Source organism: Adiantum capillus-veneris, chromosome 22 (genome assembly GCF_014529385.1).
Source record: "Adiantum capillus-veneris isolate H3 chromosome 22, ASM1452938v2, whole genome shotgun sequence".
Lineage (NCBI taxonomy): Eukaryota > Viridiplantae > Streptophyta > Polypodiopsida > Polypodiales > Pteridaceae > Adiantum > Adiantum capillus-veneris.
In genome coordinates this window covers 18,238,125-18,303,020 of record NC_140952.1, presented here as the reverse complement: position 1 = coordinate 18,303,020, position 64,896 = coordinate 18,238,125, and the positions used below count along the sequence as shown (strand labels likewise).

At 43.6% G+C, this 64,896-nt stretch overlaps 3 protein-coding genes across 7 annotated transcripts; 1 reads left to right on the top strand and 2 right to left on the bottom strand.

The window, feature by feature from the left end:
- The first annotated feature begins 14,540 nt into the window (after positions 1-14,540).
- LOC147428982 (cyclin-T1-3-like) lies at positions 14,541-49,444 on the top strand. Of its 5 annotated transcripts, none has more exons than XM_086496232.1 (9): positions 14,541-14,630; positions 15,007-15,211; positions 15,890-16,244; positions 16,367-16,677; positions 44,796-44,877; positions 44,959-45,093; positions 47,786-47,961; positions 48,046-48,188; positions 48,268-49,444. In XM_086496232.1, exons 4-9 carry the CDS (start codon positions 16,442-16,444, stop codon positions 48,738-48,740), a joined length of 1,245 nt encoding a protein of 414 aa, XP_086352358.1. In that variant the 5' UTR covers positions 14,541-14,630; positions 15,007-15,211; positions 15,890-16,244; positions 16,367-16,441; the 3' UTR covers positions 48,741-49,444. The 5 variants fall into 5 exon arrangements, with proteins under 5 accessions (XP_086352358.1, XP_086352357.1, XP_086352356.1 ...); XM_086496231.1 differs by having other exon boundaries at positions 14,557-14,630; positions 14,989-15,211; XM_086496230.1 differs by lacking the exon at positions 14,541-14,630 and adding an exon at positions 15,403-15,601 and having other exon boundaries at positions 14,648-15,211.
- LOC147428983 (uncharacterized) lies at positions 35,070-35,730 on the bottom strand. The gene is made up of 2 exons (XM_086496079.1): positions 35,692-35,730; positions 35,070-35,555 (listed from the first exon to the last, which is right to left on the bottom strand). Exons 1-2 carry the CDS (start codon positions 35,728-35,730, stop codon positions 35,070-35,072), a joined length of 525 nt encoding a protein of 174 aa, XP_086352205.1.
- Positions 49,445-50,538: 1,094 nt separating the features above from the next.
- LOC147428981 (uncharacterized) lies at positions 50,539-52,164 on the bottom strand. The gene is made up of 2 exons (XM_086496234.1): positions 51,635-52,164; positions 50,539-51,544 (listed from the first exon to the last, which is right to left on the bottom strand). The coding sequence occupies exons 1-2, from the start codon at positions 51,951-51,953 to the stop codon at positions 50,739-50,741; spliced, it is 1,125 nt and encodes a 374-aa protein (XP_086352360.1). The 5' UTR covers positions 51,954-52,164; the 3' UTR covers positions 50,539-50,738.
- Between the last annotated feature and the right edge of the window lie 12,732 nt (positions 52,165-64,896).

The following is a 64,896-nucleotide window of genomic DNA, read 5'->3' as shown; positions in this document are numbered from 1 at the left end:
TTGCTTAGACCACAAGGAAGTTCAAGCATTTATAAGACATTGTGGATACAATTGTAGATTTATCTACATGTATGCTATCATTGCTAAACCGATTTATGGCATTATCACTCGGTTTGTATGGACTGATGAATGTGAAGAGTCATTCCAAAAGCTTAAACAAGCTTTGTCTTGAGCACCTATTTTGAAGACTCCAGATTGGAATAAAACTTTCCATGTGCATGTTGATTCTTCAAACTTTGCTATTGGTAGCATATTGGCACAAGTGGGAGAGGGAAGCATGGATTAATGTAATATAACCCTAAGTGTGTGTAAATATCATCTAAAGGCCAAATTTTGCAGTTTTTACACTTTTTGGAGTGTTTTTCGACAAAAAAGTGATCAAAATGGAGAAATTTGCAAAAATATAGCAAATTAAAGAGCTTATGTGTGTTTCGGTAATTTTTGAATTGGTTATCTATTTTTTAGTTTTCTAATTTTCTTTTGATTTTCTTGATAAAAAGGTCAAAAATAAAAAATAGTAAACACGCTCAAATGAAAGAATGGAAGATACCCTGATGATCAGAAAGAAGGGACATATAAGCATGTCAAATCTTGTTCAATTCTGACGACGGTGAGAGAAGGCCAAAATTAGGTCACGAAGCCTCATTTGGTGAAATCTTTAAAAATAGGGTAATTGGAGTCCAAACAAAGAAATTTTCGAAGGGAAGTATATCTCACAGACTATTAGGACTAACTAGGGTAGTCCTAATAGGCCAAAAATAGTGTCATTTGTACTTGTCACCTTTTGGAGAGAGCTCTCAGAGACTTCCTTGCATGTGCCTTCTGTGGTCTCTAGCTACTTCCATAGTAGCCTCACACGAGACATGAGGAGTAAGTTCCTAACCTATCAATGAATTTGTTTGATCATACATATGGGGTCGAGGTAGTCCAGAAAAACCCTAGGTTAGCAGAACCTTCCCGAGAGAGAACGAAGGCAAAAATGATGTAACGATCGGCTCGGTACACGAGACTCAACCAAAATTGAAGGGAGCTATAACATACCTAAAATATTCCCACAAGCTTAGATGACCATTTCATCGAGGGCTAGGGGGGTCTATGAATAATAAGCCCAAATTTGGCCCAGTGTCGAAATTGAGTTCTGACTTCACAAAAGGCTTCCCCATAGGTGACATAAACAATGTACCTAGATGGGATCAAAAGAAAACACCATTTGGGGCCTATGGCATAAGAAAATGGCTTGGAGGTGTGAAAAGCATCATTTTTTACCAAACGCGTCAAATTGACTCCAAACTTACCCAAAATCAACATGGGGACTCTTCTTGACATATGGACAAGCCCAAATGCTTCAAGGGTGGCAAAAAGTCATCACAACTGGAGTTGGGGGTAATAACACAGATATCAGAGGACAAAGTGGAGAAGATAGCTTTAGGACAATCTTTTCAAGATCAAAATGGCTAAAGATCGTGTATTAAGTTTAGTTAGCATGTGTGTGACCAAAAAAATTCACTCTAGATGAAAATTTGTAGGGGTAGATAATAATCACGATTCATATCTTGTAGCCCAAAATGACCAAATTTTGTGCCAAAGTTCCATTAGACCTTGCTTCCCATGTCATAATGAGCCCATTCATGCACTAAAACAAAATAAAAATCATTTTCACTTATACACTTGGTCAAAAAATGCACCAGTGCTTCTCATTTTCTAAAATTGGGCCCAAGGGACACTTGGAAAATCCAAAATTTACCAAAATCACATTTAGGGCTCTATCTCATCATGGTCAACAAGTGTGTGTAGCCAAAATGTCAAAAAGCTGGAAAAACAGGGAGGGAGATAAGAATCACGATTAATATCTACTTGTTTTAAATAATCTCAACTTCACAAAATTTTGATCCACATTGTTTCCCCATTTCATTACAAGCCCACCCACCAAGTTTGAACAAATATGGACATCCAATGCTTTCCCTCTTATACTTAGCCAATTTCAGGGCCATCTATTCCCAAAAATCACCCCACTCCCCATTTTTGTGATCCAAATCCTTCCAAAAGCTACTGGTGCCTATTCATGATGCTCTTCACCCATGCCTGTAATCGAAGTCCAAGCCCTAGATAATGAGCACGATTATTATCTTACTTGAATCTTGTTGTCCAAAGTTGACATTTTTTTAGTTGCATCGTGCTTACTTAGCTTAAGAAACAATCTTTAAGCATTAGAGTAGAAATCCACAATTTCAAGTTTCACATGAGGATTTCCATAGATATTTCCACTCCAAAGTGTACCTATAGAAAAAACTGTGTTTCTAACTTACATGTTCAATACAGGTACATGCTGAATATTTTAAGGAGCACCAAGAAAAGTAAAGGTGTTTCATAGATAAGTGCTCCAAAAGTTCTTACACAGATAGCATACCATGTGGTGGGTATGACTGACAATCTACCACCCACACCCGACCAAATTTCATCGTTAATTGATGGTGTGGGCAACAAAAAAGAGGAGGAGGAGGAAGCTGAAGTGATAAAGTCCCCATTTACCATATCAAAAAGAAAACTTCTCAAAAACTCTGAAGAAGAAGAAGAGAAAGATTTGAAAGATGATGATCAAGAGGACAACGAGGAAGAGCATGCACCTTTGGAATTAGAGGAGGAGAAGAAAAGAGTTGATAAAGGTAAGCAAAAGATGGAGGAAAAACAAAGAAAAAGAGCATGAGTGCCCCCACCAGTACGAATTGAAGAGCCATCCCAAAGGGTTGCTCGATATTGCAAACATAACAAGAAGCCTTTGACTAGAAAGGGGGTTGCAACGTGACTTCGAATAATTTTAGCAACCTGACCCCAAAAAACTTTGCACTAAAACCCCCATGATTTGACATGCCAATGATCATTGGTGGGGCTACAGTATCTTTACGGTCTTGAGGAGAAGACAAGTGAAAAAGTCACATGTCAAGTTGAAGAGAAACCAAAACAAGCGAAAACAACAGCCATTGTTGACACTATAAAGGAACACGAATTTGCTCATGCAGCAACAATATCCGAAGAGGTAACTACACCTACACCACTCATTGTAGTGCAAAAAAAGCAGCCAACCTTGTCCCCCATACAAGAAGATCCCCTAAAGGTGAGAACCTATGGATGTAGAACTAAGTCAGCAACAACAAGATGACATAGAGGACCAAAGAACACAGAGTCCAAGGGAAGCAACCCGAGTCAAAAATGAAGGAAAAAGAGAAAGCAAAGCTGAAGCAAGAGAAATTTAAGAGGAGGTCAACACATCTACTGCCAACCAAATGGCTCCACTATAGGATATTGAGGACTTTGCCAAGCACATTCACTCGATAGTGGAACTCCTAAAAACCAAAGTACGCTCTCAACAACAAACCATTTGGATTCTAGAGAGCAGGGAACACTATTGGGCCACAAGGGTCTACCTCACGTATACTCTCCTTGATGAGTATAGCAATATGCATGATCAATCACGGGCAATGATCCAAGACGTACAAGCAAAAGATCCAAAACACATAGATGCAGACCATGGCCTCCATCATCGAACAGCTAACAACTACAACAGAAGATCAAGAGAGGAATCTACAGGAGGCCAATAAGAATCTTTTGGACACAAATGCACATGCTTAGTGGCTGCATACTTGATTAGAAGTGGCAAATTTGTAGGTGGTAAATTTGTAAGTGGCAAATCTCATGGTATGGCATTTATATAGGTGGTTCTCACTATCTCTACAGTAAGATAGCAAGGCTTGGCAACGTGTGAATGGACTCTAAATAGCATAATGTGGGTACTATCAAGGCCATAAACTCTACCACAAATGTGGTCAAGCGTGGAATCTACTATCAAATCATGCCAAAATGAAATAATTCGCGTGAACAGGCTCTAAAGCTCATCAACTGGCCCAATTTAGATAAAATCAAAAATTGTGTACGAACAGAGTATGCATGCAATCTAACTCAAATATGGCGTAGTCAGGCAAAATCTAACTCTCCTTGCGTATCTAGTCTAAATGTGTCTAATCGTACATAAGTGCGAGTGTACGGGATGTGTTATGCACGTGGGAAGCAAGGAGAAGGGATGAGGAAGAGAAATGCAAAAAAAAATTGTGCTTTTTGCGTTTTAGGATTTTTGGTCTTTTTTTAAAACAAAAATATACAAAAAAAACAAATAAACGAATGTCAATAAAAAGAAAATAAATAAAACAAAACGTAAAAAAGTAGGAAAATACTCAAACGAAAAACAAATGGAGATTTTTTTGTGTTTTTAATGTTTGGTGATTTTTATTTTTTTATATGTTTTTTTAATAAATTTTTGGATTTTTATTTATAAAAAAATTTTGGTCAATTTTTTGTTTTTATTTGAATTCTTTAATTTTTGAGTGAACTTTTTGATTTTTTAGGTTTTTGTTTGGGATTTTTTTTGGTTGTTTATTTGGTTTTTCTCCTTTTTTTTGAAATTTTGAACTGCCTTTAAAAAAAATAAAAAATTTAGCTTTTCTTAAAAACGTTTTTTTGGTTTTTATTTTTTTTAAAGATTATTTGGGGTTTTTTTGTTTTCCTTCTTTCTTATTTTTTATGTTTTTAATAAATAAATAAATGAATGCCAAATGAAATTAAAAATGAAAATTGAAATGAAATGACATAAAACAAAATAAAAATTAAACTCAATTCAAACAAATAATGAATTAAATATTTTTTTTGAAATGACACGAAATGAAATATAATTAAAACAAAACTCAACTCACCACATAAAAAAACAATGGTCAACTGGCGAGCAACAACGTCTGCACTAGTAGCAAGGAAAGCGGGAGAGAGATTTGGGGTGGGCTCGTCAACACGAATTAGGGAGGACTTGAGCAACCTATGTCGGCGCGCTCACGAGGAAGAAGGAGAGGGAGGAGGTTTGGCACGCACATAGCATCGTAGAGAAGGGGAGAGAGAGTTGGCGAAGCCTGAAGGGGTGGGCTAGAGAGAGAGAGAGAGAGAGAGAGAGAGAGAGAGAGAGAGAGAGAGAGAGAGAGAGAGAGAGAGAGAGAGAGAGAGAGAGAGAGAGAGAGAGAGAGAGAGAGAGAGAGAGATGAAATGAAATGAAATGTTATATTAACGTCTTCAAAAGGCCATAGTGACCTATGAGACCAACAAGTTACAAGGTGGTGGATCTGATACAAAGTCAGAGTAACAAAATAACCTAACAACAGTACAAAACAAAGATATATATTATGGGATTCTAGATTGGTCGATGTGAGCTAAGCCGAAAACTAAGCAAAAATGGGCGGCTAGTTGGGATAGCTGAATCACAAAAGATTTAGCATTTGTCGTTGGCAAATCTCATCAATTTCCTCCATGGTTAGTAGTCAGACCGGGTGTCGTGCATGCCTGGCCAGCGTGCTCTGAATCTTTTGACGTAGCCTCCGTCGATGTTGTGTAGTCCTTCACAGTCGTGGGCGCCTGGATTTCCCCAATTCAATCGCTCGGTCGATCAGTGTGCCTCTGGCGTGAGACGAGGGGGAGCTCTGATGTGGGAGACGCTCTTGCGGCTGTCCCGTGTCTGCTCTAAAGAAGTCTGTAATCGGTCTTTGAGACTGGTTAGCCTCGCCATTCATCAGGCTCTCTCTGTGTCTGCGTAGCTCGAGCAAGAACAAACCCAGGCATCTTTGATCTTCGTATCCCATTACTCTTGAGAGTGGTCCAAAACCCTCTCTGAACAAGCAATGGAAGCGGCCTCGTATCTCATAGTAGACGGGGCAACGACATGTATAATGCAGCTCTGTCTCAGGTTCCATGTCACACAAGGGGCATGTCCTGGCCTCTGCTGGTACTCCACTATATCTCCCAGTTTCAATCCGCAGCTGGTGAGACGATGTGCGTAACTGGCCAATCGCACATCATATCCCATGAGACAAGTGGGTATCCATGTATCTGGGTCTCGTCACAAAACCATCTTCCGTAAGCTGGAGAAGGTGGTCTCTGTAGAAAGCCATCTTTGTGCCCAGTTCTTGTGCTGGTTGTATCCATGTACTCCTAGTGGCTAGCTGGGTCAGGTCTTGGCGGATGAGCTTGGTGATTTCCGACTATGTAAGAATGAGAGATGGTGCCTCCAATGAGTACTGGAATGGTGGCTGCCTGTCTATGCTAAACCCATGCGCCTGAAACCATGATGTCATCTCCCCATACCAGCATGTTTGTATCTCCTTGTATGTCTAACTGTCGAGAGGACTCAAGTGCTATGCGAGCATATCTGTCTTTGGGAAGTTCCCATGTGCGGTTTATGAAGGAGACTGATCTGGTGAGCGCCTCCACCACTAGTGGGGGGGCCGCTAGCTCTGCTCGGATAATGGCCCGTGGTACTGATGCCTTGGCTCTAATGAGCCGCGAGATCATAGAGACGAGAGGTTTCTCCATGTTCCCCCATCCATCTATGCGACCCGGCCTCCCGTGGTGATTCAATGAAGGTCCCCATATCTCAGCCCCATAGAGCAATGGTGAGGCCACCAAGGTGTCAAAGAGCCAGAGCTTCGTCCAGGTTTCCTGAAACAGAACCTGCGAACACATCCTCTCCAATCTACCCAATGCTGCGTGGGCTCTAGTCAGTCTGGTCTCTGCTGCTCTTCTGAGCGAGAATGTGGGTCCGCTAAAAACCACTCCAAGGTAAGTGTAAGATTCTGTGTACTCCACAATCTCCTAGCCGTATGTGAAGGTATCAGCGGTGAAAACAGCACATGTGTGTGGGCATGGGTCGGGGGGGTTGGGGAGGGGCGGTTGTCCAGGTACTGTGTACAAAGATGATGCGTAATGACCCCAGGTCTCTGTGGAGGAAATAGCAGGGGAGGGGATTGCTCATGAAAGAGCTGCCACGCCTCACGCGAGTCCTGACTCAAGAATAGCTGATATAGATCCTGTTCGAGTCGAGCCAAAAAAGCCCTCTTCTTCCACCGTACCAAGAGTCGGAAGTCAATCTGTGACTGTCTGTGAGTGACGTCCCCCAAAAGCACCTCCCTCTGAAGTCTGGCTCTAGTCTGGCGGCACTCCTCATCCTACCAGTTATTCTGAGGCATGCTCCCTGATCGGCGGCTCTGCTCAGGCTGGGTGTGTGGGTATGCTTCTGCTCCTGCCTCATGTAATGTTTGTGTCAGTATAGTAGTTAGCTCCTCTAGAGGTCGCCTTGGGTCCTCAGTGCATAGGCGTCTGTAGATCCCGTCCATGTATACAGAATCCGTCTCCCGTGTAAATGTGTAGCGAGAAGGGGCTGCTACCTATGGCCTGTGTGCTACATTGAACTGGAAAGAATGGTCATCGATACCAGAGCATGATCTACTGCTACCCCGATCGGTTTGGGCCCAACTGTGAGATCCTGGATACTAGAGATGAGATTCCGTTGTGCCATGACATAGTCCACTGTGCTGGCTCCATGACTGTGAGGGAAACGTGTAAAACCTCCTGCAGCAGCAGGAAATCTCTATAGGCCGTTCAAGATGGCCAATCCATGTGCAATGCCCATGTCTATGAGGTGTCGCCCATACTTGGTATATTCCACATCGTGTGATAGTCTGGACAGGCATGTCTCCACAACATCTAGCTCTCTTAGCATCTCTTCTGAAGTATCATAAAACACTGCCTGGTGATGGGTAGTCCTAGCATTGAAGTCCCCTAGGATGATAATGTCACCATCCCTAGAGAACTCCCATATGTCATCATCCAGAATAGAGAAAGGGGGCTGTCCTCTGGGTGATGCATAAACTGATGTACTCGGGGAAAAGTAGCAAATAGCTAGGTAGTGATATCTGCTTGTCTCTACTTTCAATCTCACTCACATGTACCTAGCCAGCTCATCCCTGCGGGCTATATGTATTAGTGGCTGCAAATCCTCTCTAAATAACACTGCCACTCCCCCCGAGCCCCGCCCTCTGTGTTCTGAGTGTGTCTCTTGTTTGTAAGCTGTCTCCCACCTGTATCCACTGATGTGAGGCATGGATTGCCTAGGGGCCTAGGTGTCTCATAGTAAAAGATGATGTCTCTTCCAGTAAAGCTATCCTCAAAAGCACCTACATCAAGACACATAGATCCATTACAGTTCCAGGCAGCCACTTTGAGTGTGGTCCCATAAGTCTCGCACCGTCATGTGGAGCGTTGCTCTAGTATTACCACTTTTCTGTCTCGGTAGAAGGCAATCTTGCCTTTTCCCCTTGCCGCTCTAATCTCCGGCATTACTTCCTGCATATGAGCGATTTGTGAGAGGATGAGATCATCCTCGAGGAAGATGCCAGTCTCTATAAGAGTTGGTCTTTTCTTCAAGAAGGACTTCTTCGCTTCCATGGAGGGAAAACGGAGGATGAGTGCTCTTTCTTTTGAGGTTTCTCCACTGCTTCCATTTTTCTTTATGTTGCCCACTCTCCATGCCCTTGTGTGCATCGGCTCATGAACCCCCATCAAGGCTGTGAGTTCTTTTACTTCTTTGTCCACATTGCCTTTGTCTTTAAGACCGCAAATTCTCACATGCAAAGCGCGCACCCGTCTCCTTTGCTCCTCCTCTAGTGTCTGATTAATGATAGTGGGTGTGGACGTGTGTGTTATCTCCTTGCCTTTTCCTTTCTTGGCCACCTTGATCCATTTCTCGGCTTCATCCGCCTTCTGTTGAGTTTTGGTAAGAACATCCACCCAAGAAGTCGTCATTTCTTTGTGTTGCTCTTCTCCCTCTTTGATGGCCCGTACTTGCTCCTTGATTGTGTTGATTTCTTCGATTACTGAGGGTTGCAGTTCGCCCTCTTCCAGTGTGTTTCTTGATCGTGCTTCGGCGAGATCTTTCTTGAGCGACGCAATCTCTTCCTCTTGAGTCGTCACACGGTCTTCCAGCGTACTTATCTTGCTCTCTTGGATCAGCATGCGTCCTTTGAGCATGTTTATTGTGCCCAAAAAATTGCGGTTCATCTTGGTAATGATCTCCGTCATTTCCTCTTTGCACTTTTGAATGGCATTCTCTAGGGGGTCGGCTTTATCGTTCAACTTCCTCATGCTTGATCACCGTACGCCGAGGAGGCACTAAACGTGCGTGTGTATCTACACTATCGACGGGCGCGGTAGCTGGGCGAGTGGGAGAGCGTGGGGTGGTATGGCAGGGGAGGGGGAAGCGATAGAGTGCAGACGGGAGGGAGAGAGAGAGGGGGAAGAAAGGGGGGGGGGGGGGGGTATCAAAAAGAAAAGAAATAAATAAACTGGTATATTAACGTCTTCGAAAGGCCAAATTGACCTATGGGACCGATCGATAAATACATAACGAATCTAAAACCATGCCGGAATTTTTTTTAATAAAAAAATAATAATATATATATGTATATATATATAATAAAATAAAATTACTTCCTACGCGTAGAAGAAGGGGGGGAGACATCCTACGCGTTAAAAATTGGGGGGGGGGGGGGGGGGGGGGGGGGACACCCGGCGGGGTTGCAGGTGAAACGAGGGGGGGGGGGGGGGTGGTTTGCAGAGGCAGCGCGAGGGGAGGCGGCAAGAGTTCCACTGCGCGCGGGGTTGCAGGCGGGCACGGCAGCGTAGGGGTTGTAGGAGTTCCACTGCGCGCGGGGCTGCAGGCAGGCATAGCGGTACGCGGGCAGGAGCAGGCGCGGGGGGCAGCAAGCAGGGTAGCGGTGGAGCAGGGCAACGGAGAGAGAGAGAGAGAGAGAGAGAGAGAGAGAGAGAGAGAGAGAGAGAGAGAGAGAGAGAGAGAGAGAGAGAGAGAGAGAGAGAGAGAGAGAGAGAGAGAGAGAGAGAGAGAGAGAGAGAGAGAGAGAGAGAGAGAGAGAGGAGAGTTATTTTTTTGTTTTTTTAGCGAGCCTCAAGGATTACGGAAAGAAGCTGCGCATGGACCTGTGCGTCAATTGTGTGTGTGTGTGTGTGTGTGTGAGAGAGAGAGAGAGAGAGAGAGAGAGAGAGAGAGAGAGAGAGAGAGAGAGAGAGAGAGAGAGAGAGAGAGAGAGAGAGAGAGAGAGAGAGATTGTATATGTATGTATGGGTGTGTTCATGCGTGCATGGGTGAGAGTGAGATAGTGTGTGTATGTGATAATCTTTGCTTTTTTGGTTTTGTTGATTTTTTCTTTTTTAAATTCCTTTTTTGTTTGTTTTGTTTTTTGTTTATTTCTTTTTGTAAAAAAAATTGGCTGAAAAATGTTTTTTTGGTGGGGAGTTTTTTTAGTTTTTTGAAATGTTTTTTTAATGACACAAATAAAAAATCAAAAAGTCAAAAGAAAATGCACAAAATGAAAAATTTAAAAAGTGAAATAGGAGATATTAGCCAAAAAAATGGAAAAAGAGAGGGGGGAGATGGGGGTGTTGTGGAGTGGGGTTGGTCTGTGTGTATTTGTTTTTTATTTTTATTTTAAACAATAGAAAATAGTGCAAAAAGTTTTTTTATTATTAAAAAGCTCTTGACTCTAAAAGTGCGCTAAGAATGACTAAAAATGCAAAAAATAGTCAAAAAATTAGAAAAACTTAACAAGTTTGCAAAGCACACTCTAGATTGTCAATTTGCATCAAGTTTTTGTATTTTCATTATTTTTAAAATAAAAATTAGCAATTTTATGCAAAAAAGCCCCAAAAATTTACCTTTTTTGTGTGAAAAATATGTAGCCAAATCAACTCAATTTGTAGCAATCACAATGTAATTACATCATCTACTCAATTTTTCAATCAAATTTAATTTGAACAGTTTTTTTACTCAATTTTGATCCAAAAATTCATATAATTCAACACACATAATTCTACGCAATTTTGATAGCATAACAGTACAATTTGCATACTCAAAACCATTCACCATAATCAATTTGACAACCACAAACATCCAATTGCTTCAAATCAATCGATTGACATCGAAATTGCCACATTAGCACTCAATTTTGTGCACTTTGCATACACATAGACACACACAAATTTTAATGTTCCTAATATTCAATAAAAATGTGCATCTAAATGAGTAATTGAGTGAGTTAGTGCAATCACAATCGCATCAAGATTTGCATTGAATTCCAACTCCAATGACGCCTACACACATGTGTGTATGTAGCAACCACTTCAGCGCAATTCACCTATACACAACAAATCACAAAAAACTTATGTGTAGCATCAAATCCATGGAAATTGTACACATTTTATCAATGAGCACACATTCAATGCTTGATTTGTCAATACACAACATTAAAATCACTAGCAATTAATGAGTAATTAGAGAGGATAATTTGTGAAAAATCCCTTACTTACACACTTAAAATCACTCGAATTCAAACGAAAGTTTTGCAAGCCTCTAATTAGACATACACACATGTTTACCACACAAATTGTTAGTAAATTAGTCTCAAATTAGTGGATCAATTAATCAAAAAGAGGAAAAAACATGAAAACTACTACAATTTTTTAACTAAATCTCATCACAAATCAACAATTCACCATCACCAAAACCTAATCTAAGCCTAAACTACTTTGATTGATGGTTAATTACACTTCTACATACTAATGACTCTGCTAGCTTAGGCAACCGATCCCCAACTACTTGCAAGTGTGCTGAGTAATCAACAATGTTATGAACAACCAACTTCGTTGACTTCAGAGATTGAATAGTGAACGAAAGAAACTTTACAAAGTTTAATCAGCTTATCTACAAGCACCCACATCGAGCCACGACCTCTGATGGTGATTAGTAGACCCACAAAAAATTCTCATAGATATATTGCACCTATAGTGTGAAATGCTTCATAAGCTATCAATTGTAAGAATTTGCTTGCCGCTCCAAATTCACCTTCGCTAAACACTAGGGTCCATAACATCTAGTGCGCATGCATTTATAAAAAACCGATCTGAACCTGCATTTTCATGACCATAATTGCCAATGCTTATGGCGGATTGTTATGCTCATAGTACACATGGTAAGAACTAAATCCTTTCCACTACAATCATGTGAAATCACGTGAAAGTCGTGCTACCCTATTTGGACCATACTAGAAGGTGAAATTAATTACCTTTAGATACCAACATTGAAACATTTTCATTCACAATACATGTTGTGCTATAAGTGTAAAGAACCATCCATTAATGTTGATCAATAATACTTGTAACCTTAGCAAGTCTTACTTAGTATCCGATAGTTCATGGCTCCACAAAAATTATTCTTGATACGACATGCTCAAAATGGTCCTCGAAACGGATTTGACCAGCACCGAGGGACTTTGTTGTGACACATAATTCAAGAAACACGCCACCAATGTTAGTCTCACAGGTCATATTCTCCACGTGTGGAATATGTCTTATATAATGATGTCAAGAAAAATGACATCCATCGAGTACTTGTACACACTTAACGACATGAGTGAGAGGGACGCTCATAACTTTGCTCCACATTGGCTAAACCAAACTCCATAAGTTCCTAGACGATGTTGCACACCTTATGACTAACAACATGTGCCAAACGAAACCCTACTATGTAGGTCTACAATTGTAGTCCCAAAATGCTTTGCTCCTACACGACCTTGTCATGTATCTTAAGAGAGAAATGGATAAAATAATTATAGCATATGTATCCCACTTGGAAAACTCAATCAAAGCATGTTAAAAAATGAAACTAAACCAATTCATATGCTTACTAGGAGGTGGAAAATATATTACACTTACCTAAATGAAGTGCCCGTCGTTGCACGCAAGCAAATATACTAGCCTCAAACGGCACTGAGTAGAAGGTTGCAACTATGGGTAACATCTACAATAGCTTCAACAGAAGAAACATCAAGAAAAAACATTAGAAACAAACAAGATCTTATCTCATCCTTGATAGAGTAGATAATGTTATAGCAAAAGCGTAAACAATTATTTGGTAGATTTATTGCTACCTTACTAGCATGCCATGCATGTAAACCAGAAAAGATAAAATGATCAGCCCATGGCTACAATTACGGTCTCAATTGTTTGAGCCGATGCCATATGTGCCTTGCACAATCTACTGTGTGTGTGTGTGTGTGTTTCTAGTTATGGTTATGTGATTGGCTCCATGCTTGGGTTTGATTATATTTTAAACATGATGCTATGAAGTTCTTATTCAATTATGTGAGCAATGATGGCAGTCTATCCGTTTCACATCTTGTTACAAGTGAATTGCAATTGATGAAATTAGTCATGATAGTATTTTTGTGCAGACAATTCATGATGCTTTGCCAAATTCTTATCAAACTTTTACCTCCACCTTTAGGCTTGTGATAGAGGGTAAAAATGTTGTGAAGATTCATGATCTTGTGTCTATATTGCTACAAGTGGCCCAATCCATAAAAGATAGGCCTCAATAGCATATTGCTGAAATGCATTTATGGGTGCACATTGAAAGAAGTATGCCAATATTGCCACTTATAATGCTTATTTAGGTAGCACGCCTGCCCCCACAATTGTTGTGACATATAAACAATCGAATCTCACCTAGTGCAATAAGGGTAAGGCTGAATAATGATTTCATCAACTTGCATAGGGTTTCACACAAATTAAGTTAACTCCCCTTACAATAGGATCTTTCTCTTGTTGTCATGACTCCCCCCTTAGGGCAGGACCTTTATCCTAAGGCTCAGTTCAGAATGCCGGAATGCGCGTGGCTTTTGCTGAGCTACCCACATTTTGAGGTGGCGTGCTAACGTGTGCCCAAGTGATGGCTAGGGTGTTTCGGGTTGGAAGGCCACCCATGGTTGAGAGACTCCCTTCTCAACCAATTGGATGGAGAGAGAACCTAACAAACATCACCTTTTTGTCACCCTTAGCGAGCTATGGTGTGTGAACAAGCCATTGGACTTGCGTAGCGTCTCAGAGAATTCCTAGTGAAAAAGGTAAAAGCACTCCTTGCGCAATTTGAAGCCATCCTAACACTACTCCCTCCTAAAAGAAAAAATTTCGTCCTAAAAAACAGGAAAACTTAGCGGGTAGCTGTTAGGAGATGAGAAACCAAAAGAAAGGAGAGGGTTTTTGTAGCATAAGGTAGTTGAGAGCCTCAAATGTCGTCCTGCAAAAACAATTTTCCTCATACAGCTTCCCAAATCTCCTCTCAGGCGAGTATGGTTGTTGGGATGCAGGGTGGTTGAGCCACCCTCTGGTTGCTTGTAGTTCGATCCGCCCATCGCTTTTTTTTTTTTGGTGACACTGTTCCTTACTGGCCTTTGTCGCCTTTGCGTGCAAGCGTTCACGACACTTTTGCATGTCCTATGCCTTCTACTTTTGCGAGACTATTTTATAGAGGCGCATTTAATGACATTATGTGTGGCGCTCTTATCCCCTTGTACTAGTGGGGTAAGCTCAATGATTCTACCTTTTGGAGGACAATACGATTTTGCGATAATTAGTAACCCTACTCACCCCAGGTCCCCAAGCACAATCTCCCTCTAAGCAATCCCTTTGGAAGCCCACTACCATCATACATGGCAATGTGTGACACACGTCTAAGGAGGAAAAGAGGTCAGCACAGCACACAATGAAGTGGGACCTAATATGCTACTGACATGGGCTACACTACGACACGCCTCTAAAATTTGGTCCATTTACCTCGCCTTTTGAAGAAGAGAGAGAGAGAGACTCAGAGAAAAAAAGCGAGGGGGAGAGAGAGCGCGCGAGCTCGTGAGTCGTGGGTAAGTTTTGTCTGTTCTTCAATCTTCACTTTCCACTAAACCCACCATCGTTTTGGTCTACGAGGGTTGAATTCTGTGTATTTTTGGAAACTGCTTGCGTTTGTGTGTGTGTGTGTGTGCGCGTGTGCGTGGGTTTGAACAGTTACAACTTACATGGCCGTCTTTGAGAGAGAATGAAAGGTGTGCCCAGAGATTGTTGCATGAGAGAGACAGAGAGTCTTGAGAGGTGATGTGCTTCCAGACAGCGATGGGACAGAGCTTGAAATCCTAGAGAGAGAGAGAGAGAGAGAGAGAGAGAGAGAGAGAGAGAGAGGTGATGTCAAGCTCTCTTGTTGTTTACCTTTTGGTTGCTACCCAGTTTGCCCTTTTTCTCCAGCTCAGCCGTCTCTGTTTAGGGTTTCACCATAGCCACAGCTCTGGCATGTGCAAACCCTCCGCGGTATACAATTTTCTGGTGCTTGAGTGGTGGACATCTGTGGGGGCCGTGGCTTATTTTACAGACAAAATTTGTGCTGTGCAATTCTTACCTACTTTGTTTTGGGCCATTTCCCTATGCTGATTTGAGCTCCTCTTCTACACAGGTAAGCCCTAGCTTTTGAACTGTTGCAGATTTGAACATTAACTTATTGTGGGTACTTAAGGGGATTGGCTGCTATTGGCCGTCCTAAGTCAGTGGGGTTAACAAGTTAATTGTTAGTCTAACAGATGTAAATAATGTTGATTGTCCTATTAGCTTACAATAAATGCATATTGAACGAATTTTGGCTATCAGGTTCACTTCAGTGCCCAGCCATTCTGTTAAGACTTGGGGAATTGATGAGTCTACCGAATTGTTTGCATATCAACTGCCTTGTGAACAAACAGGTCATAGTTGACCTTGGCAAAATTTTCTGTGCTTGGTCACCCTGAATCAAGGGCGAAGGAGCTCTTGCTGGGAATTTAAAGATTTTTAAAGCAGCTCCCTGCAACATGTGAGTCTTGCAAGGGCAGAAGAATTTTACTTAATAAAGTGTGTTTTATGACTAGACAGTAAAGATCAGAGTTCGCTTTGGTATCATTAAAATAAATGCAATGTAATCAAGAGGATGTTTCCCCTGAAGGGCAGTGGGTGTTTCTGGCTATATTCTGGATGTTGATCAAGCCTTTTCATGTTTTCATATGGCTGTCTGACTGGAGTATGATCTGTGTTAATTTCTGGTTCGTTTTCAGGATTTTGTGCTTCCTTCGGTTATCGAGTTAAAATATTGTTTTCTATGCAGCTATCAAAGTTCTTCAACTCTATTACATGTTGTTCCTGTGGTTGGGTTCTAAGAGAAGCAGACATTATAGTGTGGAAAGAGATCTTATCCAATGCATCTGGTTGTATTTGCCTGTTCATGGAGCCTGTCTATTTATGAGGTCCTGCAATGGATGGTTTTGGCACCAGATTGGAACGTAGTGCACAGGACCAATAGAAGCCAGGCTTGCGTATTAGCTGAAAAATCAAAACCTTTTACATACAAGTTCTGGAGTGGGTGTGAGGATGCATTTTGGGCAATACAGACATTGTGAGAGATTTCAGTCCGTGATCAATACACTGTTCTTATTACTAGTCTCTTATGGCAATCTGACTGGGTAAGGAAACAAGGTTGAATGCATAGAGCTGTTTTCTGGCTTTTTACTCAACGTATAGCTGACATGCGAACTTGGTGAAGCAGTACTTTCTCTCAAGATGGAATTTCTCAATGATTTGGCAGGTTGCTCAAGAATGCATTCCAGGATCATTTGCAAAAATAGTCACTATAGCAGTGCATGTTCTTCAATCAATACTCATGCCAGGGTCCTCACAGTTGTCTGGACCAGTCGCGTATGATGGGAACGATGTAAGGTTTGTGGCAGAGAACGAGAACGTAGCTTTTCCTTGCAGTAAAGGTTCTTTGTATATTGCAAGGGATGAAATTGAAGAGAGATCTCCGTCAAAGAAAGATGGGATTGACTCGTCGAAAGAGTATGAGCTGCGAAAATTGTATTGCACTTTTCTTAAGGACCTTGGAATCAAGTTAAGAATGTAAGAATTTTCCCAGCTTCTGTGCTTTTCTGCTACTAATGGTTTTTGCCTGCAATGTAAAATCTTTAAGCACGGCTGAGAAGATAGTTTTGTGTTTTGTAACTTCAAAAAATGTATAATAAGGCATCTGGAGGCGGATGCAGGCATTGCGCACAGAGAGAGAGAGATGAAATGAAATGAAATGTTATATTAACGTCTTTGAAAGGCCAAAATGACCTATGAGACCAGAGCGTTACAATTGGTGAATCTGATACCATGTCTGAGTACAAAAAGTACAAAGAACTAAGACTAAAACACTAAAACACTAAAACACTAAGGAAATGAATCTGAAGCTGATCCAGAACTAAATCGAGATAGAGGGAGGGGGGGGGAGGGGGTGGTGGGTTCAAATGAAATCTCTCATCGATCGTTGTCAAATTTCATCAACATCCTCCATGGTCAGTACTCTGGTTGGGCGTCTTGCATGTGGAGCTAGAGTGATCTGGATCTTCTGTTGCAGCCTTTGTCGGTGGTGGGAGACCCCTCGAGGTCGCGGGCGTCTGGATCTGCCTAGCTCAATGGCTCGATCAACTCAACGTACCTCTAGTGTGGGTGGGCTCTGAGATCTGCTGTGATGACTGCTCCTCTAACTCTCTCCTGGCTGGTGTGAAGAAAAAAGTGATCTGTCTCTGAGAGTGTCTCTCCCCTGATGTCCTCAGCAAGCTCTACCTAAGTCTGCTTAGCTCTAGTAGGAACAATCTGAGACATATCTGATCTTCGTATCTCATGACTCTAGAAAATGGTCCAAACCCCTCTCTGAACAGGCCGTGGAAGCGGCCTCGTATCTCATAGGACGTCGGGCAAGGACATGTCTAGTGCAGCTGTGTCTCTGGCTCTAAGCGACATAGGTGACATATCCTGGCCCTTGTTGGTACCCTTCGGAATCGGTTAGTCTTAATCTGGAGCTGACGTGAGGATGTGCGTATCTGCCCAATAGCGCATCGTATCCCATGAGATAAGTGCGTATCCATGTATGCAGGCCTAGTCACAAAACCGTCCTCCGTGAGTTGGAGAAGATGCTCTCTGTAGAAGGCCATCTTTGTGCCCAACTCCTGTGTCGTTTGTATCCATGCACTCCTGGTATCAGATCCTTGCGTATGAGTCTAGTGATCTCTGTCCGTGTGAGAGACAGGGAGGGTGCATCCAGGGAGTATTGAAAGGGAGGCAATCTATCCATGCTGAAACCATGTGACTGAAATAGTGCTGTCATCTGTCGTTGTATCGCCTTGTAGCGCTAGTTGTCGAGATGTCTCCAGGGCAAGCCGAGCATATCTGTCTCTGGGGAGGTCCCATAAACTCTGTATAAAGGATACTTATCTAGTCAATGCCTCAACCACGAAGGGGGGGGGGGGGGGGGGCGGCTATCTCGACTCGGATAATCTCATGCGGCACTGAGGCCTCAGCACGAATCATCCGAGCGATCATAGAGACCAAAGGCCTCTCCATATATCTCCATCCATTTGTGCTGCCAGATCTCCCATGATGGTCTACTGAGGGTCCCCATACTTGAACCCCGTAGAGCATAGCCGAAGTCACTAGAGTGTTAAAAAGCCAGCGCTTTGTTCGCGGTTCCTGAAACAGAACCTGCGAACACATCCTCTCTAGTCCTCCCAAGGTTGCATAGGCTCTCGTCAGTCTAGTCTCTGATGCTCTCCTCAGTGAAAACACCGATCCATTGAAGACTACCCCAGGATATGTATATGCATTTGTGTACTCCACAGTAACCTGGCCTTATGTAAATGTGGGTGCTGACCTCTTGAGTCCTGATCCACTGTGATGTGGTGTTGAACACATAACCTTGGTTTTCCCAAGGTTGACAAACAATCCACTGTCACGAGCAAGTGTGTACAAAGCATCTAAATGACGCTGCATCCCCTCTGGAGAGTCAAAAATCAACACAATATCATCAGCATATAGTAACAACGGAATCCATGTCCTTGCTAGTCGAGCCCCTCTGTCTCCCTGACGCTCTACATAGTCTGAAAACTCATCCACATACATCCCAAAAAGAGTCGGAGATAGGTGGCATCCTTGCTTCACTCTAATAGTGGAGTGGACCATGTCAGACATTCCCTCAGTAGTGTGTACCCGCCCCATCACTGTCCTCTATAAAGCCAAAATACCCCATATCAGCTCTATGGGCACACCCATGTCCTGTAGTCTGCGTATAAGTCTGGCTCTCGGCACTGTGTCAAAATCTTTGCGGAAATCCACAAAGCTACAATAGATCCTCTTGCCATGGTGTCTACCTTCCTCATTAATAGCTATGAGTGTCAAGATCTGGTCAAGAGTGAAGAAACCTCTCGTGAATCTTGCCTTCCCTGGTCCTCGTATGCCCTCTCGCTCTGCCCATCTACTTAGCTCTTGCTCAAGAACGGATGCATATAGCCTAGCCAATGTGTGACCAACAATGATGGTTCGATAATTCCCGGGTATCATGGGATCTCTTCACTTGAAAATAGACACAATCGTAGACATACTCCAAGTCTCAGGAAAGCCTTTAGACATGGCTCGATTAAACATCGTAGCAAGAAGCTCTGCAAGCATGTCTCTGGCATGGATGAAGTGCGCTGCTACCAGACCATCATGATCATGTGCTCTCCCTGTCTTCATCCTGTCAATGGCTTTCCTTACCTTCTCGGCAGTAAAGAAAGTACATGTCTTAGGGCATGTCTCTAGTGGGTCCGGCAAAGCTAGCTGCCCTGATGTTGTGTAGAGAGATGTTGCATATTCCCCCCATGTCTCTGTGGAGGTGACGACTGGTGGTGGTGAATGCTCATGGAATAACCTCCATGCTTTGCCTGAGTCTTGACTCAGATATAGATCCCGCTCTCCTTTTCTTTCGTTGCACGTCCGTGACTATCTATGCGTGGTAATACCCAAGAGCACTTCCCTTTGTAATTTGATCCTCGTCTCTATGCACTCCTCATCACACCAACTGTTCTGGGGCATGCTCCCAGATCGTCTCCGTGCAGACTGTCTGTGGGAGTATGCCTCTGATGCTGCATCATGGAGCGTCTTTGTCAATATCTGAGTGAGTTCATCTAGTGGCCGTCCCGGCTCCTGAGTGCATAGTTGCCTGTATATCCCATCCATATACACAGAATCCATCTCCCTCATGAAGGTATATCGAGTGTGTGTGGGGACCTCTCCTAATGGAGCTGTGCTGAACTGAAACGTAAGAGTTAAAGACAAGATAGCATGATCAACTGCTACTCCAACTGGCCTAGTGCCCACCATGAAATCCTGAAAAAATGGAATGAGACCTGGGTGGGCCACAACATAATCCATTGTAGTAGCACCATGTCGATGTGGAAAGCATGTAAAACCTCCAGCTGTAGAAAATCTTTGTAGGCCATTCAAAACGGCCTATCAATGTGCAATTCCCATATCTATCAAGTATCTGCTGTCACGAGGACGTGGCAGCTGTGAACTATGTTACGAGGACGTGGCAACTGCTAACCTTAGTTGTTGGTTTCTTTCCAATGATTTTTGTTTTGTTTTTGAGACCCTCTTTTTGAAGTAGCAAACGGTCGGACATTGTATGGGCAATGTGAACGGTAGTTTCACCCGCAGACGAGAAGTGGTCGGCACTAGGATTCGTATAGTAAGAGGATGTCTAGGCTCAGAGCAAGATCATGTAGGTGTCCCCGTCGCACTTAGCAAGTTGGTGGATACTAGGAAGTGAACACCAACAAAAAGTATCCGACAGGTGGGCCACATTGCACTTTTGGATGCGGTCCCAAGAAGGATAGATGGTTAGAAGACCAGTGGGAGCCCAACGGAAGCATTTCCTAAAATTTAGGGAACTGCTATTTTGGGCCGTGAAATGTGTTCGCGTCATTACCTCCGGTATGACTAGGGGAACATTTTACAACTCTGCCGCGAAGTCAACTGGGCAACCAATCGGGAGATTTTTAAGGGGCAAACCCGAAACGGGAAAATGCTTGTAAATGCGCCAAGTGGCAGATTTTCATGGACCTGCTTCTTACAGAAAAATGGGCGCTGAATTTTATGCTGGGATAGGCCTCATTTTGGTTTTTGTCACAGGTTAAGAGCTATGGAGTGCTTTCTTTCCCTCTCATGTACAGTGTGGTGCTAGGAGTGATGCCCTGCACACTACACACTGCTCTCTCCCCCACCCCTACATCCAATTATGTGATGCCCCACAAGAGGGCTCTTCATTTGACTGATGTACAACTGTGTGGGTTCATGCTTTTGTGCTAAGGCAAGAGCCTCCTTGAGCAGGAACAGGGGTAGCTAGCTGCTACTCCAAAGTAGGCACCGGTGAGGGTCATAACCTCACCGTACAGGTGCAAATTCAGCGCTGTGTATGCGCAAAAAATTGACTGTTTTTCAGCCATACGGACGCCAGAACCCTTGGGAATCGTGCCCCAGTGGTAGAGGACAACTAGGGCATTGTTTGGGGCTGAAAACAGGGCAAAAACCAGTAAATACAGCTAGCTGAATTTACTGTTTTTGGGCTGGAATCAGAGGGTATACGCCAGTGGAAGTGAGTTCTAGCAGGGGAATTGGTTTCGCGCAAGTTTTGGGGCTGTTATGCTGCCGGAATTTGGCCAAACCAGGTAGTATCTAGAGGGATACAGGTAAAGGATTCCTAGGACTCTACTTTGTAATTTACCCTCTCAAAGAAAAAAGAAATACCGAAACGGGTGCCAATTTTGGGGCCTACAGGTTGTCGGCGTCTGCTCGGAGCACTCTAGCTTCCGAGCTGTGTGTGTGCGCTTAAGTGTTAATTCCCGTGGCAAGTTCTTTTTGCAAAGTGCTCTCTGTGTGGTGTTTAAAGTGAAGACTTTCGGGTGAAAGCCAAAGCCTACTGCCCCTACGGGCCGGTTTGATGATTCCGTTGCCGGTACATCAATCACTTTTTCCTCGAAGAGTGAGCCTTGATTGTTTTGGGTAAAGACACAGAGTATAGGAATGGGGGATTACACTATGGTCGACAAAGGGAAGGGCATTATGGAAGAGGGTTCCTCTTCGAAGGACGGGCAGGAAATTCCTATGGTCTTCGAGATTGGCGAGAGTTCACGGCCACGTCAGACTGTACCTCTTGTTAATGTGAATGTCCCTCCAGTAGTACAGGGCTTTATGACTGGGCAACTTGAGGATGATGCGTTCAGGACTCAGCTAGTTGCCGCGGTGAATGTCTTTTCGCAGCTGGTGCAGAATCCAAGGTTTATGGAGTTCTTGCAAGCGTTACCAGAGCAACAACAAAATAGGCAACCTAAACCGCGTAGGGAGCTTGTTGAGGCTCAAGCCCAAGTACTTCATGCGACTCAGCAGGAAAGGGAACACTCGCATGTTGTGGAGTCAGGGGCTCCAAAGCAGGTTCCTCCCGTGCTTGAATAGGTGGCTAGAACGCCTATTCCATAGGTTATGCCAATTCAGCCCGTCATCTTTCAGAGCCCGCATGCTGTCTTGAATGGACAGGGAACTGATTACTAGGCAATGCACCCAGTTTTTCCACCACCCACGGTACATCCTGGGTATTTCGGTGGTGGATCAGTGTTCCAAAGTATGGCTGGTTATGCGCTTGGAAGTCAGCCGTACATGCAAGGAACAATGTTTGGGGGTATGCAAGGCATGATGCCAAACTCCATGTATGGTAGTATCGGCATGCAACAAGGTTTTCAGTGCAATCAGGGCTAGTTTGGGGTGCCACAGGGTCATTTTGGCATGGCTGTTTTTTCTGGACAGCAGCCAGATATCGCACCTCTGACGCAAAATGTGAATGGCCAGGATGTGCCGATCATGCCTACTACAGTGCCCATGTTGCAGACCATTCCTTATGACAACTTGGGGGCACTGGAGAAGCCGAAAGCTTACAAAGAAGGTGGTGCAGCGGTAAAGTTCAGTACTTTGAGTGGCTTTGAGGATAAAGCAAAGCCTCTCACTTTCCTCCAGCAGTTTGATATAGCTTATGCAGGAGGGAATTTTACAGAGGCCTCAAAAGTCAAGAAAGCTACCACTTTCTTAAAGGACAATGGGCTTACTTGGTGGACGACATTGTTAATGCAAGGACAGGCACCCGCCACTTGGGTTTACTTCAAGCAAATGTTTGCATCTGCTTGGCTGTCAAATGAATTTGAAGCCGACGTCATGACAGATTGGCACCAGCTTACTTCGGCTACATGCAAGAGCTTGCTGGAGTATGATCGGAGGTTTTGTAAAGCGTTACTCTTAGTGACCTCCTACAGATTTGTGCCATTGAGAGAGCAGATAGAGAAGTATTGTTGTGGGCTGCCTAAAGGGCTTCATGATTATTGTACCAAGAACAAAATGGCTACCCTCACTTAGCTTATGGAAGTTGCGAACATTGGTCTTGCCTTGTTGAAAGGAGAGGACAGTGGGTTTCCGAGCAATGAAAAAGGAGGGCAGCAAAAGAAAAATTCAGTGAGGAAGCCCTTTGCGAAAACTGCTTTTGAAGCGTCACAGGGGTTGGAAAAGGCAACCAAAGACAAGGATTCAGTCGGCACTTTTGGAGCGCAGGCAAAGAAACAGAAAAGGAAGCCTTTTGTGCGCAAGTCGCTCGAGGAAAAGAAGGTCCTAATGGCTGAAAATTAATGCTTTATATGCGAGCAGCCTGGTCACTTTCCTACCAATTGTCCACAAAGGAAAAGACCAGCTGACTCAGATGATAAAGAAGACCAAAAAGGCAGGAAGCCTCAACCCACGGCAGGTTTGGTGCCAGACATGGTGGGTGACAAGCCCAGTATAGATGCCAGTGAGTTATGTAGGACATGGGGTAAAGTTAGGGATGAGACGGCACTCATCTTCTTTGATCTAGGTACCAAAGCCAACTTTATCTCACCAGAGTTAGCTATGAAGCTTGGCATCAGAGCTGAAGAGATGGGGTACACAACACAGGCAGGGTTGGCATGTCCTGGCCACTCAGAGTGTGTTACTCCCATTATTGGAAAGTTGCGTCTGCATATTCAGTCGTATGTGGACACAGAAGAGTTCTACATCATGCCGCTGGAAGGATGTGATGCCTTGTTGGGGTTCCCGTGGATGTTCCGAGTGCATGGAGTCTTGGATGCCTACAACAAAAAGATCACTGTACAGCATAGGGGCAAAACTCACATCTTGGATGTAAAGCTAAAAGGAGAGTCAATCCCTATTGTATCTGCTTCTGCTATCACGTCTATAATAAAGAATCATCTTTCTGTGTACTTGATTTTGCACGTGATGTCTCAGATAGTGATCAATCAAATTTATCTCTGTGTTAGATAAAGAAAGGTGAGCATTTTTGCAAAAGTTTAGTGACCGTTTTTCTGATTCATTACCGTCGCAATTGTCGCCAGAGAGACATGAGGACCATTGGATAGATCTGGTGCTAGGGTGTAGCCCACCAAATAGACCTCCCTACAGGTTAGCGCGGCGCAGCAGAAAGAGATTATAGGCCAGGTTGAGGAGTTATTAGAGAAGGGGCTGATTCAGCCTAGTTCTTCACCCTTTTGCTCCCCAATGCTCCTAGTGCAGAAGAAGGATGGCTCATGGCGCATGTGTATTGATTACCGTGCGTTGAATAACAATACCATCACGAATAGGTTTCTTATTCCTAGAATTGATGGTATTCTCGATCGTTTAGAGGGTGCTGCAATTTTCAATAGGATAGACCTTAAGAGTGGGTACCATCAGATTCGTATAAGGCCAGAGGATGTGCACAAGACTGCGTTTAGAACGACATTTGGTCTTTATGAGTTTCTAGTGATGCCGTTTGGGCTAACAAATGTTCCTGCCACGTTCAACAGAATGATGGACCGGATCTTCCGCTCGCATCAACAGTTTGTTGGGACGTTCTTCGATGACATGATAGTGTATTCGAAGAATGAAGAGGAGCATAGGCGTCACTTGACCATTGTGTTCAAAGAGCTGTGCAGTCACATGTTACTTGTCAATCCTAAGAAAAGTGATTTCTTCTTGGAAGAGATCCACTTTCTTGGCCATATAGTCTCAAAGGATGGTGTTAGAATGGATCCCGCAAAGGTCGAAGCTATCAAGACATGGCCAGACTTGAAGACTGTGCATGATGTCAGAAGCTTCTTGGCATGTACATCAATACCGAGTGACCATCTTTAGTGTGGTCCCATTGGTCTCGCACCGTCATGCGGAGCGTCGCTCCAATATCACCACCCTTCCATCCCGGTAAAAAGCAATCTTCCCTTTTTCCCTTGCCGCTCTAATTTCCGGCATTACCTCTTGCATATGAGCAATCTGCGAGAGGGTGAGGTCATCTCCAAGAAAGATGCCTGTCTTCTTTAGAGTCTGTCGCTTCTTCAAGAAGTCCTTCGCTTTCATGGAGGGGAAATGGAGGATGAATGCCCTTTCCTTTGAGGTTTCTCCCTTGCTTCCACTTTTCTTATTGCCCACTCTGCAAGCCCTCCTATGTGTCTGCTCATTAACCCCCACCAGAGTCATGACTTCTTTCACCTCTTCATCCACATTATCTTGGTGTCTGAGGCCACATATCCTTACGTGTAAGGCCCGCACACGTCTCCATTGCTCCTTTTCAAGTGTCAAGTTAATGATGGTTGGTGTGGGGGTTATTTCCTTGCCCTTTCCTTTCTTGACAATCTCGATCCATTTCTCGGCCTCTTCTGCTTTTTGTTGGGTCTTTGTGATGACATCTACCCACGAGGTCGTCATTTCTTTTTCCTCACCTTCTTTGATGGCCCGCACTTGTTCTTTAATAGTGTTGAGCTCTTCAACTACTGAGGGTTGAAGCTCTCTCTCTTCGAGGAAATTTTGCGATCGCGCCTCTGCAAGTTCTTTCTTAAGTAGTGCGATTTCCTCATGTTGGGCCTTCACACGATCCTCAAGTGTATGTATCGTACTTTCCAGTGCTGACACGCGCTCGTCGAGTGCCTTTATAGTACCTAGAAGATGGCGATTAATCTTGTTGATGGACTCGCTTATTTCTTCCTTGCATTTTTGAATGGCATCCTCCATAGGATCATCCTTGCCATTTTGTTTCCTCATGATTGAAGGCCGCAAAAGGAGAGGTAGAGGAAAAGAACTATGAAGAGAGAAAATAAGCTATCAATTTTTTTTTCCCTCTCTCTCTCTCTCTCTCTCTTTCTCTACGCGTGCAGGCTTTCTCTCTCTACGTGTGCATGCTCTCTCTCTCTCTCTCTACGCACGGGGCAGAGGGGGGGGAGGGGGGGGGGGGGGGAGCGCGAGGGGGGCGGGCTGCAAGGAGAGCGCGGGGGGGGCAGTGGGGTGCAGAGGGAGCGTGAGGGGAAGGGGTTGCGGGCGCGCACGCACGCACACAGAGAGAGAGAGAGAGAGAGAGAGAGAGAGAGAGAGAGAGAGAGAGAGAGAGAGAGAGAGAGAGAGAGAGAGAGAGAGGAAGGGGTTGCGCGCGCGTGCACACACACACACACAGAGAGAGAGAGAGAGAGAGAGAGAGAGAGAGAGAGAGAGAGAGAGAGAGAGAGAGAGAGAGAGAGAGAGAGAGAGAGAGAGAGAGAGAGAGAGAGAGAGAGAGAGAGGCCCATGCTACCTTTTGCTTGGCTGGTTTTCTTGTAGGAGTTGATGAGGATTGTTAGTGGGGTGCGCGGGATAACTTCACTTGCTACCTAGAGGTCAGAGTTGTAGATATTTGGGTTTCCATGTCAGCATTGATGTGTCAGTTGGGTAACAGTTTGCACCAGTACTACAGACTATCAGGAAGAAACTTTGCCATTGGTCATCCTTGCATTTATCTGTAGCTGGCAGAGCATTGTGGTGAATTAGGTTCGTCTTCGGATGGCTTGGTTCACCATATCTTGCAGGACTCTTCGCTTAGGCATCATGGCGCGTTTGAAGCTCCTTGTACGGCTCTACTAACACTCGGCCAAGAGTCCATTGGGACGCAATCATTTTGCTTGAGAGAAGGGAGGCTTGGGGATTATTGATTCAAAGATGCAAAGCAAGGCTTTGCTTGCAAAGCTCATAGTACGGGGATCGTTTCCAGGGGCAGAGCCTGGTCACCTTCACAGATGCACCCTTGGATACGTCTCATTTGTGACCATTTATGTGCTGCTTGCTGCAGATTTGGAAGGAATTGTGCCTTGTTTTGATTTGCCACTCACCCTCTTGTGTGGAGGAGGTAGCGAGGCAGCCACTTGTTTGGAATGCATATGTGACAGATTCAAATGGGTCTCGAGGACACACATTGGCCTGACAGGTTATTTGTTGAGTAACGAAACTGAAGTTCATCAAGTACAATCTCTCAGCCGTTAAAGTCGCTTTCTCGGCCCGGTAGTCAACCACGGCGTTGTTCTTGTGGTACCAAGGGATTTCGAGTAGGACGTCACAACCTCCCAAGGAAATTACGTAGAAATCCTCGTGCCCTAAATACCCCTGTCATTGCAAACGAAGTTAGCTAATAATCGGTGTTATGGCAACATCCCGTCCGGGTGCCGCTAGAACTACCTCCGCCTGTGGTCTCAGCCTGTTGGGTGAATTCTAAATCGAGCTGCCAATTCAAGAAGTTGGCCTTGGCTCTTTCAAAAGAGCTTCTTGATCTCTCCCTTTGCCCTAAAAACGGCAAAGTTTGTACTTTCATTCATTTGATTCGGTTCGGGTCCCACTCAATGTGGTGCCAGTTGTGTTTTTTTAATCTACCTTTTTTGCCACGTCCCTCGGTTGCTTTGGTACTTTCTGGCCTTTCTTCATCCTGTTCATTCGGTGCCTGGTTAGGGCACTTCGCGGAGATATGCCCAGTTTCCCCGCATTCAAAACACTTCCCCTCTTTGATATAGCTGATCCTCTCTTGAGGAGTGAGCTGGGGTCGTGCATCCTTTTCTTTTGTTTCTGGGGTGCTCTTCTTCTTTCTACCTTATTTTTCCGAAGTTTGTTCGGTTCTTTGTGTCATGATTTCATCTGTGGGGTAAGTCAAATTGCTTGAATGAATGGCAAAACCCCGTTTCTCATGACTCATCACTGTTTGAATGGAATCTGACTTTTGCTCTAAGCAGTGATCTCGGATCTCTGTAGGAAGTCCGCTCAATTTGTTCTTTGAACGAGATCTTCTTAAATGAAGAGGTTGGTAGAAAAGAGCTCCAGAATCTCTCGCAATATGCATCCAATGTATTCTTCTTGGTCATCCGAACATGGTTCCAAGCAATTCGTATGTCGCGTTCGTACTCTCGAGTCAGCGAAGAAGAAATAAAAAGCCTTTTAAATTTGAGCCATTTAACTGGTGTTGTCTTGTTCAATAGAAGCGTAGACTACCAAGTTCGAGCATTTCCGTTGAGGTAAGAGGTAGCCCTCCGGATCTTCGAGTGCTCTGAGTAATGCCCTCTCGAGAAAGCTATGTCAAACTGCTGTATGGAAGACAAAGCCTTCGAAGCATCTCTATAACCAGAAAACGTGTCAAATTTAATTGACTGTCCACCTTCCTTAAACTCTCGAACTTTCTTGCTTCGTCTTTCAGAAAGTCATACTGGTTGGCTTTGTAAAAATTCTTCTTCTTTGCATAAAAGCAGCTGTTGTCAGAGTCCGAACTATCTGAAGACGAGTCCTCAGTAGAATTGTCAACAACTAGGCGAGATTTAGGCTTCTTTGCCTTTTTCTTGCCCTTTCCGAAGCTTTGTTTTTTGCTTCACTTTTTGCCTTTTCTGTCTTCTTCGCTTGATCAGAGAAGCTAGAAGAACTCTCAGAAGAAGAAGAAGAAGAAGAACTGGGTACTCCTTCAAATCGAACACGCTTCTTCTACTTTCTTGCCGATGCAAATGTAGACCGACGACCCAAATAACCCGGGAAGTCAGCTCCTTTCTTCTGCTTTTTGTCGTGCTTTTCTGCTTTGTTCTGCACGACAAAAAGCTGAGCAATTCGTGCATCAACCACCTCTTTTAATTCTTGCTCTGTATGCATCCTTAGAGGAGGAGGTTTCTTCAGTGCTGGTTTGAGGGGTGGTTTTTTGGTCTGCCGCCATTGTGAGTGCATCTCGTCGAAGGAGGTGTGGCTCATAAATTTTGCAAATTTTAGGTCCTTCACAAAATTTAACATCATCTTTGTTGCATCGCCGATCAATCGTCGACACTCCATCTCTTCGAGCTCCGCCTGAGTAGGCCGAGGCGGGCCATACTCCTCGCGTATATCTTCGTCGTGATCTCTTCCAGCATCTCCGGATGCAGAGGAAGTCGATTGATCTCTGCTTGAAGCCATAGGTGCCACGCAAAAAGGATCGGATTTCCCGCAGAAGAGAAATCGGCCGTGCTCTGATACCAGTGTAACAGACTTGGACACTCCAAGTCGAGATTCTACCGCGACACCACAAGAATTCACTTCAAAACAGTGCACAGTTCACATTTGATTCGACATTGGCCTGGCGGAGTACCGTGCCTAGAGATATTGGCCCCAAAGACTGGTGCCCCTTTCGGTATTTCTCTTTGTATTAATCTGCAACTCAAAGTACAAGTGAGTGGTCGGGACTCACTCTCAGACTCTGTGTCCAGATGCTCTGAGAAGTGAGAGCCCAACAACTCTTGTAAAGAGGTTAGAAGGGATGCCAAAAGCAAAGCCCCAAAAGCTGTCCTAAAAGCTGGCCAATAAAAAGCATTTAAAAATAATGCACCACCTCTCACAAGGCTTGGTAAAAAAAAAAAGGTAAGGCTTTAAAATAAAAGCTCTCTCTCTCTCTCTCTCTCTCTCTCTCTCTCTCTCTCCCCTCTTGCGTAGAAAAGCAAGCCACGCAAAAGTTGCCGCTGCCGTCCGTACACTGTTGCCACGTGTCAGTAGCCCCGCGTTTTGCGCCGGATCGTACGGCAGTGCCACGTCAGCATGCAACCCGCATTTCCGGGACTAGCAAGGCGGGTGTGTGTGTATTGCAGTCACGTCACCTGTTTGTGACAAGGAAAGCCATCTTAAAGAATGAGAAGGGCAAAGAGATTGTTCTTGATGTAGAACTGAAAGGCGAGTCTGTTCCACTTGATGAAATCCAAATTTTTTGTTTATTGGATCTTCTTGAAAGAACTGAATGATGATCAAAGATCAAATATGTTTTTTGACTTTGACAAAGAACGACAAGAATTTCTGCAAGCTCAGGTTGAGTGTTTCCCTGAAGGCTTACCAGGAGAGTCACCTCCTACACGTCCGAAAGATCATACGATTGAATTGATTCCCGGTACCGGCCACCTTACCGAGTTAGCCGAGTCCAAAATGAAGAAATAATGAACCAGAACAGATTCCCCATTTCGAGGATCTATGATAAACTCGACAAATGTAAGGTGCAGCGGAAGTGAATGTTGAACTTTGCTCAAGATGAGTGCTCCGAACTGTGCTCAAGGGTTCCTTTTACTCACGGAAGGGAGAGCCTTCTGCTCCTCTAGTGACAGAGTGCAAATGATCACAAACAAAGTGGATGAACACTATGAATGAAGGTACTGGGGTTGAGAGATAGAGAGAGAAGAGGATACGACACCAGAATGTTGTTAAACCCTCCTCCGAAGGCCCCACTCTCTATGGCGAGAGCGGTCTACTTATGATTGCACAAATCTCTACAATGGTTCGACTTGTCGACGATGTCGACGACGATGAGGATGACGACGAGACGGGTTGAAATCTGAAAACGCTAATGGCTGAAATCTGCAAATCTTTATCTGCTGAATTCTGACTCTTATGTTAGTGATGATGTCAATGATGACGATGCGACGACGACACGCTGAAAACGCAGATGCTGAAATCTGCGTTTTCCGGGCTGAAATTGCGAACTTTGCGGGATCTGAGCGTGCAGCGAGGATCTGTTGCGGGAAGGTGAGGTTTGCGAGGTTCGGAACTTGTTCTGCTGTGGATCTATGCTGAAAACTGAAAACGCTGGTCCTAGGGCTGATTCCGTCGCGAAGATCTGCAAAAACGCTGACGTTCATCTGCAAACCAAAAACGCTAGGGCTGAAAATGGGTCCTACTGCAAACTTGCTGTGGATCTGCTGGTGCAAACCACTAATGCTAGTGCTGATCTGTCCTTTGGTGTCGCTAGGCTGATGCAGATGCAAAAACGCTGGCTGATCTGGGTTCTTGTCCAAAACCGCTAGCTGTTTTGCTGTGATGCAAAAACGCTAGAGAAACTTGGGGTCCTGCTGAGAAGTTGCTTGTGAGCAAGCGCTCCTGCTGCCTCTTCTGCAAGATAGTGTTAGCTTTGGTTTGCTTATATATTATCTTAGCAAAATTGCCCTACCCAGTTTCCAACAAAAGTCGCTTAAGAATAATAAGTGAAAAATGTCAAAAATAGGGAAAATAGATTTAATGCATTGAAAAATTCCCCTGAAGGATTCTGATGATCATGCTGTGTGCAACCAGAGGATATGCACCTAATCTAAGTGTCTGGACATGCATGGTCTTCGAACAGACTCACAAAAGTGTCAAAACGCTTCCTAAGCTAAAACTCCTGTTGCCTCTTCTGCCAGAAAGTGCTAGCTTTGGTTTGCTTATATATTATCTTAGCAAAATTGCCCTACCTAGTTTCCAACAAAAATCACTTAAAATGTCACGTGACACATCCAGCCCTCTGTGTCCGTGGACAAGCTACAACATAACAGGGTTCAGTCAGTCCAATCAAGTCTAGATTAGAAGTGATCTGGCACTTTTGTGAGTCTATTCGTAGACCGTGCATGCCCAGTCACTTAGCATAGATGCATATCCTCTGGTTGCACACATCATGATCATTAGAATTCCCATCAGAATCCATCAGAATTAGTTAGGGGAATTTTCGAGTGCATTTAGCCAATTTACCTATTTTTGACGTTTTTCACTTATTATTTTTAAGTGACTTTCCAACAAAAGTAGGTAGGGCAATTTTGCTAAGTTTGTATATAAGCAAACCCAAGTTAGCACTAAATGGCAGAAGAGGCAGCAGGAGCACACGCTCAACAAGCATCTTCTCAGCAGGATCCCCCCAGCAAGGGCTAGCGTTTTTGCATTAGAGCAGAGACACTGGCGATTTTGCACCAACAGACCAGCCCTTGCGTTTTTGCACCTGCAGACTCGCGGCGGCAGTAGAGCCACATATCAGCCTAGCGTTTTGCATTTGCAAGACAACCGGCGACAGCAGAACCCGCAAAAGCCCTAGCGTTTTTGCAAGGAGACAGAATTCAGCCCTAGCATTTTTTGTTGCAGATCAGCCCCGGCGTTTTGCACCTTTATCGCGACAGAAAGTCAAGTACCATTAGCGTTTACAGTTTCAGCCCGGAAAACGCAGATTTCAGCATCTGCGTTTTCAGCGCGTCGTCGTCGCATCGTCGCCACCAACATCGTCATCGACATAGAGTCATAATTCAACAGACAAAGATTAGCAGATTTTCAGTAGATAGAAGACCACAAATTTCAGCCCTAAAGCCGTCGTCGTCATCACCGTCGTCGTCATCGGCATAGTCCCAGGTTGCATCAGTCCATTGCATAGTCATTGTACCACTTTGTGCAATCATAAGTAGACCACTCTCGTCGACGAGTGGGGCCTTCGGAGGAGAACTCGGGTGAAGAGAAGATCCTTCTCAGACGCGGTTTGCAAGCGAAAGAAAACCTCAGGACCCTCAAGAACTCAAGAACCAAGACCCGCAAGAACCCAAGTTCCTCGTGATTTTAAGAACCCACAAGAACCCACGACTTCAGAATGATCATCACTCGAAGTTGAATGGATACTTCGCTTGGAGGTGATGAGCATGAGAGAGACGAAGAAGAATTTTCCCCACGAGGAGGTTTTTCCGACCCTTCCCCATCTACGACACCGATTGCACTAACTCCAATGGAGGAGTTGGAGCTGTTGTTTATGAAACAAAATTTAGAACGCGAAGCAAGAAATGCAGAAAGAATAGCAGAATTGAATCGCAGACACGCAGAAGCCAAAGCAGAAAGAGAAGTAGAAAGAAAAGCAAGAGAAGTAGAAAGAGAAGCAGTAAGAAAGGCAAGACAAGAACAGCGCGACCGACACATGCAAGAGTTCTTGCGACTCTTGTCTCCAGTGCCGGCACCGATGCAAGAGATTCGGGAAAAGGAGACTCTCTCAGTCTCTTCTTCTCCACAGCATGACACATCGGATTTGCATGATTGTGTGAAGCATGATGATGATTTGATTGACAATGACTTGCATGATGTTTTGAACGACAATGATATGCACAATGATTTGCATGATGATTTGAATGACATTGATTTGGTTGATAATGATGAGCATGATGACAAGCATGATGATTTGCATGATCAAGATGTGATTTCTCACAAGCATGATGAGTTGCATGAAGATGATGTGATTGTTCACAAGGATGATGTATTAGTGGATGCTTTTTCTAGCGAAGCTAACATCGTTGTAGATTCGATCAATCACGAAGAATCGATCTTAGCTTTCGAGTCAAGGTCCACAGATCCCCCACAAGAAGATTTGATAGATCCTGAAGAACCGATCTTGGCTCTCGAGCCTAGGTCCAAAGAATCCTCACAGGAAGTATTATCTGTTCGCATGATTGATACGCAGGCATTGTTCGAGTGTTTCATTCGTGATCGTTTCTTGTATTTTAGTCAGCATCTTTATGTGATCTCTTTTCCTAGGCATGACATATTGTATGTTGAGCACGTTTCTCTCATGAATGAGCATGAATGTATGCGGATTTTTCATGAAAAGCTGAAAAGTATGTATGTAAGGAAGTCACATTCCATGTCTCTTCCTTGACATGACACAGTTTCCGAACGAGCACATGAAAGTACGAGCACCAAGCATGGACATTTCCGTTGTGAATTGCCACAGTTGATTGCTCTAGATCATAAGAGAAAGATTCGATCTCATTGTTTGCATGTGTTTGATGAACGGGTTGTCACTCCGTCTCTATGTTCATCTACATTGCATACACAGTCTTTAGCGAAGACGAGATTTTTTCCAGCCACTTTACATGGAATGGGTATGTTCATGGTTTTGTGTTGGAAATGGTTTCAGGAATTTTCAGCCGTGGAGATTCTTGAAGAAGAAAGAAGCATGACTCTCGACAACGTTGAAGCATTGAAGAAGACTTTGTGTCGCTTTCGGCGCGGCCCAAAGAAGCAAGGGTTGCAGACCTTTATGAAGTTCAAGTACCGCTCGACCCACACATCAGAGTGGGCCGACGAAGAGTTCCTTCCAGGATTCCGGATGCTATTGGCGATCTCCCTCGGCGCCATACAATTCGGTACCAATACCTCACTTTGAAAAGGAGGGGATGTCACGTGACACATCCAGCCCTATGTGTCCGTGGACAAGCTACAGCATTATCAGGGTTCAGACAGTCGAGTCAAGTCTAGATTAGAAGTGATCCGGCACTTTTGTGAGTCTATTCGTAGACCGTGCATGCCCAGTCACGTAGCTATCCTCTGGTTGCACACAGCATGATCATCAGGATTCCCATAAGAATCCATTAGAATCAGTTAGGGGAATTTTCCAGTGCATTTAGTCAATTTACCTATTTTTGACATTTTTCACTTATTATTTTTAAGTGACTTTCCAACAAAAGTAGGTAGGGCAATTTTGCTAAGTTTGTATATAAGCAAACCCAAGTTAGCACTAAATGACAGAAGAGGCAGCAGGAGCATACGCTCAACAAGCATCTTCTCAGCAGGATCCCTCCAGCAAGGGCTAGCGTTTTTGCATCACAGCAGAGAGACTGGCAATTTTGCACCAACAGACCAGCCCTTGCGTTTTTGCACCTGCAGACTCCCAGAGGTAGTAGAGCCACAGATCAGCCTACATTTGCAAGACAACCGGCGACAGTAGAACCCGCAAAAGCCCTAGCATTTTTGCAAGGAGACAAAATTCAGCCCTAGCGTTTTTTGTTGCATATCAGCCCCGGCGTTTTGCACCTTCATCGCGACAGAAAGTCAAGTACTATTAGCGTTTACAGTTTCAGGCCGGAAAATGCAGATTTCAGCATCTGCGTTTTCAGTGCGTCGTCGTCGCATCGTCGCCATCGACATCATAGTTGACACGTACGGTTACGTACAATGGTTACACGTACGAAGACGTGCGGTATTAATCGAACTAAAAAAAATTAGACATACGTTGAAGTAACGTACGATGCAAAAAAATAAATCATATATCTTTCAGAGCCTTTAGTCTATTATGAGTAACTACTTAGTATTAACTTTTAAGTACATACAACTTAAAGGAGATGTCTTACAAGTAAGAACATTAAAGATTTGGCCGTGGACATTGGAAACGGCAATGTTCGAAAAAAGATGATCATGATTACATTTGATTTCATAATTCATTACATAAGTAGAGAGTCGAGGCTCGAGAGATACAAGTGACAAAAAGTAGTACAAAAAAGTAGTGACACAACCCATAGTCTCATGGCCCATGGGTGCAAACTTTAAAGCATAAAGAGAGAGTTCTAAGTGCTCATATCGCTCTCATCACCGGAGTTGTGGTCCGAGCTTGAGCTAGAGGTAGCTGCATCATCCTCATCACTACTTGCAGCAGATGCACTAGATGCAAGACCATAATCTCCCTCACTAAGGATGTTGTCGTCATCATCAAACTCTGGTTCTCTAGGATCCGCAGGCGTAGAAATGGACACATTCTCCAAAGTGGTGTCCGCCATAGTAGATCCGCTACCCGAGCCTCGCCGCACATAGGTCCTGGGTGTCCGTGCGGACGCTCTTCCACTCCCACGAGCAACCGAAGTGGAAGCTCCTCTACTTGTAGTTGCCAAAGCTCGCACAACCACCTTCTTGCGGGACCGTGTGCGAGAGACACGGCGATCAATCTCCTCCAACTCCAAGTAGAGGTCTCGAAATATTTGCTCCTCCTCTGGATCGCGATCTTTGTTGAGACTCTTAAGAGTCTCACTGGAGAGCTTGCATTCATCTACATTCACCTATTTGTCATTTACAACATGCAGGAAGATTAATGGAGTTAGCAATTTGGCATGCCAAAAATATGAGCACATGATACATCATACATCATATATGTGAAAGCATAAATAAAGAGTATGATGTAGCCAACTCAATTACTTGCCTAGCCATTGGCATCTCATGCATGGACCGCAACATGCGTAAATTGGAGCGACAATAGATAAGCCGCTTCAATTGCTTCGTAGAAAGCTTTTTGCGGATCTTGGTGTGTATAAGAGAATATGCCGACCAATTCCGCTCACATGCACCCGATGAGCAATCCTAGAGCACATAGATGATAGAAGAGAGGCATGAGATTTGAATTGTGGGAATTGAGAGGTGATTTATGTCACATGAATGATGAATGTCAAATGATGACATGATTGAGATTATAAATTTATAATTTATGGTATGGTATTATGTATAATTATTAATATATATGATATACCTGTCCAAGAACCCTCAATGGCACCCTTTGAAGATGAGGCAATTGATAGCCAAAACATTCCCACCAAAAAAGAGGCTTCACTAACGAATCCCTCTTCCAACACACCGAGGAAGCGAATGCCGTGCCTCTTTGGTCTCCATAGTTGATGAGCTCTTGGAGAAACTCTACATGGTGTTCTTCATTGAGTATCTTTGGAAGGTACTTGTCGCGCTCCTCTTGAAGGGCTTGATCCGCAAAGATGGATGGCTTTTTGAAAGCCGGATGCAAGAGGGCGGCAAAGCCATGGATTGGTCGCCTCATCCAATCCCACCGCTTTTTAACAAGGAAGAGAATGTCATCTCTCTTTGGAGAGTCCTCCAACACATCACTACAAAGAGAGAGAGAAAGATAGTCAAGCATGGAAGGGTAGAACCGTAGATGGAAAAAGACAACTTACAATGTACATAAATCATAAGGTGAAATGTTTACTGTGAACCATCGGGTGCTCCATCAAGAATGGTGGATCTCTCAATCTCCTTGTAAGCCTCCTCCATGAAGTGGTAAAGGAGACCTATGGTAGACCCTTCCATGTCGATCATCCGAAGCACCTTATACAATGGCAATACCACCATGACAAGACCCTTGACCTCTTGCCAAAACTCCTCCTTCAAGCAAAGCCGTTGGATGGCCTTCGCATCTTGTTGGGATGATTGGGTCTCTTCTTCAATCCATGCTTTGAACTCATTCGAGACCATTGTCTTTTGCAAGTTGGTTTGCACATCATAGAGGCGCTCAGGGAGGAGCCACATAGCGGCAAAGTGTGTTGCGGAAGGCTTCTTCAACTCCAAGCCGGAGTAAGTGCGATATATCGCAAGTACTCTCACCTTTTTGTTGATGAAGTTGACGATGGGGAGGGCTTGGGATAGAATGTCCTTCACCCAAGGTAGGTCGCCAATGTCCTCCAAGAGGAGGTCAATGCAATGAGATGCACATGGAGTCCATACTATGTGTGGATACTCTGCCTCTAGCTTTTTGGCCATGGAAGCACCATTAGAGGCATTGTCGGTGATTACTTGAATGACATTGCTTGGACCGATCTACACATGGAGAAAGAAGGGAAAGTGAGAAGAGCCAAGGCAAAAGACAAAATTGAAAATAGTAGATACTCGAGAGTGGAATAAAATTTTTTACCTCTTTTATGGCTTGACGAATGTGGTGGTAAATGAAGGCACCCGTGACCTTTTTCCCCCTTGCTCCCGCATCAACCGCTCGCAAGAAGTAGGTGCCAAGAGGGCATGAGACAAGGATATTAATGATTCCCCTCTTCTTGCGGTCACTCCATCCATCGGTGAGAATAGAGCAACCATACTTTACCCATCTGGCACGCACGGGGTCAAGAGACTTGTCGATTCGTGCCCTCTCTTCATCAAGCTTCTTGGTGCGCATGTCGTGGTATGACACTCCCGTCCACCCCTCACATGGACCAACCGCGGCAATAGCCTTCACCATGCGTTTCCAACGATCCATGCGAAGAATATGAAAAGAGAGATTGCACTCAATGATGGTGCGTGCAATCTCTATCTCCGCTTGTCGTTGCCTCTCTTTGAGGAAAGACAATGGACCGGAAGTTCCACCCACCGTTTGTGCAAGAGTAGCTTGCTTTGGAGGCCACCCACCATGACTTCTTTTGCTTATGATGCCCCAAGGCTCCAAGGCCCCCAACGCTCTACGTTCAAAAACTGCTAGCGTTAGGCGCTACAAAATCCGTGTAAAAACGGTCAAATTTTTACGACAACGGTCAATTTTTTTTGACCGGACGGAACGGACGGATCGTTCCGTTTGACGGACGTGGACAACCCTGATTGACATCGTCATCGACATAGAGTCAGAATTCAACAGACAAAGATTAGCAGATTTTCAGCAGATAGAAGACCACAGATTTCAGCCCTAAAGTCGTCGTCGTCATCACCGTCGTCGTCATCGGCATAGTCCCAGGTTGCATCAGTTCATTGCATTGTCATTGTACCACTTTGTGCAGTCATAAGTAGACCACTCTCGCCGACGAGAGTGGGGCCTTCGAAGGAGGGTTTTACAATGTCTCTGGTCTCGTATCTCTCTTCTCTCTCTATCTCTCAGTCTCATACACTCGCATGCACAGTGTCCATTCACTTTGTTTGTGATCATAGCACTCTCTCATTAAAGACGAAAAGCTCTCTCTTCCATAAGAACAAAAGGAACCTTGAGTACAGTTCGGAGCACTCATCTTGAGCAAAGCGCAAACAATCATTCCGTTGCACCTAACATAAAAATAATAAGTGAAAAATGTCAAAAATAGGGAAAATAGGTTTAATGCACTGGAAAATTCCCTTGATGGATTTTGATGATCATGCTGTGTGCAACCCACAGGATATGCACCTAATCTAAGTGTCTGGACATGCACGGTCTGGACTCTGTGAACAGACTCACAAAAGTGTCAAAACAATTCCTAAGCTAGACTGAGTGGACTGAACCGAAGCCTTCTCATGCTCTAGCTTGTCCACGTACACATAGGGTTAGATATGTCAAGTGACAACAGACTTCAGGGTTCTACTTGCTTTAGCCGATTTGATTTGAAGAGTGGTTATCATCAAGTCCGAATTGCTCCTGGAGACGTCTACAAGACAGCTTTCAGGATGCCTTTTGAGTTTGTATGTATATTTGGTCATGCCATTTGGCCTTACGAATCCTCCGACTACATTCAACTGCATGAGGGACATGATTTTTCAGAGAGTACCAATCATTTGTGGGCACTTTATTTGACATGGTCTTCTCCAAGAGTGAGACAGAGCACAAACACCATCTGTTACAAGTTTTCGAGACATTGTGTGTGTGTGTGTGTGTATATATATATATATATATATATATATATATATATATATATATATATATATATATATATATAGAGAGAGAGAGAGAGAGAGAGAGAGAGAGAGAGAGAGAGAGAGAGAGAGAGAGAGAGAGAGAGAGAGAGAGAGAGAGAGAGAGTCATGTCACACATCTAACCATATGTGTCCGTGGACAAGCTACAACATGATTAGGGTTCAGACAGTCCAGCTAGTCTAGATAAGAGGTGATCTGGCACTTTTGTGAGTCTATTCGTAGACCGTGCATGCCCAGTCACTTGGTATAGATGCATATCCTTTGGTTGCACACAGCATGATCGTAAGCATTCCCATCAGAATCCATCAGAATCAATTAGGGGAATTTTCTAGTGCATTTAGCCTATTTTTCCTATTTTTGACATTTTTCACTTATTAATTTAAGTCACTTTTCAACAAAAGTAGGTATGGCAATTTTGCTAAGTTAATACATAAGCAAACCCAAGTTAGCACTAAATGGCAGAAGAGGCATCAGGAGCTCCCCGCTCAACAGGCATCTTCTCAGCAAGAACCCCGCAGTACCCTCAGCACCCCTTCGCGTTTTTTGGTTCAACCCTCACCGTTGACAGTTCAGCCTAGCGTTTTGTAGCATCATCATCACTCCTAGCCTGGCGTTTCCAGTTTCCTCATCGCCAACATCCCTACAGCCCATCGTTTTTACTAACGCTACAAGCAGCCCAGTGTTTTCCATTTTCAGCCCTTCTTGGCAGCAGATGGTCAGCGTTTTGAGCATGCATGAACAGCAGCAGATTCAGTCTTAGCCACTTCCAGAAGATCGTCATTTTCAGCTATCAAAAACGCAGCCAAAACAGTGTTTTCAGCCACCCCGAAACAGTCCCAGATTTTCAGCCATAGCGTTTTTATGGACAGCAGTTAGAAGACCGCAGATTTCAGCCCTAAAGTTGTCGTCGTCGTCCCCGTCGTCGTGACCGACATAGTCCCAGGTTGCATCAGTCCATTGCATCGTCATTGTACCACTTTGTGCAATCATAAGTAGACCAATCTCGCCGACGAGAGTGGGGCCTTTGGAGGAGGGTTTTACAACGTCTTTGGTGTCGTATCTCTCTTCTCTCTCTATCTCTCAGTCTCATACACTTTCACGCACAATGTCCATTCACTTTGTTTGTGATCATAGCATTCTCTCATTAAGAACGGAAGGCTCTACCTTCCATAAGAACTAAAAGGAACCTTGAGCACAGTTCGGAGCACTCATCTTGAGCAAAGCGCAAACAATCATTCCGTTGCACCTAACATTGGTATCAGAGCTTTGACAGTGTTCTGTATCACTCAAGGAAAGAACCACAAGAATCACAAGAATTTTTTTTTGCTTGTTGCGGTCGCACGAACCCAAGTTCGCTTGGGCGTGTCGATTTCTAATCGTGTTTTTGAAGAGTGACAGGAATCCCAAGAAAGAAGGGCTTGTCAAGCCTCCCCTTGTGTCTCTTTTCACTCATTGAGAGCGGACCGTGCACTTAGCGGCCGGCCAATCGACGTGAGGTGGGAAAAAGCAACCTTGGTGTGAGCGCAAGGCGCCAAGGGGTGCGCCCGCATTAAGGAGTAGAACCCGGGTGAAGAGAAGATCCTTCTCAAACACGGTTTGCAAGCGAAAGAAAACCTCAGGAATTCTAAGAACCGGAAGATCCTCAAGAACCCAAGAACCCAAGATCCTCAAGAACCCAAGTTCCTCGTGAACTTAAGAACCAAAGATCATAGTGAATGGTCGTCACCCGAAGCGGAATGGATACTTCGTATACAGGTGATGAGCATGAGAGAGGCGGCGAAGATTTTTTTCCACCAGCAGATTTTTTCGACCCTCCCCCTTCGCCATCTACGCCACGAGTTGTACTAACTCCTATGGAGATGATGGTTAAGTCAATGATGGACATGATGCTGGCACAACAAGAACGAAATGAAAGAAATGCAATACAACAACAAGAAGCGAATCGAGTTGCGTTGGCACAACAAGAAACCAATCGCCTTGCTTTCGAACGCGAGCGCGATGAAAGAAATGAACGAAAAGCAGAAAGGGAGGCCGAGCGTGCAGCTCAAAGAGAGCTACGCACTCAAGAATTGCTTCGACTAGTGCTAGGCTCGAAGACCGAACCACCTAAAGATCGTGGGAGTTCATCAAGTGGTGCAAGCCACGATGCGGATTCCAACCATCCAGTCATAGAGAAGTTGACTTTCAGTAAGTATGATGGTAAGATGGATGCTACGGTTATTCATTCTTGGTTGCATCAATTTAATGCTTATTTTGCGACAACTAAGAAGACAGGAAATAGCAAAGTTTTGACGGCAGCTATGTACCTTGCCGGGGATGCTATTAGTTGGTACCACGCATGGCAAGAGGCACAGTTAGCCGCGCACCTAGAGGAAGCCGACGAATTCACGCCCCTTTCTTTCAATTGGGTTGATTTCCAAGACAAGCTCAAGGCGCGGTTTATGCCACCTTAGTACCTCGCACGATTGAAGGACGATTGGTGCGCTCTCAAGCAAAATGGTATGCCGGTTACGTCTTTTTCTAATCGTGTTTTGCAGCTAGGCACTCAATTACGAAAATCGGATGTTGAGCGTAAAGAGGCTTTTCTCTTTGGATTGGACGAGTATATCAAGTACGATGTCGAGGTGCTCGATCCAATCGATCTCAACAAGGTGGTAGCGATTGCTCTCGCACAGGAGATGAAGCACAACAAGGGAAAGCCTAAGGAGAACAAGACTTCCACAAGTCCCTCGCAGACTTCTCAGAACCCTCAAAACGGTAAGAACGGTAAGAATGGTAACGCTTCTAACCAATCTTCCAACAGTCTCTCAGAAAAGAATTCTTCCAATGAATCGAAGGGTAAGGCTAACACAATTGCTAAACCTAAGCTTACTCCAGATGAAAAGGTAGCACAAGGAATTGTAGGAGGATACATCACGTCGGAAGAGCAAAGCACTTATTCTAAGGAAGGTCGTTGTTTTCATTGTCACATTAAGGGTCACATAAAACGAAAATGTCCTAAGCTTGAATCGAAAGAATCCACAGAACCCACTTTCTCTGTCAATATAATAAATGATAACACGAGTGTGCCCCAAGTTTCTCATGACCCTCCCATTGATGATTCTCTCATTAAATGTTATGGTCGTACGTCGGGGCAGCGTTTTGTCATATTGTTTGACCGAGGTAGTATGCATGATGTGATCAGTCTCTCTCTTGTTGAGAGAGCCCGCCTCGAAGTTAGTCCGAGATCTCCTATGGAGGTCTCTGGCTTTCTTCCCGGTATGGACGCTCTCATCATGGAGGAGTGCCTTGATGTGTTGTTTGCAATTCAACAAGCTGGCTTCACTAGAAGATTGTTGTTTCTCCCTCTCTTAGGATGTGATATGATTTTGGGCATTCGATGGTTTCGTGATAATAACCCTCTCATTGATTTTGAGGCTAACACTTTCACTCTCAATGCCAAAAGTGATTCTCCCATTGTCATTCATGGGGAGGACATTGTTCATTCTCCATCTCTCATTGCTAATATGCAGGACAAGATTGAACAGATTCATGCGACGGAGACTCTCTCAGTCTCTTTTTCTCCGAAGCATGACACACAGGATTTGCATGATTATGAGCAGCGTGATGATTTGGATGATAAAGACAAGCATGATGATTTGCATGATCAAGATGCGATTTCTCACAAGCATGATGAGTTATAGGAAGAAGACGTGATTGTTCACAAGGATGATGTGTTAGTTGATGCTTTTTCTAGCGAAGCTAACCTCGTTGCAGATTCGATCAATCACGCAGGATCAATCTTGGCTCTCGAGCCTAGGTCCGAAGAACCCTCACAGGAAGTATTATGTGTTCGCATGATTAATACGTACGCATTGTTCGAATGTTCCATTCGTGATCGTTTCTTGTATTTTAGTCAGCATCTTTATGCGATCCCTTTTCCTAGGCATGACATATTGTATGTTGAGCACGTTTCTCTCATGGATGAGCACGAATGTATGCGGATTGTTCATAAAAAGCTGAAACGTATGTATGTAAGGAAGTCACATTCCATGTCTCTTCTTTGGCATGACACAGTTGTAGTAAGAGTGCATGAAAGTATGAGCACCAAGCGTGGGCATTTCCATTGTGTTTTGCTACAGTTGATTGATTTAGATCAACACGACAAGATTCGATCTCATTGTTTGTATGTGTTTGATGAACGGGTTGTCACTCCGTCTCTATGTTCATCTACATTGCATACACAGTCTTTGAAGAAGACAAGATTTTTTCCACGCACTTTACATGGAATGGGTATATTCATGTTTTTGTGTTGGAAATGGTTTGAGGAATTTTCAGCCATGGAGATTCTTGAAGACAAAAGAAGCAGGTCTCTAGACGAAGTTGAAGCAAGGAAGGAGCCACAGAAGCCTTTGTGTCGCTTTCGGCGCGGCCCAAAGAAGCAAGCGTTGCAGACCTTTATGAAGTTCAAGTACCGCATGACACACACATTAGAGTCGGCCGGCGAAGAGTCCCTTCCAGGATTCCGGATGCTATTGGCGATCTCCCTCGACGCCATACAGTTCGGTATCAGTACCTCACTTTGAAAAGGAGGGGATGTCACGTGACACATCCAACCCTATGTGTCCGTGGACAAGCTACAGCATGATCAGGGTTCAGACAGTCCAGTCAGTCTAGATTAGAAGTGATATGGCACTTTTGTGAGTCTATTTGTAGACCGTGCATGCTCAGTCACTTGGTATAGATGCATATCCTCTGGTTGCACACTGCATGATCATAAGCATTCCCATCAGAATCAGTTAGGGGAATTTTCCAGTGCATTTAGCATATTTAAGCAAACCCATGCTAGCACTAAATGGCAGAAGAGGCAGTAGGAACTCCCCGCTCAACAGGCATCTTCTCAGCAAGAACCCTGCAGTACCCTCAGCACCCCTTGGCGTTTTTAGTTCAACCCTCACCACCGACAGTTCAGCCTAGCGTTTTGTAGCATTGTCATCACTCCTAGCCTGGCGTTTCCAGTTTCCTCATCGCCAACATCCCTACAGCCCAGCGTTTTTACTAATGCTACAAGCAGCCCAGCGTTTCCCATTTTCAGCTGCTTCTTGGCAGCAGATGGTCAGCGTTTTCAGCATGCATGAACAGCAGCAGATTCAGCCTTAGCCACTTGCAGAAGATCGTCATTTTCAGCCATCAAAAACGCAGCCAAAACAGCGTTTTCAGCCACCCCGAAACAGTCCCAGATTTTCAGCCATAGCGTTTTTATGGACAGCAGTTAGAAGACCGCAGATTTCAGCCCTAAAGTCGTCGTCGTCGTCCCCGTCGTCGTGACCGACATAGTCCCAGGTTGCATCAGTCCATTGCATCGTCATTGTACCACTTTGTGCAATCATATGTAGACCACTCTCGCCGACGAGAGTGGGGCCTTCGGAGGAGGGTTTTACAACGTCTTTGGTGTCGTATCTCTCTTCTCTCTCTATCTCTCAGTCTCATATACTTTCACGCACAGTGTCCATTCACTTTGTTTGTGATCATAGCATTCTCTCATTAAGAACGGAAGGCTCTACCTTCCATAAGAACTAAAAGGAACCTTGAGCACAGTTCGGAGCACTCATCTTGAGCAAAGCGCAAACAATCATTCCACTGCACCTAACAGAGAGAGAGAGAGAGAGAGAGAGAGAGAGAGAGAGAGAGAGAGAGAGAGAGAGAGAGAGAGAGAGAGAGAGAGGGGGGGAGAGGAAAAGAAGAGAATTAACGTCGTAAAAAACCATCCCAAGAGACCTTAGAGATCTATCCGACGTGGAGAGTTGAACTCAAGATCTGTTATGAGAGAGAGAGAGAGAGAGAGAGAGAGAGAGAGAGAGAGAGAGAGAGAGAGAGAGAGATTGTGGTATTTGTGCAGGCCGCATGTTGTCATTGCTACATCTACAGTGTTCTCTCACAGATTCTTCCTTTATCAATCACATCGTAAAAATGATTGTTATGTAAGCTCTACTTGCCCTTCATTTGATATGACTCTACAGCTAACTCTTTGAAGTAATAGAGAAGTTCTATGTACCTTGTAGACTATTGCAACAGCGTGCATGTTTTTGGCTGGCAAAGTAGAAGAAGCACGTAGGGCTCTCGAGGAAGTGGTTCTTGTATCTTATTGTTTGCAAAATAAGAACAACCCAATGGCAGCACAAGAGTTCAAGGAAAAGGTCAGCTTTTTGATTGCTAATGACGAGTGCTTCTTGCAGCCTTTATTTCCTTTTATGAGAATTCTGTTTTTTGACGACTATCAGAAATGTATAAGTTGCTTTTACTGCTAAGATTTCTGACTGATACATGTTCATGTGTTATCTTGCATTAGTGGACATAATGTAGGTATTGCTTAGAGTTTTTGATAGATTGAGATGAAGTGAATGAGAAAGGGAAGAGTACAATTTTCCCTTTGTTTTGCTGGGAAAATTGCTATATTCCGAACACCTTAAGGCACCAATGAAAACAGATAATTAGGGCGTACATTTACACAGATCACACAGTTTGAAAACGAGTTTATGTGATGGATAAAGAAATTTGATTGCAAAGGTGGGGAGGAGGGATTGAGAAAGTATGCTTTTTCTTTCTCTCTGTGCACAAAAAGAGGCTGTATTCTTTTCATTGAGAAGTCCCCTCACGATGCCCAATACCAATTTCTCAGGGGCCAGTACCAAGCTGTAAGTACATAGCAAGCCTTAACTATAAACGTTGCTACAACTGAGCCACATGGGAAAATCTGAACAACAGTTACATCCGAAAAAGGCAAGAGAGGAAAACTTCTTCTATAATGAGTAAAAATGCACTCCCCAACCACAAGAGAGAGGACACCCAGCTGCATCTGAAAGATAGGCACCTTGAACCAACAACACATCAACCACAATGATCTCCAAGGGCAGAGACGTGACAAGAAGCGAGTGGGGATGGAGGTAATAACAGCTGCCGCAAAGAAACAACAATCTACAATGTGGGCTAGAGGCCTCCGACGAGTGTCGAGTACCGCTATACTGTGAATGTCGATGTAACCGGAAAACCATTGACAAGACGGTGAATCAATAGCAGACACACGTCTAAACTTGAAAATTGATAGCTGCACCAGATTCAACCTGCTAATTTGACGTGTAGTCAGTGCTAAACCCAAAGCCTCAACTAGGATCTGAGGAGTATTTGCCAATTCCTCCTCGATCAACTTTGCATCAAGAGCAGGATAGTTCATGAACTTGAAAAAGTATTTCTTGAGTATTTGCCAATTCCTCCTCCTTGATTCACTTTGCATCAAGAGTAGGATAGTTCGTGAACTTGAACAAGTATTTTTGGACCAACTTTCCCTTTGCTTTATTTTTTGTGTGCTCTAGGACCTGCACAGGTATAAGAATTTTTTCAGTTTCTTCTACCTTTGGTTGCTCCACTGGCTTGCTGTCCTCTGGCACCTCACCTTTAAAAGGTCTCAATAAACTCACATGAAAAGCATTGTGAAACTTTAGTTTGAAGAATACATTGTTGGTCTCTTTTGAAATCTGGAAGGACCCATAGTATTGCATACTTAGCTTTGGAAAAAGTCTCTCCTTACCTTTCTTCTTTCTAAGATGTTCCTTCTCAAATCTAAGAAGCGCCCAATCACCTTCTTTTATATTAATCTTTGAGCAAAGTACAACTCCCGAAGGGTCCTCTGCTCCTAGACTCTACGTCTAGATGCTCTGAGAAGTGAGGCCCTTGGGACTCTTTTATTCTTTCAAAGGGTTGCCGAAAGCAGAGCACCAAAAGCCGTTAAACTCAAAAGCAATTGGTTGTTAAAGCAATGACCCCAAAATCTGCCAGCAAAAAGCACCAGAGTGATTTACGGAAATCCATACAACTGCCACGTCAGTAGTCAACGCAAACGTGGAAATCCGTACAGTTTGCCACGTCAAACGTGGAAATCCGTACAGTTTGCCACGTCACCATGCGAGTGAAAAATCCGAGTGTTGGTATAGTTCTGCCACGTCATCAGGCCGTACAGCTTGCCACGTCACCATGCTGCCACGCCATCTGTCCGTACTGTTGTCCGGGCAGTCCTGCAACGTCATCATTTTGTGACACTTTGTCCATCATACTCCACGTTTTGACACACTATAGAAGTGCGCACAAACTCATCCACGTCTTGCTTCAGTTGAGGCTAGTAGAAGTAACGCTGAACATTCCCAAGTGTCGCCTTGATGCCCCGATGCACAACAAGAGGAGGATTGCGACACTCCGTACTTTCTACCTCAAATCACGTGTCAGATTGTTTTGATTTCAACTGTAGAGTTTTTTAGTAACTATGATTTACGCACATGATGAACATTCAAGACCATAAGTATGTAAAATGTCAGATCTAAACCATACACGGCTCTAAAAGTGATTAGAATAGTCAATATCGCAATACCTAACAGTTGTATTTGCGTATCAAGTATCAATATAAATTGAGTGTGTGTGTGTGGGGGGGGGGGGGGGGGGGGGGGGGGGGGGGATGTTTACAACGATAACCATTGATTAAAGATCAGGAAAATTGCAGTAATAGGGACGAGACTTATTTCAGTTATTATTTAAGTGTAGTAAGGAGATTGGTAAGGTAAGGCATGGCCATACGCAGAGGCAGACGCTTTGCACAAGGACACATTTTACATGAAGACGGTCACACCTGTGGCCACAGATGTAGACACTTGCACAAGGACATACTATCTTGAACATATTCAGACATACTATCTTGAACATATTCACCCCAAGATGCCGCCATACAGAAAGGTAGACTCTTGCACAAGGACTCACTATCATGAAGATTTGCATTCCAAGAAGCTATTGGTGGTGTTTTTTCTTTTCGGGGTTTTGAAGATTGGTTGCAATGTGCATGTGCAGGAGATTTGTGAAAGACAGAAAGAGCTAGTGCTTCTTGCAGAGCACATGGTTCTGGTAACCCTTGATTTTGAACTAAAAGTTCGGCATCCTCACAGCTTCGTTCTTTTGGCCGCTTCAAAGTTTAAGTTTGATTGTGAAGCACTTGTTCCGGTGTCTTATATAATTTTGAATGATTCGTAAGTAGTCTTACTCTGCACAATCTGCAAATCTACAATGTGGATTGGCGGGCTTATAGAGTGGACACTTTGATTGTCATGCAGACTTTATACGACCTTGTGCTTACAATTCGAACCTCTGCATATAGCTGTTAGTGCCATGCTACTTGCAGCAAAGCTGTTGAAGTATAAGTTTCCTTTCAAAAGTTGGTGGAAGCAATTTAATGTTACACAAAATCAGTTGAAAGGTAAGTGTGGTTGGGGTTTGTCTTCTTTGAAAAATTTCTTTTTGCTGACCTTCTGAGCGTGAGCCTGTGCTGAGTGCAGAAATTTGTAATCAAGTGTTGGAACTTTATGAGCGGGAAAGAGTTTCATCTTCTATTGTCCAGTCAGGATCTTCCAGCTCATCTGTTGATGACAAAGCAAATTTTTTAGCAGATTGCCCTTTAACAATACCTGCAAGCAACTTGCAAGGCCATGGCACTCCAAAGGAGCATCCAATGTACAATAGTGGAGCTTTTACAAGCAATTCTTCTCTCACTAGAATAACTAATCCCAAGTCGAGCTTGCCTAAACGTCCTTCATCAGTGTCCATGGCTACTACCAAACCAAAACTGGGATTCAAGGACATTCCGAAGGCGTCTGCTAAAGAGGTGGAGTTGACCTTCTGGGAACCGGAGGCTCCCTCGAGGAAGAAGAGGCCAACAGAAGATAATACTGATGTGCAGCATGCCAATAGACCGAAACTTGCTGCCATCCCAAAGAAGGGAAGCAAGGGAGTTCCTACCAGAAGCAAATGAATTGATGTTCTCTGGAGGAGACCATTTTGACAAATGCATGGCACATTGACGACCACAGACGGAGTATGGGATTGATTCATGACAGAGCAAAGTCTACGAAGTAGCTTCTGATGGAAATCCAGTCTATTGCCATATCTAAGAGTTTTGAAATTTGTGTTCTCCTCTCGAATTGTGTTGGTACTGGGGTCACATCAGGATTATACTCGTCCGTGGAATTTTGTCCGTTGAAGAGGCTTCTGAGTAGCCGGGGTTTGTGCTTGCCTTTGTATCAATGGGGGTTTCGTGTGCAGACAAATTTCTTCATCTTGCTCATAAAGGAGACAAGGTGTATGTTGTAGTACCTCAAGGTCATGTTGATTTCTATATGTGCATTTGTAATTGTTGGGGGTAGCTGTAGCATGCTGAGGCTCATGCTTAGGATACTCTTAGCGAGTAGGTACAACCTTAAGATTATGCTGATGGCGGATGCCGGATAGAGATCACGCTCTCAGAAACACAGTTAACGTCCTTTAGACTGTTAAGCCGAATTGGCTTGCAGGAGTTTCATTAATGACACCTTTGTAAATATGCCTCAGACCTTGCTGGTGTCTAGATACAAACACAAGATTCGAGGGATTCCACATTCATGCCATGTTAAGCGGCCTTGCTTTCAAGAATTTCAGAGTCTTGATCATTGAATCAATCTGCTTAAAGTGGTGTGTGAACTTATCTCAGTGCTCAATCTATGATCTACTTTCCGGTTGATATGTGGAAGGATAGGTGTATCTTTGTGCAGGTGCATGTCTGAAATTGTGGGCATAAGCGCACACAAAGTTGGGGAAGAAGGGATTTTGTTGTTCGTAATTAACAGGAATAGATGATGCTATGCTTCATAGGTTTATACGATATCTTCTCAAGATGCAGATCTCATCATTATATGGAGCATGTTACAGTGGTCGCATCTACTACCATGTTATCTGAAAAGGGTTATTGTTTCGACCAAGATGGTGTATATTGTCAAATTTTTTTGGAAAGCATCATGTTATCTTGATAGATACCCTGAGTTACAAAAATGATTTTATCTCTGTGATGTGTGTTGTAAAGCTAGCTTTTGATCTGACAAAAATTAGGGTGTTTGTTGGCCCCAAGAACCCTGCCCCGGTGTTTGACAAGAGTGCAATGGCGTGAGAGTGGAAAATAGTAAACCATGCAACATGACTTTTAACGATGTTGGCTCCTCCCACCCTCCCTCCTGTTCTTCGACTTTCATACTAAGTTGAAGAAGCGCAAAGAAGCGCAGTATTCTTCTGAGGAATATTTGAGTGTGGCTTGTGAAATTGACTTGCAAATCGCAAACATAATTATGTGTTCTTAATGACAATTCAAACATGAGGCACACAAGCAACATCTAATGGCAGATCATTGGTGCAGAATAACTATAAACTGCATGCTCTGAAAGGCAATATTAACACAACTTGCCAATAGTAACAGTCTGGAATCTTGAGCATCACTTACCTGATGGTGCACATCACAAGTTTTTCTGCACAGATTGCATATGTAGGTGCTTAGACCTCAGGAAGAAAAACTACCATAAGGAATTTAATATCTTCCCATTCCACATACCGATACACAGAATGTAATAGAAACTGCAAAGTCCTTATGAAGAAAAGCTGTAATCAAGAGTGGAGTACCTTCCCATTTCACATATGAACACCGACGAGATGCAATCAAATGTAAACATTGAGAGACAAGATGCAACAGAAAGCAACTGCACATTAGGTTGTTGATAGAAGATAACAAGTGACATGGCACAAAAACCGAAGCAACAGTCGAGATATATCATGATGCATTGCTATGAAACAAAAGATGTAACAGAAAAATTCAGAATAATACATCTTTCTAAGTTTGCTTAGAATCCTAGGATGGTATTTGTTGGACATTTTACAGAACTCTGCTACAACCAGAGAACAAGAGCTGGCTAAAAATGTTACAATGCTAACTCCTCGCGAGTTTTTTGCATCACTTTTCCCCTGCCAATGACTCATTTGCAAGCATCAAACTTTGCTTCCGCTTTGTAATTTCACTGAAAAATTTCCGGCGCGCTCCCACCGCTTGTATGCCCATTTCTTTAAGATCATCCATGGTCAGCAAAGGCAGAACATCGTCCCCAACTTCATGATGCTGGAATATAGGGGCGTACTTCTCAAGCCCAATCTTTTGCATCCACTCCCTCACTCTCTCATCCAAAGGTGCGACACCCCTCTCCCAGACTGGACCTTGCATCCGGAGTTCTTGAAGTGCACTGCTTGAAGGATCCTCTTTCTCCTCAATCGCTCCATTTTTATGTGCACACTCTGCAGCTGATGGCAGTTTCAGGCCAGTAACCGCTTTCTTCTTACGCTTTGTTGTAACTTGTGTTTTCTTTAAACCCTTGGGGGAGTCACTCTCAAAGCTGAACATGGCAGGCTGTGCATGTGGGGATGGGCTGCGTACATGCTTGTCGGTGTCGGAGCAAGCATACACGCAGCCATCGGCAGCTTCCAAGAAGCCATCAGCTGTCTTTTGCATCCAATTGTTGCCATTTCCTTCGCCATGCGGAAACATAACTTTCGGGCGTTTTGCATGCTTTGTGATACCCGTCCCAGTGTTATGGTTCTTTCCAAGACCACCTCCTTTTCTGTTTTTCACTTTGGGAGTAAGCTTTTGCTTCTCGTAGGGTTTCCTACTGTCAGGTTTGATATCCTCAGCAAGCTTTTGCTTCTCGTAGGGTTTCCTACTGTCAGGTTTGATATCCTCAGCATGATGCTCACCGTCACCATCACCATCTCCAACATTAACAGGCTCAACGTCATCATCAGCAACTTTGTCTTCAATGTAATTCTTACGTAGAGGCTGGGATTTTTTGGGAAGCTTACCTGGGGAAGCAAGCTTGGGTGGACGGCCCCTTTTCGCACCCACAACGCCATGGTGGCCTTTGCGCTTGAGTAGGTACTCTACAACGTTGGCAAGACAACTTTCACTGCCGATCTCGTTCAAGCGGACATTGGGGCGGCGTTGACGTTTGGAGGCGGCATCGGGAGGGAGAGCAGAAGCAGAGTCTGGGGGTTGCAAGGGAGGAGAAGGAGGAGGGAGTGGAGGCTGCGGGGAGGGGGTACCACTGTGGGGTGGGGGAGGAGGGGCCATATCTGGATTGTCTTGATGCTCCGGCCCCTGCGGCTCGACATCGACTGTCATAGCGAGAGCGGGCCTGCGGAATGCTCAATCTGCGCTAGAAATGGGGAATTAGACCTGCCTGCCTGCTGACAAGGCGAAGCGAGGCAGACGCTCCTTTGAGAGAAGCAACTACTACTCAGAGGCTCTGTTTCGTTGCGTGGTTATTATATAGCTATGCCTTCAACGCTACAACGCAGGCTCGAGCAGACCCAAATACTTTGACAGCCGGAGATGTACCTCACCTAAATGCACGTGGATGCAAGATGCCAATCTACTATGAGGTCTTGCACTAAGTACCACATCATTAAATTAAAGGGCGCTCTCGAGATCAACACCGTCGAAGACGTGCGAGGTTGGACGAAGGCCTCCCACCCTCGTTTATAAGTGACACAGGGTCAAAGTAAAGGGATCAACGGTAGGGGAACTTTATTGACGGTGCGAGGAATTGGGGCCGTCGGAGTGACGCAACAGGGCGCGGGGGGGGGGGGGGGGGGGGGGGGGGGGGGGGGGGGGGGGGGGGGGTTTTATAGCGCAAGAGCCGCATACGTTTCAACGTGCCGCGCTAGGCGAGCTGGATTAGGTGTGGGAGTGTGTAGGGGCAGGTATGGGGTTCGAGATGTAAGCGGCGATGGTGGGGAGCCTTTTTTTAAAATCCCATGTAGATGGGATCAACGGTGGATTAAACTCCCAGCGTAGATCCCTCTACTTTGGACGTGTCACTCATAAACAAGGCCCTCCACCCCTTGCGAGCCGGGGCTTGAACGAGAGCCGGAACATTCACTGTATAGCTAGGAAGGCGTCGAGCCTTTGGCTATGTAGCTTCAACCTTAATTGCGCACATACATTGCCCGTTTGCCTTGAAGAAAACCCCATCTTTCTCTTTCAATTCTTTGTTGAGGCAATTCATAGAAGCTTGGGCAATTCCATAGACAAACCCACACACCTTTTTGAAGAGAGGAAACCTTAAATGGAACTCTCACACAAATGTAGAAGTAGAATGGGACTACAATTAGAATGGGACTACAATAAGTGCACACCATAAGAGAAAACTCTGTATCCCTGATATTCAACCATCACCAAGCTAACCCCTTACTTAGAGTCATACCACCATGAGTGATGTGGCATTTTGAGCCATTCTTGGCCCAAATGGGTAATTTTTGATCATTTTTATGGCATTTTTGGATCAAGTTTAGCTATGAACAAATCCATTTGGCTGTAAAAAGCCCAAACCACCTAGAAAAAATCTCTAAAATCGTGGAGAAATTCTCTTGAACTCCCTCATGTTTTCACTTTTCATGACATCTAATCATATTATTGACGGCTACACACACCAACTGCCATTTTTGGATGGGGTTCATCCAAAAATAGCAGTTGGTGGAAAAAATCTCTTGAACTCCCTCATTTTTTCACTTTTCATGACATCTAATCATCTTATTGACGGCTACACACACCAACTGCTATTTTTGGATGGTGTTCATCCGCATTGAACTTTTTAGGAAAAACGAGTTTGCCACCACGATGCACTTGACTTATGTACATTATTAATCCAAAGTAAGTATGTTTTAAACTGACAAAACATGCAACGCTGCCACGGCTAGGGGGATTTTCCAAAAGGAGAGTGAGAAAATCTGAGCAAGGCAAAGAGAGCGAGCGATAATTCCAAGCAAGCAACTCTGTTTCTCCACGATTATATCAACTTATATACTATAAATTTATGCAATCAAATTCAATGCAAAGCAATTGTGACTGCTTTCTTAATCGATGGACAATACATGTGAGTACCCACTATGATCCATTCTCCAACTTGCAATAGATTTTTTCAGGCTATATCTACTCAATCATCGATCTAGAAGCTAATAATTTGTCTTAAAAAATGTCGGAACGTCTAGAGTAGTGACTGTAATCAAAGTGTATCCAAGATTCTCAGATTCTATTATTAATTTGATAAAGTCCATTCCTAACCGTAAGCCACCAAATAAGATTTAAGAAATATGATAGATACATTGAGGGGTTTTGTACCTAGCCAATATATAATACATTACGGAGGAATGGATACATGCACCACCTTGCCAATGAGAGATTTCATCGAGGATTGTAGGTTGTATTCATCCCTTTCGTCCCTTCTTAGAAATTGGTCATTCTATTTGCCATCATCTTCTTTAACAAAGTGGAGTAAGCTTCTATATTACCTGGAAGATAGGTAAGGACACAATTCAAGCATCTCTAGTTTATGCTTTTGAGAGGATTTTAAACATGCAAAGGTGTAAAGAAATGGAAAATTATGGTTGCTTACATAGTTAACCAATGTGTACAATGTTATGCAAGATGCAAAAATAGACATCAATGTCAAAATCTAATTTTAGGTTTTGATTGTAACCAAATGAATAGAAACACTTGGTGGTCTTCTAGGTCTTCCTTTCCATCATGTCATCTATAAGATTAATACATTCAAGGATAGATTGCCAACATTGTAGCACTTAGTATATCTACTCATGCTAGCAAGATTGTGGAATGTGTGTTCTCAGCTAGTACCGTAATTTGTGTAGATGTGGACATCCCCCTTTTGGGGTTTGCATTGCATGTTGGTTCCATTATAGCAACTCGTTGCTCAAGGAGCACTTACTAACTCATCTTATGGATATGGTATGACCATGTGTCAAACAAATCAAGCATGTATGCCATGCCACTTTATAGACATGAGCTTCTTGAGAGTATTTTTGTGTGCCATCACATCCATGTACGTTATTTGAGCATTGAGCATGTTTAAGAACTCACACAAAAAATAATTTCTAGAGTGCAAAAAATAACTTGATCTACCCTATTCTTAGGCAAGCAAATATATAGCTAGAGTTGGCTATACTACATACTTCATTTAACTCAAGGCAAGGTGCCTAGAGCTATTGCAATCTACCTTGTGAAACTCTAACTCTCTCTCTCTCTCTCTCTCTCTCTCTCTCTCTCTCTCTCTCTCGTGCGTATAGATTGGTATCTACTTCTATCGTGAGTAATGTGACTTGAGTTCAACTGTTGAAGGTTTGTTGGGGTATAAAGCCCAATGTGGTCGCCCAGGTAAGTACGCGGGCCGCCAGGTATGTACACATATTCTTTTGTAAAAACCTAATAAGAACTCACTATGCTCTACACATTACAGTAGAGCGAGTTCACTATATCGTTGTGCTCTTCTTCTCGCACTCTCTCTCGCGTCGCACTTCCGCTCGTACTCCTTCAACTGGTATCAGAGCTCAGATCAAGACTCGGGGCAGCATTTGCAGGTAGCCAGAGTCACCTGCTCAGATTGGAGTGAGATTCGACAGGCGAAGACACGGCCCCAAATCCTTAGGGCTCAGTGTTCTCAGAATTTCATTCTGAGGTCGTCTCGGCCACCGTTCGGCTTCGACAAGGTTCTGCGCAGGCCATTTTTCGACTACGTGGTTTCGGCGGGTGCAGATCCGACTCTGCAAATTTGGGGTTTTGGCCTATGATTGCAGGTGCTGAGGATATCGGCACTCCCAGAGTGTTGATTTGTGGCTGTCTACACATCGAATGACGACTCACAGTTCTTGGAGGCGTGCCACATACGACACGGGCGCACCTACACACAGACTGTAGGCGACATCCACCAGTTCATCAGGTAGCTTGTGTTTGCTGCTTGATATTCCAGATTTCATCCTGACATTGCAGGTACTTCCATATGGGATGTATTGTCAGAGATGATGTATGTCTGTTGAGGGTTTGCTGGCTGTGAGTCACGCAGCAAACAATCGCCGCAGCGGTTACAACATACAGTGGGAAATTTGTGGATGTATGACTTTGTGGGAAGTCTATGTATTGTCAGATTTACTGCAGCCTTTGTTGAGGGTTGAGTGAGGTTTTATTGAGCTGGGGGATTCTCGAATGTTGAGATCCTTTCGGTGATACAGGTCTTGGAGCGATCCCTCAAGCACCCTTAGATAGGCAGCTAGGATGTATTGACTGTGAGTTAGACAGTTGGGATTACATCTTTGCTTTACTGCCGTTGAGGCATTGTCGCAGTCTATGCTTACAGGACAGTGACAGGACAGTGAGAGACAGTATAGGTGCAGGACAGATTTACCCACAGCTTACAGTGTTAGAGAGACAATGGTTTTTTTAGCTGTTTTTGGTCTGTTTTTGAGTACACCAGAGCCATTTTACAAAGGAGACTCTGCCGAAATTTATGCAGAATCTGAAGCTTTCTTGGTTCATTTGACAGGTTGATATTGGTTCAAAGGTCACTTTACAGGGGAAACTCTGCCGAATTTTTCCCAGGAAAGTAAACTACTGTGAAGCGTAGCTATGGCTGGATCACAGGACACTGCTCTTTACAATATCAAGAAGTTGGATGGAACCAATTTCCCATTGTGGAAGAAGCAGATTTGGCACGTGTTGGTACAAAAGAAGCAGATAAAACCTATAAAGCTCAAGGGGATAAAACCAGAAGATATGGACGAAGATGAATGGAGCGAAATGGATGATTTGGCTCTTTCTACCATTATGCTGACTTTGGCAGAAAGCGTTTACTTCAATGTAGCAGACGAGATGTCGTCTTATCAAGCATGGTTAAAGCTGAGTGATCTTTATGAGAAGCAGAGTGCAGTTTCACAGGTATACTGGCTTAAGAAGCTTGTTGACTTGAAGATGAAAGAAGGGACATCTATATCCAATCATCTGAATGAATTCAAGACCATCTACAGTCAGTTGTCAGCTCAAGGTGTCAAGTTTGATGAACCTGTTAGAGCTATGTTCCTGTTGATCACATTGTCGGAAAGTTGGGACACTTTTCGCACAGCTTTGAGTAATTCTGCACCTCTAGATGGTTTGAACATAGCAGGCGTAGAAGGAAGTTTGCTTACTGAAGAAACCAATAGAAAGACAATGGACAAAGGCAAAGGAACAGCCTTAGTTGTCAGGGGAAGGACCAAAGAAAAGTACAAAGGTGGAAAGAGGAATCAACCTCGTAGCAAGTCCCGCAGTGCTAAAGGCAAGAGTGACATAGAACTTGCTACCATTGTGGCAAGAAGGGTCACATGAAAAGAGACTGCAGAGAATGGAAAGCAGAAAAAGGCAAAGAGAAAGCTGAAGCCATGGTGAGAAGAACAAGTCCTCAGTGAAGATTCAAGAAATAAATGTGACAAACACTGTTGCAGAGGATGACAGTCTAGTGTCAGGAGACATCTACTTCTTGAAGAATACAATGGACTTAGCTCTTCTTACAACATGTGATGGAAATGCACTGAGTGACTGGATTATAGACTCAGGGGCATCACTTCATGTGTCTCCAAACAAGGAGTGGTTTACCTCTTATGTGACCACTAAAGATCATGTTCGGCTAGGCAATGGGCAGACATGTGAGATCTTAGGTGTTGGAAATGTTCAATTGAAGTTTCAGAATGGCTCTTCTTTCACGCTGAAGAATGTGAGACATGTTCCCACAATTACAAAGAGCTTGATCAGCACAGGTTTACTTGATGATGCTGGCTACGTCACCACTTTTGGACAAAACATGTGGAAGATATCCAAGGGTTCTATGACAGTAGCACATGGAGTAAAGTCTGGAGGACTTTACATGATTTATGTATCAAATGTCTCTAAAAATGTAATCAATGTAACCGAGCAGCCGAACGTTTCTTTGTGGCATAGCCGGTTAGGACATATGTCCAAGAAGGGAATGTAAATCTTGTCTCGTTTTGGTTATTTGCCTGGCTTGTCATTTAATGATTTTGAATTCTGTGAACATTGTCTGTATGGTAAGCAAACACAACAGCCACATAAGCATAGAAGCAGTAGAAGAGATACACAGTTGGCACTTGTTCATAGTGATTTGTGTGGACCTATGCCTAACCTATCTCTAGGGGGAGCTTCTTACTTTATGACATTTATAGATGATTACTCAAGGAAAGTATGGGTTTACTTTCTCAAGCACAAGGATGAAGCGTTTAGTGTTTTCAAAACGTTTGTGACACTTGTGGAGAATCAGAGTGGCAAGAAGCTTAAATGCTTACGCACTGACAGTGGTGGAGAGTATGTTTCAAAGGCCTTTCAAGACTTTTGTGAGTCAAAAGGTATAAAACGTGAACTTACTGCTCCTTACAATCCTCCTCAAAATGGTGTTGCTGAGAGGATGAATAGGACTATACAAGAGAAGGTCAGAAGTATGTTGTCTAATGCACAGCTGCCAAATGGGTTTTGGGCTGAAGCTGCATCAACAACTGTTCATCTTATAAATAGATCTCCTAGCAAGGTTTTGCAGAAGGATTTAGTGGCAGAGATGGTATGGTCAGGCAAGGTGCCTTCATACAAGCATCTCAGAGTCTTTGGCTGTGAGGCATATACTCACGTTGCAAAGGAATTTAGGAACAAACTTGAGCCAAAGAGTAGAAAGTGCATCTTTCTAGGCTATGGTAATTCTGGTGAAATGGGGTACAGACTTTGGGATCCCGAATCCAGAAAGGTTATCCGCAGCAATGATGTTCACTTTAATGAAGCCAAATATCATTCTAAACCAGAGAGGGTTGAGGAGATTAGAAGAGTTGTGTTCCAAGAAGATGGACCTGTACGTGCAAGACAAATGTCAGGGCTCAAGAGGAGCAAGGACATGATAGAGTGGAACCACAGGTTGTGGCTGAGCCTGAGCCACCTCTTGTGCGTAGATCTGGACGTATCACGCGACTTCCTGATAGGTTTGTTCCATCTATGAACTATGTCATGTTGACTGATTGCAATGAGCCTTCATGTTACAAGGAAGCAGTGCAAATGAAGGACTCCGGGAATTGGCTATTGGCCATGCAGTCAGAGATGACAGCTCTGCATAAAAACCAGACATGGAAGCTAGTTAAATTACCACAGGGCAAAAAGGCTCTACCTTGTAAATGGGTTTACAGGTATAAGATCACCACTCATGATAGTCAGCCAAAGTACAAAGCAAGGCTTGTTGCCAAGGGCTTTAAGCAAGAACAAGGCATTGACTTTGATGAAGTCTTCTCTCCGGTGGTCAAGATGACTACATTGAGATGCTTTCTTGCATTGGTTGCCATATTAGATTTGGTGTTGCACCAAATGAATGTCAAGACAGCGTTCTTGCATGGTGATTTAGATGTGGAAATTTACATGCAGCAGCCAGAAGGGTTTGTTGAGAAAGGCAAGGAAGATTGGGTATGCCAGTTGTTAAAGAGTCTTTATGGCTTAAAACAATCACCGAGGGCTACAAACGTAGTGAGTTCGATCACTGTCTATATACAAAGAAGGCTAAGGATGGTAGTTGGCTGATCCTTATTTTGTATGTGGATGACATGTTGATTGCTGGCAAGCACTTGGAAGAAATTTCAGCTTTGATGTCAAAGATGGCAAAATCGTTTGACATGAAAGACTGGGTGAGGCAAGTCATATACTTGGTATGCGCATTGAGAGAGACAGATCAAAGAAGTTGATTTGGTTATCTCAAACAGAGTATATTGACAAGGTTTTGCAACGTTTCAATATGGAGAAGGGAAAGGCATTGAGTGTTCCATTGCCACCATATGTGAAACTTAGCAAACAAGATTGTCTTGTGTCTGAGGAAGAACAGGCTGAAATGGATAAGATTCCATATGCGTATGCAGTGGGTAGTTTGATGTATGCAATGATTGCTACTCGCCCAGACATTGCATTTGCAGTGGGAGTAGTAAGTCGATACATGTCAAACCCAGGCAAGAAACATTGGGAGGCAGTGAAAGGAATATTGAGATACCTGAAAGCTACAAAGAGTATGCGCATATGCTATGGGAGTAAGGAGCTAAGTGTAAAGGGTTTTACAGACTCAGATTATGCAGGCGACTTAGACAACCGAAGGTCTACGTCAGGGTATGTCTTTACATTGGCTGGTGGAGCAGTATCATGGCGTTCTAGATTACAAGATTGTGTTACTCAGTCTACTACAGAGGCTGAATATGTTGCAGCATCAGAGGCATGCAAAGAATCAATTTGGCTTAATCGACTAGTAACAAATTTGGGAATCAAAGAAGAGATGCCTGTGTTATATTGTGATAGTCAAAGTGCTATACAATTGGCTCGCAATCCAGTTTATCACTCAAAGACAAAGCATGTGGATGTGAAGTATCATTTCATCAGGGAAATGCTCGAGGATAAGCAACTTCAGCTTGTCAAAGTTCACACCACAGAAAATCCTGCTGATCTACTTACAAAAGGACTTCCCTCAGAGAGCTTTGCGCATTTTCGCAAGCAGTTAGGTGTAGGGTAGTACATCACTTCTCTACATCTCTTGTATATTAGCTTGTATAGTAGCTTCTCTCACACTTAAAGTACCACATTGGACTTCAAGTGGGAGGTTGTTGGGGTATAAAGCCTAATGTGGTCGCCCAGGTAAGTGGGCGGGCCGCCAGGTATGTACACATATTCTTTTGTAAAAACCTAATAAGAACTCACTATGCTCTACACATTATAGTAGAGCGAGTTCACCATATCGTCGTGCTCTTCTTCTCGCACTCTCTCTCGCATCGCACTTCCGCTCGTACTCCTTCAAGGTTCGCTAGAGAGATATATGAGATCTCTTGGGATTGTTTCCCATGCATTGAAAATTCTCTTCTTCTTCTGTCTTTCTCTCTCTCTCTCTCTGTCTCTCTCTAGGGGGTAGACCCTCTCTTCCGACGCATGAGCTATCTAAGAAGTTTCCTCTGTAACAATTACCTTTATGGACATGATTTGAGAATTCATGATGTTTAAGCATTCAAAAAAATAAGAACAATTGGGTTGATAGAAATAACTACTTAGTCACTTCGTCAGCCATGTTGTTAGTAGGAAAGTGAATAAAGGCAAACACTTGATTTAATGCAAGGTAAGGTGCTTGGATCTACAAAAATTTAACTTACAAAAGCATCTCTCTCTCTCTCTCTCTCTCTCTCTCTCTCTCTCTCTCTCTCTCTCTCTCTCTCTCTCTCTCTCGTGTGGAGATTGGCTATCTAGTTCCCTCGTGAATAACACGACTTTTCAATCGTAAAGCATCTCTCTCTCTCTCTCCCTCTCTCTCTCTCTCTCTCTCTCTCTCTCTCTCTCTCTCTCTCTCTCTCTCTCTCTCTCTCTCTCGTGTGTAGATTGGTTATCTAGTTCCCTCGTGAATAACACGACTTTTCAATCGTAAAGGATTCATCATAGAGATCTATGAGATCTCTAGGATTTTTCATTGAGAATTGAAAATTCTTTTCTTCTTGTTCTTCCCTCCCTCTCTCTCTCTCTCTCTCTATCTCATTGGAAGTAACGACACCATTTAGTACGTAAAATGAAAACTACTCATGCCAAATTACACTATACAGATAAGATAAGACACACAAGCCAAAGCAACAAAGGGGAGAGAAGATCTAGAGCCTACGCACTTGGGGCAGCCACCTCACTTTGAACCTAGCTGCCCACTTGGTGCACTTTACGTCACTATTCCTCTCTCTCTCTCTCTCTCTCCCTCTCTCTCTTTCTAATGGAAACACCCTCTCTCTCTCTCTCTCTCTCTCTCTCTCTCTCTCTCTCTCTCTCTCTCTCTCAACGAAGGAGATCATCAAGTAGCAAGGAGATCATGCACAGGTGGGGAAATCCTCCTCATTGTTTGATGCAAGAGCTTTGGTATTGGCATGTTGCCTGTGCTCATTATGTTTATCATGGAGCCAACATGGAGAGAGAGAGAGAGAGAGAGAGAGAGAGAGAGAGAGAGAGAGAGAGAGAGAGAGAGAGAGAGAATAAACCTAAAAGATCTATTAAGTGAACGATTCTTAAAATCAAGACCATAATTTAGGAGGGAAATGGCATGATCAACACACACACACACACACACACACACACACACACACACACACAGAGTATTACTTGCATATAAGATTTTTTGGCATCATTGACATCCTGGATTCTACTAAACACGCTTCCTAGTTTTACTATATATCCACCATGGGATATGGCCCTTATAAATCATAAGTGGTACTAAAAGCCTAATAAAGTGGTTTACTGCCTTTGGTAAACCGACCGTGAAGGTGCTATGAGCTTCTTTTATAGCTTCATGTGGTGGAGTTTCATTAATCTAGAAAGATAACTTATAGACTGATAAGAATGTTGATGGGGGATTTAGACACTTGGATTAGAAGGGGTGATGGCCTTCTAATCAATATATTATTTTTTTTGCTAGAAACTTTGGGGTTTTTTAATAATAAAAAAAGAATATTTTTTACATAAATACTATGGACAACTTGTAAGTTTTTTTTTAAAAGTTTGTAAGATGGACATGGATAACAACTGGTATAGTCCATTGACACCTATAAAACACATCCAAGGCTAACATATTTGTTGTCTTGTTTGGATGGATGCAGGTGAGGACGTTATCTTATCTTGGAAAGTTTTTTTTTGGATTTTAGCAGTTGTCTATACACTTACTGCAAGGGAAGTACTTCGGTTATCTGTATACTAGAATGAGGCTTCATTCTTACAAACATTGTACAAAGATAATTTTAAGACTGAGTTGTTTTTGTACTTATCATTTCCTTTATTCTGGAGCCAGTTGTTTTTTGAATGTAAAAGTTTAAATTTTCTTATTGATTATGATAAAACAGCTACACACACACACACACACACACACACACACACACACACACACACACACTCTGTCACTTTATTGTACCTGGGCTACACCTCCCCAAATTCACACATACTTCACTCTTGCTCTGGTCTCGATTGTGGGATTTGATGGTTATATTGTCTTGTGGTGTGTCATAAAATATATATCTAACTTTACCATATGATTTTCTCATATTAAAATTATCATTTAATATGGGAAGATAAAAGGGGAACAAGAGTTAGGATATAGATATGTGCTTCTAGACCTATCTCAATAGGGGACCAAACGGAGAAAAATTGCATCTCAATAGGGGTCCGAAAGGAAACGGTCTACCAAAAGAGCAATGTGCAATAAGTGCTTCTAGATTTACCTCAACAAGGGACCAAGAGGAGAGATGGTTACATCTCAATAGGGGTCCAAAAGGAGGTAGTCTATCAAAGAGCAACCTGCAACTAATGGAGCTTAAAAGACCTTAGGGTTAGCTTCATTAAAGACCTCCAAAAGTTAGTGTTAAAAAGTCTTTTGACCTTACGCAAGCTAGGGCTAACCTTGAGGTGGGAATCCTACCCAAGTATGAGGTGCTAAGATGCTTAAAGTGGTTGTGGGAACCTTGCCCAAATCTTGAGGTGATTTTTATGCTTAAATGACTAAGGTTCTTGAAATGTTAAATTCAAAGATAAATTCTCAAGAGGCACCAACATTTCCATGCTTGATGACTAAGTGATTGAAGTATTCAATTTAAACCAAATGAATTAAGAAGCATAAAAACACATGCTTGATTGAAAACATGCTTAATTGACTAAGTTCTTGAAGTATTCAATTCAAACCAAATGAATTAAGAAGCATAAAAGACACATGCTTGATTGATTAAGTGCTTAAAGTATTTAATTCAAACCAAATGACTTGAGAAGCATAAAATACACATGTTCAAGAAATTCTCCACATGTATCCCTCATGATGTGCTTGAATCCTATTGGATAGGCTTTAAAGGGGTCCAATGAGAATTAGATGCATAAAAATAAATAATTAAGTTCTTTCTCTCAAAGAGAGAAAGAACTTAATTAATTCTCTCTTAAAGGGGTCCAATGAGAATTAGATACATAAAATAAATAATTAAGTTCTTTTTCTCAAAGAGAAAAAATAGGATACATGTCCCAAATGACATAATTAAATATTACTAGAGAGAGAGAGAGAGAGAGGTGTGGACCAAGCATGAGAGGGGGGTATACTCTCCCACACACACACACACACACACACACACACACACACACACACACACACATTCTCTCATTGTGTGGAGTGCAAAGTGCAAGAGCTCCATCTCCTTCTCCAAGCTTGTTGAGAAGTGGAGAGCCTACACCAACACTCTTGGCTATGGAGTGCAAATCCAACCAAGAGCCATGTTTCAATGCTTAAGCTTGCCATCTTCTTCATCTTCATTACTATGCTATTATGCTATGCTAAGCAAGAAGAGTGATGATAAGCGAAGAACTATTTCTTTCTCCTATGAATGATTCTTCTTCCTCTTCCCTACCCTCATTCCCCGCTAGCTCTCTCCACCTTCGAAGGTGTTTGAGGCGTTGGGATTGAAGCTTGGGATAGTAAATGCTTTTTGCAAAGTTTGTGTTATGATCGTGATGCATGAATCTTTCCATCTTCATAGAATCACCAAGGTCACAAAGAACACAAAGATTGTATTGTACCAAGTCTCTTTTGATGGGAGAATCTATAATACAAATGTCTTTTGGATGGGGGACCGGCTCCAGGTAAATCCGGTTCTCAACTATTGTCATGTTCTCTAATACTCTCTCTCTCTCTCTTGAAAAAGTATTGTTCATGCCAAGTTAATTAAGTACTATGTTTATGTTGCTACCATCAATTAAGTTCACCCTCTTTGTTCTCAAAGTAATCTCACAAAAATGCTCACTCTAATTCTCTTAATTCCGCTATTCTGTTCATAGGCCATTCCCATTACATTGGTATCAGAGCATTTGGTTTCTCTTTTCTTGCTTAAGAAGAGAAGTCCTTAAGTAGCGTATTCATGGTTGATTTTGTTAATTATATTAGGGTAAGTGGGACTGAGATCTATTATCAGTTTTGTTGAGCCCACTATGTGCGATATGGTGCACACCTCAGGAGCTTTGGTCTTAATAATGGGGTCTTTTTAGACTTGCCTACGGCTTCACCATTATTGAGCCATAAAAAGTCCGAAAGGAGCTATCCCTCGACAATTCTGCTATGTTAGACCCACCCCACTACTCTATTTAATTAACAAATTCGAGCCGTGGGTGTAGATACTTAAGTGCTTATTTTCAAAGGCTAAGAGGAGTAGCAACTAAGGTGTTGAATTGCCAAAGGATA

What these genes read in the sequence shown, in the direction of transcription:
- LOC147428982 (XM_086496232.1), top strand. Translation starts at nt 16,442, where the DNA reads ATGCCAGGGTCCTCACAGTTGTCTGGACCAGTCGCGTATGATGGGAAC. An exon ending in ATCGTAAAAATGATTGTTAT is followed by an intron (nt 44,878 to 44,958) that starts GTAAGCTCTACT and finishes TGTACCTTGTAG; the next exon opens with ACTATTGCAACAGCGTGCAT. An exon ending in TATATAATTTTGAATGATTC is followed by an intron (nt 47,962 to 48,045) that starts GTAAGTAGTCTT and finishes ATTGTCATGCAG; the next exon opens with ACTTTATACGACCTTGTGCT.
- LOC147428983 (XM_086496079.1), bottom strand. Translation starts at nt 35,730, where the DNA reads ATGTTGCGGTCCATGCATGAGATGCCAATGGCTAGGCAA. An exon ending in AGATGCCAATGGCTAGGCAA is followed by an intron (nt 35,556 to 35,691) that starts GTAATTGAGTTG and finishes AATGACAAATAG; the next exon opens with GTGAATGTAGATGAATGCAA.
- LOC147428981 (XM_086496234.1), bottom strand. Translation starts at nt 51,953, where the DNA reads ATGACAGTCGATGTCGAGCCGCAGGGGCCGGAGCATCAAGACAATCCA. An exon ending in ACCCAAGCTTGCTTCCCCAG is followed by an intron (nt 51,545 to 51,634) that starts GTAAGCTTCCCA and finishes TTAATGTTGGAG; the next exon opens with ATGGTGATGGTGACGGTGAG.